We start from the raw sequence: 72,089 nt of genomic DNA, 5'->3' as shown, positions 1-72,089 counted from the left end.
AGTTAGTCATTTATTTCTCTCTTAACAAAAGAGATCGGTTTCTATGACAGCGAAATCCGCATTTATATTCCACCCTATAGTAAACAGGCGTTTCCTCACATTCATAAATCATATCGAGATGGTTGTGTAAGAAACAGTTCTGCATCCCACCATCAGTTAAAAACAACACAATGGATCAACTCTTGTCTGTAATCCTGTCTAGGTCAACATCTAGAAGTGTAAGTAGGCCTAGCTAATTCATTGCTCTTGACAAGCACCATTTTTCAAAACAGAGATAAATAGTTCGTCCAGCTAGGGCTTTCATGTATAGATGTAAATGTTTTTATATACGTTATTATAAGAATATTTCATAAACAGGTACTTATTCTCTGTGAGAATTAGTATTATTGACTAATAATATTAATGCCTCCCACCTCATTCTGGTATAGTGAGGAACGTTTAATATATTTATTAATAGATTATATAATAAGACTGGTTACTAAAATCCTCTCCCCCCATGCATGCTGCTCATCTCTCTCTCTCTCTCTCTCTCTCTCTGGGTTCGTTCACGTCTTTGATCTGTCATTGCAAGTTGCGGCAATCATTATAAGAAAAAGAAACAGAGATGTAAGTAACAGTATATCAAATTCCGCCCACGTACATTTCATGATTATGTGATCGTCTGGAGGAGCCACTGTGTTATGGCCACTTGAAAGACTGGGAGTAGCAAGAATGAAAGTGCCCCAAGGATCTCTTGACAAATGTGTCTAGGTTTATGGTACGCATTCGTAATTAAAAACGCGCTTACACAAAACCCCTCTTTCTGTAAATATCATGTAATATTCATTTATTTGGCATATTATTATGAGATACAATTTCATATTAATTCTGATATTTGATGACAATATCAGAAACTATCAGGTAATATTTAAATGGCCTGATAGGTTCTGATTTTAGTTTCCTTATAGCAGAAACCAATAGATTTAAACGCTCAAATAGAAGTTCATGAGATCGAAAATTCATAATAGTCGGAAAAGATATCGTTGTAATACATATAGGCAATTTTCCTTCTCCTCTTGATAGTAGAAGAATGGAAATCGTACTGTTATAGATAATGATTATCCAGCATTCATTTAGTGGCACAGGATGAACAGATGTAAAGAGTAAAATCGAACAAATTGAAAACTATTGTCGAATGTAATCAGCTGCGTGTGTGAGTAAGGCGGTTTCATACTCATTTCTTTTTAACTTTGTTTGTCGCTCAATAGTTGCACTTTGTGAAAAAACTGATACACCGTATACAAGTTTAGACAGTTTGATTCTGTTTTTTTTTTTTTTTTTTTTTTTTTTGTCCAGTAAATTGTGCATACAACACTTTGTACCCTCACACACACACGAATGTACTATAAAGTTTATAACCTTTCGCATGTGCTATTCGCATAAAAATAAGTACATTACTGTTCAGTTATATCAGACTATTCAGAATAGTATATCAGACTATTCAGTTATATCTGAACAAAACATACAAAAAAATTTTAATTATTACTATAGGAAAATGCGTCTGACTCTAAATACTGATAGTGAGTAGTGAATCATGTCATCAGATGTAATTTTGTGCGATTACAGAAAACGATTAGATTCATCCATTTTGCGAAAATCAGATCATTAAGTAGCATGTACTCCACTTTAGCAGATTGCTGTAAATCGTACAAAAGTGTTCCTTGTAACGAGAATAATGCAATAGCGATTTTGTAGTAATCGAAAAACATTTTGTAATTAACAACGTGTTGCGTGTATTAGCAAACTCTGAAAGAAAGTACTTCTCATTATATGCAGCACTCGTTATATCGACTTTATTGTAACACGAACTTTCTTCATATTCAATATTAAGACTAAACATTTATAATCGTAGTCTCTGGGTTACAATAGAAAGATTTTGGATGTACTTTTTTAAATTTTATTTTATATATATTTCTTAAGATTAAATGTTATCCAAGGTATGTTCGAAAAATATCCTGATTGATGTCATTCACCAAAAATAAGTCATTTTGTCAAGACATCTCGACAAAATGAGCACGATCCCTTAAACACGTCATCGTGGTATCTGCATGATCTATTTTCAATTAATCATATGTTCCATTTTGTTTTGCCGATTTTGAAATAAAATTTAATACAATAATTTCTTCTTGACGTAAAAATCGTAAGATGCTTAGCTCTAGTTGATCGCCACAAGACATTAGATTTATATTGTCTTGTGGTGATATGTAATACGACCTATCACCTAACTTGTTCAAACATGCAGACAAGTTGTGTACCATTCATAATATAACAAGTGCGCAACGGATATTAAATGCTTATCCGATTCGTATTTTTTTTCTTGAACAGACATAATCCTTAGACCTACGGAAACTATATATTAAAATAGAAGGATCAGCAGTTAACTTCCGCTTTGTAAACTACTCTTGATCTTCCTCTCTGAGTCCTTTCCCCACTGTTTTTATTAAAAACAGCAGTAGTATTCATTCTTGAATATTAATTATGTCCACATTATTTCTCATTGATTTCTTTCTTTCATCTTTTATAAGATTCTGTCACTGAATACATCTATTCACTTCCATAATTTACTAAGACCGTATCTATTATTATTTTATGCCAGTATACATTTTTTGTTGATGTTTATTTTTTAATTATTTCGTCCATTTTCCTTATCATATTGTAAAATCTGTAATTATCGCCCAGATTACATAGGCGATGACTCCATATCCCAATTGGGAGAACAACATAAAGGCACATGTTTGAGTTCTTATAAAAAAAAGTTCTTCGTATCCTAGAATACGGTAAGGATTTTTATTGGATGGGTGAGATTGTTGGTCTCATAAAGGATGTCTCAAGTTTACTTCTCGTAAGACAAATAAAACCCGCAGGTTTGTCTATCATGTTGGACACATTGTAATATACTTGTCTCAATCTTTTAGCCCCCTTGACCATAATCTCATTTTTTTAGGCATCATTAATATACTAAAGTTGCATTTAACGGAGGTTTCAAAGATCGCCCTTTACTACCGAATTCAATAACGATCGTAATATTTTCATCTTTCACTGCCTCCATAGCTCACTCGGTTTCGACGTTGTCCTTCAAGTGGAAAGACCTAGGTAAAATTCCATCTAGGACTCAAAGAACCTTTACCAGGGCTTTTTTAACTGAAGGTGAGTTAGCTAGTCTCATACAGAAGTGGAAGGGTTTTTCTCCCGAAAACTCGGGTTTTTCTACCCGCAAAACAGGCACCGGCCAAAAGAACATACTTAACTGAGAGCCATAATACACTATGCAGATAGGACCGACCTATCAGAGCATTAATATGCTCTGATAGGTCGGTCCTGTATGGGCTCTCTGAAACCTAATTATAGGTTTCAGAGAGCCCAGTTGCTTAACCGTAACAGACCATTATTAGGCTCAATAGCATGTCGCAATCAACTAATTTAAAGGAATTTAAGAAAAAAAATGGAATTGCAATGGGATGTTTTCGTGTTAAAGAATTGGAAGTCACTTCGAACTCTTATTTGAAAGGGAGTTTCTTAAAAGTTTTACTTATTACTGACAATCTGTCACAATTTAGCTTTTGATATTAGTTAGGGGTAGTAGTAGTAGGAGCATTTATTTTAAAAGAAACTAAAATGATTTCATCATTATGACGGAATTTCATCATACATGCTTAATTTGTTTGTTATCCAAACAAATTAAGTATGTAATTTAAATTTAAACGTAATGAACTGTCTAACTACCATCCGTATAAACGGATCCCAACTTTCTCCGGTCTTGAGTTTTTTTATATATAAAGAAACTGAAATAATAGGTTTTTCTTATGAACAGGACTGTCTACAGTGAAGTTGACTTCAAAAATATATAAAGAATATCTCTGATTATGAAAAAAAACAAAGCAGATAATAAATTATACGAATGTAGTTTCGTTTATGAATATACTGAATATATAAATATAATTTCACGATTTTCCTAAGTCATAATAGGAAAGTCGCAAATTTGTTTTAGTTGATGCGCTAAAAGCATCTAGCGCAGTTTCATTTATTGTTCTTATACTTATTGTGCTTTTTTGCAATTTGACTGGTTTCATTAGCAAGCACCTATTACTTCTCTTCTTAAATTCCCGATTTAGATAATTAAAAGTTAATTACTATCAGTCTGTGAACAAAGTATTTCATATACAGCTGCTCATGTCAAACGCCACGAAGATTGGATTGAGAGATAATTTCTCAAGTGTCCCTTTTGGAATGTATTACGTAGGCGAATTAATTTCTATTTACTTATATTATCACTTAACATTAACAGATGTGTCAATGGGCAATTTCTTACGGTGGCTTCAACCCTGATATATTATACACCCATATGGTGGAAAAATGACCATTTTCATCAATCACCCGTTTCACTAGAAGGCTACACGTGCGCCACATATGACTGCGTCCTGATCAAGATGCCTAGCACGGAGAGGCCTACTTAGTAAACGTTTCGACAACCTCATATCCGAGATAAACCGTAGTGAACCAATTAACTAGCCAGTCTCCAACACCCGTGTCCATGGTCCGCAAGGACGAACACGATAACCAACCGCAATCGCTGCTGAACTGTTCGCGTGCAGTATCGCATTCAAGTAGAGTGTAGCGAAGAGTAACGATATCTTGCGCACAGAGAAGAAACGTGACCGCAGTAAAAGAGTGTTCTTCTTCTCTCTCTCTCTCTCTCTTCCCCCCTCTCTTTTCAACACGCCCTTCACATCCTCTCTTTTTCTTACGAAGATAAACCCTTCGTGTTACTATAGCCAGGAGATTAGCCTTCACAGAAAGGCGCCAGGGGAGCGAATAGAGGAGAGAGAGAGCGTCGCGATCTTTCTCGCCTAGTGAACTTTTTCGCCTCACGTGTCTGACGTAATATGCATGTTTTATTAGTAGCTTGTCTATTCAGTTTACGGCTCCCATTTGGAATGAGCATCTCGGCTACCTTTTCTAGCATCTCCTTTATAAACTGCTTGTTTTCGTCTTTCTTTTTTCTATCGTGCTTGCTTACATACAGACACGCACATACTGAATCAGATAATGAGAGAGAGAGAGAGAGAGTGAGAGAGAGTCGACTGGCAATGAAGTTTATCACGAAAGCTGACAGAGATGGGAGATATGATATTACGAAGTCCACGTTAGTTATGCCGCTAAGTTAGTATCAAATGGCTGTGCTGAAAGTACACTGAAGCTCAAATTTCAACACAATTCGAATAGAAGCTACTTTTTGCTGTTGTTTAAGTTTATTCTATCCATGAACGGTTGCAAACCAATTCAGCAAACCTATGCATTAGCATCGTGCGTGGGCTTAGAGTTGGATATTGCAGAAACCCTACTCTAAAGAACAAACATAGAACTTTTCTAAGCCACTCCAGTTCTACAGTGCGCAGGATGATAATTGAATATCGGGAAATGAGCGTCATCAAGCAAACGTCCAAGTCAGAGCAGGGTTAGAATAAATTACTTTTATACTGAAGAAAGGAAGAGCTAGTTCCCCCCCCCCCCCCAACACATCTCTCCTTCTGCCAACCAGTGCTGGTATGCAATACCAACACTCAATCACAACAACTGATTTTATTCTAGAAAAAGCGATTGTTAATTGATGTATTAGTGCCGAACTACTATATCCCCTCCACTTAACCAAAAGCAAATGAATGTACGTAAGTGTGATTATGATTAACGCATCTTCATATTCTTGTAGAAAACCTGTGTTGGTTTCCCTTTGCATTTTTTTAATATCTTATTAACATAAGTATTACTTTTTTTTTCAAAAAATTATATATTATTACATTTCTTATTATGCCATTTGTAAAAAAAAAAAGAATACTATTATTTAGGCATGTGAACATTAAAAGAGCTCTTGGTTGTTCATAGTACTAAACGGTGTTGTCAGCAGAGACCCCCAAAGATTCCATTTTTGCTAAAAAAAAAAAAAAATAAATAAATAAAAGGGGAATAAACTCTGATTTTCCTCCCTCACAAAATAAACAAACATAGATAATGTATTTTCCTTATGGTCTAATCGTCCACGGTATAATCTTTAATAATAAATATTTAGCAATTTTGAAACTACTGATTGCCTGAAGGAAAGCTGGTTAGTAACACAGCATATCGTGCCAAAAAACAGCATCAAGAATAGCAATTTAATCGGACCATGCGCTGGTCTTATGTGACCGCATTCTGCAGTTACTTCGAACCTGCGGTGCAAAGTTGCATATCTACACCTTGCATGTCATGGCCATTCCCTTATAAGAGAGAGAGAGAGAGGTCATTATTACTTATAGCACGTTTGTTATTGGCGTAAATTGTTTGTAACACAGTCATTGAGTGTTAGTATCAGTTGACCGTGCTGAAAGCTTCATTAATTTTAAAATACGTGATTAATTATAATAGGAAAGCTTACAAATAGTGTACGAATACGTCATAATAATGAAGTATTTGTACAGCACCGAACAAATAATGTTCTACTTTGTCATTTCATTCACTAGTGATACTTATTTCGATGTGTTAATAAATATTGCGATATAAGGGTGCCAATTGAGTAGTAATATAAATCCATGTTTTCCCTGTTTGAATGTCGGGTAAAAACTTAGTATAGTCAACAAATAATTACGCCGTTTCCTTTTAACGTGTTTTTGAATAGCTGTTGCAATCAACCTACAAACTAGGCTCCTTCATAACGCTGTAAATGTCGCTTCATAGCTACGTTTACACTTCAGCAGAAGACAAGACGAGGTGGTTTCGATCTTGTCCAGGACACGACTAACCTTTCAGGGATTTTTATACCACAACCGGCCGAAGAGCACACGCAATTAATAGACATGATTTTCTTGCTTCATTGCCTTAGTTACCTTAATATAATCCTACTTTCACCAAAGTCTACAACAACAACAAAAAAACTCATTTCCCTTATTTGCATTCTAGAAATAACTAACCTACATTTTTCAGTTCAATGTTAGTAAGTTTTTTTTTTTCGTCTCCACTTTCCCAGTCATAGTAACTAGAATCATATACTTTTAACAGCATTTCTGTTTGCGATTATTTCTACTTAAAGTGTAAGTAAATAAAACACAGAAGCTCTCTATCTGTTTTTAGCCTAAATTTTAACTTTTATATATTACTGCACTTTCACAAATTCCTGTTCATTGTTTAGTAGTGTAGTTCACTAGCTCTCACTCCTGATAACCCACTTACATCAGACATTAATTTTTTTTTTTGGTAAAACGAAGGGCAGAATATTCAAAAATTATAAGAATGAACAAAGAATTAAATAAAATCAGAATCATGATGCAGTCCAGTTATATAAAGCAATTCTGTACATATTTTCAATAACTTTATGGAATAAACGGTAATAAGTATTATCGTTAGTCTCTTCTTCCCTGTTCGTGTAACTAGAATAGTCCAAAAGTTGCGAATCCAGTGTAATCTATTCATTTAGCTAAGTTCGTTGAAGAAATCGTGTACTATCTATTGGGGAGAAGAGAAAAAGAGAGTGTAGTTTCTTATTGGTTAATGGCATCCAGTAGAAAGTTCATCACTTACGGAATGCAAAATACTTCGACATATCCAAGTACAGTAGTTGTCGGTTTGATGATTTCTTCCATGTAGCAAAATGACCCAGTCATACAAACGTAAATTACATTTCGTATACTGCAGGTTGTTTTGCGTTGCTTCACTCAAGCACTTCAAATTCATTATTGAGTGAATTTAAAGAGCTTCAAATCCCGACGTTATATCTGTTCTGTTCACTTTTCTCTTCGTGAAACGTAGAAAGTATTTTCGCCTTCAAGGAAACACTTGCGTCATCCAGCTTAAAGTAGCTACATCTTAGCTACTTTAATGCATACCACTGATTATGTATTGACAGAATTTTTTTTTTTTAAATCACCTGTACTTTTTTTTTTTGTCTATTTGCAAACCAGTCAATTCACTTTTCGTTTTTTTTTTTTCGTTCGCAAAAGAAACATTTTGCCGAAAATGAAACCCTCGATCTCACAAAGAGATTGATGTCCTAGAAAAATAAACTGGACGCAAAAAGTTTGTATTGAGAGACAATTCGCATCCATAATTGTCATCTTCGTGACATGTAGTAGCTTCCAGAGTAATTTGTAAACATTCTTGTAGACAATTTTGAGGTGTTTAAACTCTGAATACAATTCTGTGCTTAATAATTGACAAAATATGGTCATTATGTTATATTGTTCATTTATGTAAAAGAAGGTTTTATTCTTACTTGTCCATTCTGCATACTATTAAAGAGATGCCTTATTCATTTCTTCACCGCAAAATAAACAGAAAAAGAAAAATGCTCCAATGTGCTGTTTGAACTGAATATTTTCAAAGTTAGTCTTCTGAGAAGTCTTCCATAAACGAAAACACATATATGGTACTTATCCGAAACTTTTTCATAGCACAGGAAGAGAACAACGATGTGCAATTTGTTTGGAAAAGACCTGTGTTTAGTCTTGTCATTAACGTTAGATATACTTCTACAAAATTAAAGGGCTCTTTTTAGTTCTACTTATTACAGGAAGGGGGGGAGGTATTATTGGTTGTTATTAGCGAAAAGAGTAACTTTCTACCACTAATGATCTCAGTAATAAATACTGTTCTGCACCAGCAGAGAAACCACAGCCACTTTGAGTCATATGTACTATCGACGAACACCATTTGTTTTGGAAGATTACCCAGCATAAACGTGCATTGGTCTTGCAACGACCAAATGTCTAGTAAAACCATGTATAGTTCTCAAAAGTTTTTCCTTATCCTCTCACATCAGAATCAAGTATGATAAAGTATCCTTGACCAATTTGTTTAAAACAAATGAATAGATAATTAAACTGAAATAATAACCGAAACCAAACGACTGTCATAAATCTGACATAAGCTTTAACTTAAAAATACTCTAAACTTGGATCTAACCTGTACACAAGAAAATAATGCTCATAAAATCGGATGTGGAAAAGAAAAAAAAAACGGATATGATATGGAATTGGACCAAACAAAATCTGCTAATTTAGCTAGAGATGAGTTTGAATTAGCGTCGAGATAGCTCAGGGTAGGATACAAATTTTGTTTTATTATACAGAGGTGTATCTGTCTATTAAAGTTCTATTTTATTAATTTGTCTGTTGACGATACGGGAAGAAACGGTGTTTGCAAAACAAAACAATATGGTCCTTCATATAGGGGGTGGGGGAACCGCTGGTAGCTATGCAGAAGTGAATTTGTTCAAATAAATATAAATATGTGAAAATGCACAGAGGAAAATGATCAGACCACAAATGTAACCTTCACCTAACATGCTTGAAAATTATAGTATAGAAATCTACTGGAATCAGCTTTTTTTTTTTTTTTTTTTTTTTTCAATTAACAATTCATAACATACAATGGTATTAAAAAGTCTGACAACACAGAACTTGATACTCGTATCATTGGCAACGAGACAGAAGGAAACTATAAAGAAACATATCGGTAGAATTCAACATTTGATATTCTGTAATGCCTATTGGAACTTGAAAATAAAGTGATGGCCGGGAAATATACCGATTTCCAAAAATTGATTGAAAGATTGCAGTCTACTAATTTTGGAGAGTGAATACGGGTTAAATTATTTATTTTTATTTGCATGTTTCATAATGTATTCATTATGGATAAGTTTGTTTTACCAATTTAATATTACTCCACTGATTCGAAGATCTTTACGAAGAGTTAACAGATGTCCAATGTCTACATCGCTTATTTATTTATTAATAATGATTGAATTTAACTAGATTAAATAAATTAAGATTATATAAATCAGTTAAACTTTTTAAATTAAATATGAAATACTAACCAAAGAATATATTTTGAAGTTTACGTATTTCATTTACGAAGGGTATTTTTCCATCTTGTTTTACCAGGCGGGAAGAAGCAGTGCACAAATAAATAAGGCAGTATTTTGAGAACCGCCTAGGCAAAAACACAGAGAATATGGTTATTATTAAATCGAGCGATGAATTTAAAACCAGGCATTCCCTATATTTCTCGACGTGTGTGTGTGTGACAGAGAGAGAGAGAGAGAGAGAGAGAGAGAGAGAGAGAGAGTTGTCATCGGTAATTCACGTTCATTTTGATTGTTAGTAAAGATGTCTACTATTGAAAGTAGCATCCTTCTGTGTGGGAATATGCCAGGTCCTAAATCCGATTCAGACTTGGTTTAGAATATGTTGTCCATGCTTAGACCAAATAAGATCACCTAGGTATTCAATTTTAAGTTCTTTCATCCTTCTATTATGAACACAAAAAAAAAAGTTACACCATGACAACCACCGTCAACGAAAGCCAGTTTTAGTGTGTCGTCTATAACTACTACCTCTCCCGAAAACTGTCGTAATTATGTACTCCAAATGTGCTTATATTAGCTACTTGTATTACCTCAAAGAGATATTACCTCAATGATTTGAAACAACAGGGACACGTTGCTTTCACTTTCATGACAGGTGTAGCTGCTGTGAAAAGGAATTATCAATGGATGCAGAATATTACGAAAATCATTCAGAGACCACATACTTTTGCGGAATGGGGAAAGGAATATTTCATAGCAATCATTCTGAAGTCCTCTACACAGTCTATAAGACTCTTGGTGAATGGAGTAGAAACGAGAGGATATAAAAATCCGGAAAAATATCATTGCGTAATTTATGAATGACTGGAATATCCTTAAAAATGGGCCCTAGAATCTACTAGAATACACTGGAGTTTTATCTATACAGTTGGCAGCCTATATGTATACTAGCCTACCAAAAGTTTGACACCCTTACAGTTTTACAGGAAAATGTAACTGTAAAAATAGTGCAGTATGCAAATTTTGTGGCCTGTAAAAAAGATCAGCAGTTAACTTGAAAATAACTCTACACGGAAAGATTTAACATCGTTTCCGAGAAGAATCATAATTGGTGTCATTTGGGGAAAATATCTACTCACTATTGAGCAACATTTAATCCCAAGTCTACAGAAGTCCCTGCTGAAGAAATCGAAGCGCGCAGGTGAAAACCAGCTCAAGTACTAACTAAATATAAATGATGCTTCTTGAGAGGAGTGCTACCTTACCTCGCCATCAGAGTATCGTGTTTGCAGATGTAAACAATCACAAGCAATCTCTAATTATTTTCAGGCACGTAAAGACTTATTTTACGAGAAGTTTTACCGTAAAGTAGCAACTAACAGCCAAAGGGCATTGTCTTTACTCACTGATCTGTGGAGACTTCCTGTGGGTTGAATTAAAAGCAGTATTAGAACACGACCAAGGCAGTCCTCTTCAGTAATGGAACTTACTAATGTCGTAAAAGCGGAATGAAATATAGTAACACTAGCATTACTATTAGTAGAATTTCATGACACATTGAAACAGTCTTTATGACTATAGGCTGGACAACATGTTCCTTTCTATCTGCACATGCCTCATGTAAAATAATACTCGAATAACGATGCTATCAGAAAACAGGAAATCAACCTTTATACAAAGAAAAGTTGATAAAAATGAACAAAAATTCAAAATTTCTTAAACAATGATTAGCATCACCTCCTTGAAGTCCGATCACAGCTTGAATTCGAATTGTTGTTTATTTTACCATAGGTCCTTTGTTGACCTCTACGGTAATTTCTGCCTCCCAAACTGATAATATATAACTTTGAATTGAGAGAGACTAATTTAATAAATTTAATTTAATAAAATAATATTTTATTAAAAATATTATTTTTTTAAAACTTTTTTTTTCTGTTATTAAAAAAATGTAATAACTAATTTAATTTAATAAAATTGACTAATTTTATTTTTAGCCAGTAACGTTTATTGATAATACTAGTCTCATGGTGTCTCTTTCGTGATGATTTATATTAGAGGAGGATTCTTGCTATTTTTTTTCTTAAGAAGCGCCTTATAGTAACTAATCTTGAAAATCTTAAATTCATAATGATAATAATAATTAATATCCGCGTTTATCATTTTGCACATTGTACTTATAGATGGTAATAAAACAAATAGACAACATTAATTAGCTCTTATGAATAAATTTGTAATAAAGTTAAATTAGGAATTAATCAGCCAGCCTAGTGGCCGAGCTGATATCGTCTCCACTCTCCAATGTGGATTCGAATCCCACTGTGATACGGATGTTTCTGGAAAGTCTTTATGTTGAAAGGACTTTCGTCGCCCAGAATTCCTCCACCACTACAATCCCTCTTATTTGAAAGCCTTTTGCTTATTTAAAGAAAAATACAAGTTTTTTTCTCTAGAGTAGGATACTCGGATTATAGCATCCTTTGCCTCTATCTACGACTCTAAAAATTTACGATTAATTTACGTAAATTTAATTTCGTGAACGTGATTCACATAAAATATCCAACACCGAAACCATTCTTTTTTGACATTTCCTAGAGAGAATACATTTTGTTGAATTGCATGTAAGTGGGGCCCAAAATAAAGCGCACTGCACACTGATAACTTTCCTATTGCACGGCATGTTTTCCCCAGCCCTTCAAAATAGACAATCAGTTAATTATCTATTTTATATAATCAAATAGAACAGTTCAAATGGAAATGCGAGCCTATAAATGAAAACTAGCAAGGGGACCTTAAAAACATAGACAGTTAATAATATGCATCGACTACAATGGATCGTTTTCTATTTTAAAGAAAACTTTTGTTTTTTTGTTTTTTTACTTTACGGGAACTTATCTGCAGTGCTTTCATTGAGTGCTAAAATATTTAATTTTAGTTGCTATAGTTTAACGGAAAAGATGGGATTGGTGATATTCTGGATGAAAGAAATTGTGCTCTTATTAAGAAATCTCTGGCCAGATAATTTTGTTTGCCTACTCTAAATAATGCATTACTTCGAGAACATCAATTTGAGCATCAGTGGGTATCAGTGTTTTAATTAAGACTATCTCTTATTAAGAATTAATATTCTGCATCATTTTTTTTCCTGTTTTAATATTAGAAACATTTAATTTCACATGCTTTTCGAAACTTATCATAATAATAAATTGGGTTATCGGTTAGCTCCTTTTCAGAGCCCTAAGTTAGAATTTAGTCAAAGGAATAATGAACCTTTCTGGCAAATCTCAATTTTTAAGTTTCAGATGGAAGGAGTGGGATTTTATGATTTTTGTAGCTAAAAGCTTCGCTTTCGAAACACACAGATCTGCTGGAAGTACATGTACGGTTTCATATTGTTAACATAAGACATGCTAACACAACGGAAAAATATCATAAATAGAAAAATCTTCCGTAATCTGGAAATATCTTTACTTCTCATGCAGTATCATCGCTAAGAATTGTAGAGGATATTACTGAAAGAGAAGTGATACCGGATAGTAGCCTCAGAAGTTTTTACAATGCACGATTGCACATATAAATCTAGCAAAAATAGTCTTGGTAATTGTACTATGAGTTATATACTGCTTATCCCAGTGTATTTTATGTCGCTTATTTATGATATACATTCCGAACAATTAAAATGGGTTTGATTTAATAACTGATACATGTATCTGTTTGATTTTGTCAGCAGAATTTCTATGTACAGAATTCTTCGTTACTGCAAAAAAGAAGCATATATAATATATATATATATATATATATATTTCAAAAATCCAGGGGATTCTTTGAATGAGTGTTTATATTGCTACAAAGCTTGTTATGCATATCTTAATACTTACAAATAACTTAGAAGGAAAATAGCATTCTTTATTTAAAAAGTAATTTAATTTGAGGTTTCATATTAAACTGTTTAACGTGTTCACTCTTATTGTCTCTTAGTTCACGGAGCATACATTCAGCATTTGTGTTCTGATCAAACAATCGCTTTATTATCTTAATCAGGTGATTAAAAAAAAAAAGTGAACAGTCCGTCGGGGAGATGTCAAAGCTTGAAAACTGCCACTTATTGACTACAAAGAAAGTTTGTATAATCGCTACATAGCAGTTTCCAAAATTTTTTCTCCTTCAGTGAGAAAAAATGAAAACGATAATCAGACATGATCGGGAAGTATAATTAACTTCATAGGCGAAGTTCTTTAAGCAAGAAAAGAAAACGAATGTATTAGTCGGGTCTGAGTATAGTAGATGTGTATTAATCGCATATCTTTCAGAAATGAGTGGGTGAAAATAAATGTTGATGGAATTGTTGAAAATGCAACAGTATTAAAGCAAATATAATAAAAAAGAGAAAACTGGGTTTTCTTATTAGTTCTTAGCAAGACCAAATATACGGTGTGCATGTTGTATACTTCACATACTAACAATTATTAGTAAAATTAAGTTTATATAGCAATTTGGGAACAACGCAAACATGTATGATAGACAAATCATACAACGCATCGATCATATATGAAGCTTTTTACTATTTTTTTTTTTATATTCATTTTCTCCCAGGATAACGCTTGCACGCTTTGACTTAGCGCTTGTCCATATCCCCTACCATTCCGTGATCATGAACTATCACGATGATGATAACTGATCTTAACAGATATGATCCAGGTATGATCTCATTGTTGATACACTTCTTTCCAACCGTTATCGCTATGTGAATTATCTTGACGCTACCTGCTTATCAATGATTAAAGGAATTGGGAACCTCTAACGTTATAAAATGAGGGCAAATTATTCTTCTATCTGCAAAGTATTTTACATGCTGCTCAAATAGGCAATGAAATTGCATTTAATTGGCAATATCTGAAAGAGCGTAGTGAATGATAAGAACTACATTTTTTAGTTAGATTTTCGCTTTTAGTTTGATTTTGTGTGTGTGTGGCTCGGAATTATATATATATATATATATATATATATATATATATATATATATATATAAAATACGGTATATTTTGTTCTGCCCACATTCCTGCTTTAGTCACATGAACAAGTTTTCTATGTTTGTATGTTGACAAAGTTTATATTATAATATATATATATATTATTAGTTGCGGTGGATTATTTAGATTAACGTAAAGGTATTTAGATTTGTAATACGGTAGCGTATTGTATCTACTAGTAGTTTGCATTCTAGTCCATTTCGTGCTTTCATTAACAATAGTTCCCCTGGGGAAACCCCGCTACCTACGCTTTGCTTTTGAACAGCTTACTGTTTTGAGTAAGTTGCTCCCCTTGATCTTTGGATACACGTAATGTTTATTTTCTTAATACCATTTGACTGTGTGTTTACTGTTAAATAACATTTGACTCTGAATAGAAATACTATATATATATATACAGCAATCCCCCGATTAGTGCGCCTAATGCATTCTTTAAAACAGGCGCATTAATCGAAAACGCACTAATCGAATATAATAACCTATAGGAAAAGGTATAATTCGTTCCTCAGATTTCTTTTTTGAACCTTAATTTTTTTTATAAAAGAATTAGGGTATGTCTCAGGGTCTAGTTAAAGGAAAACCATGAAGCTGAAAGACAATAAAACATATTCAGATTATAAATTTATTATTCTACTTCTTAACAAAGAATTGAGCTAACGTAGTTTGGCGGGTATTTTGTTTCTTTTTTTCATACAACCAACGGTATGGCTCTATTGCCTCTTCTACTCTTCTGCAAATTTTGCTGCTTCTCTCTTCATCAGGGTCAGCCTCTAAACATTGCTGCTTAAAAACGTCGATTGTACGAAAACGATTTTCAAATTATTTCTGTGAAATCTCTTTTGGCTAACTATCAGTGGTTAAATTTTCTTCATATTCTTCAGGATCTTCCCGCTGTGCATCTAAATTTAGCAGGTCGGAATCACTCAATTCTTCAGAATGAGATTTAATTAACTCTTGGACGTTATCATTGAAGGGAAAAAAATCAAGGACGTACGAATTGGTCGCCAACACGCGAAATCACGTACTTTATAGATAAAATTTCCCGACTGTTATACAAGAAAAATAGTTACCACTTTAAAAACTACAATGATGATAAAAGAGAAGTTAATTTTCCGACGTGTATAATAAACAACTCATCCCAAAAGACGGATTGATTACCCTATTATCGGAATTGATTCTCCTTTTTGTGACATGCACAGAAGTGTCGAAGGGTCTCGAATCTGTGGGCGTACTATAGCAGACGACATAAATTTGGCGGTAAAAATTTGGAACAGAATATACATAGTGTAGTATGCCATTAAAAATAACTTTGTAAAATGTTTTAAATCGGTAACTAAATTTCATTCTGGTGAGTGATTTTTTAAAATAGTTAGCCATAAAAATGTATAGATAAAAAATTTTTAAAATCTGCACATGTTATATATTTATAATCTACAACATTAAGTGGAAAGGAATAATTTAATGAAGAGTAGAGAAATTAAAATCCTTTTAGACGAAACGGAAAGGCTCGAACTACAGATATGAGAATGCCATAATAAATTATTGGAAAATGAGATCTAATCAATAACAACATTGCTGTGGTTATTAGATACAACTAGGGGAGAAGGAGAATCACGATGTAGAGAAATTACGATCCTTTCAGACCAAACGAAAAAGCTTGAACTTCAAATATGAGAATGACATATTAAATAATTATAAAATGAGATCTAATCAGTGATAACACTGCCTGGTTATTAGATATACCAACGAGGGGGAGTGGGGGAAAGATCAAAGCATACAAACGGATCCTTATCTTATATTGACTTTAGATGAAACTGCTTGCATTTTGAAGTTCATAAAATTTCATTCATGAAATTTTAATGTATTAGTATCCCAGGAAGAAGGGGAGGAGATTGGCTGGAGGCGACATTTTTTGGGGGAAACAGACAACTCCGTCACGTAAGACAGTACTTAAATAGATGGCAAACGGCTTCCCCTCCCCACCTCAGGAGGGAGCGTTTGCCGCCATTAGTGACCCACACGGAAAACATTAATTGGACGAATGGCTTGTCCTGTGCGAACAGGCGGCAGACTATCAGGTTGTTATATTAGCAGTTGCACGTGTGAAATTGCCTTATGGCATATGTGAAGTAATTATTACACAAGATATGAACATTTGATTAATCTCTCAGTGTTCCTTCGATTCTGTACTGCTAATAGATAATCATAAATAAATAAAACATAGGAACCATGCTCGCGGTATTAAATCAAAATGCTTTTGATTTCCTTGTATTGTAAATTTGGATTGTGCATGCGATCCAACAATTAATGAGCAAAACAGATCCGTGTAAAATGGTCTTCATTACACCTTTCAAAAAAAGAAAGAAAGAAAAGTAAGGGCAATTGGATGGATTGCCGTGACTAACTCTGTTATTGGATCATTGTACACCGCTGATTTGTGCTCCGTGATCAGACACTTAGATAGATGGAGTGCTGATGTCTTGAAGAGAGTTCGAAAATTTGCAGAATATGCCAAGAGAGGAGAGAGAGAGAGAGAGGCTAAGTTCTTAATTGTTGCTTCGTGCTCGCCTTTTCCGTACAGCATTCTCAACATAGCTGAAGTTAATCGTTTACTCAAGGATTACTGATACTTCTAAATTCATCGATCCTTAAACACCTTAGAAAGTTATCAAACCACTCCGAAAATTTTACTGATAAAAATCACCAAACACCAAGATATTAACAGCAAAACAAATCAACAAAAGAACAAATAGCTGTGATTCTGCTCTGAGAAATATTAGTCACACAATAAAAAAGAAAAACAAAAAAATAAATCCTCTGTGCCTTTTCACTCCTCAAAATGCATTCTTTAATCCTAAGTTTTCTATACAATTAAGATTCAAGAGTGTATAAAATGTATAAAGACGTTTCACTTGAAGTGAAATTGGATATTGAAGCAATATGATGAAGGCCAAAAAACTGAAAACTCTTGCTAGCAATTGATTTATCCTGCTGTCTATCGTAACGTTCACAAACTCTTTATCGTAAACCTTACGATAAAGAGTTTGTGAACGTTCACATTCTGTACTAGTATTACAGATGTAATTAATGATTATACGTACGTACATTATTATTTTAATAACTCTTATACATTTTGATACAACTTTCCAGTGTGCCATCGTATTATCCATTCATTGACCCCATCTCATTTTTTCTCTTTTAAATAACGAGGAAGATTATTCCTATCCAGAGCAATTGATCGGATTTGATAGTCATTCTTACTCAAATAACTACTCTCCTATGACATGAAGCAAGAGCAATCCTGTCTTCTAATCCTCATAAAAAGATCTCACTTCATTTGTTCTTACGCTTGCTAAGTCGGCTACTCAAAACAGATTATATTTTTTAAATAAAAAAAAAACTTGGTCTCGAGCAGAAGAGTACCCTCTTAAGAAGATACTCCTCACCTTTACAGATGATAATCTTGTACAGATCCCCAAATTCACCCAACCTAAGAATATTCTTCTAACATTTATAATGATATACTAAAAACTATTATAAAATCTTTAATGTTGTCCAAAGGAGGGCAGCTCAGTTAACTGATAACCTCTCTCTCTCTCTCTCTCTCTCTCACACACACACACACACACACACACACACACAGAGGTTTACTTCTGTAATTTGTTACATAGACACACAGACAGACTGTGCCTTTTGTATACATACTTTCTTGGCACTATTTCGCCGAACTAGCTTCCATTATTACTCCTCGTTGCTCTAATCCAGTGGTTATTAAACTGTGTTCCACGAAACCTAAGGGTCCGCCAAAACTTTTAGTGGTTTCCCCCCAGAGCAGACAGACACTTAATACAACTACACTTCAGAAACTACATCTAATGCAAACTTGTTTTATTGTATCAGGTATAGTTTCCAAAAAAAAACTATCTTCAGTGAACAGGCTAAATTACTCTATCCGTGCTCCGGGACTTGACGTACCAGTTTTAGAACGCAGTGAAGATTAATATTACTGTAATTATTTATTCAATTTATTTACAGATAGAAGTAAATATAGCAAGCTATATTTATTTAAGAAAGCAAAAAAGCTACAAAAGTTAGTGGAACTACTACTAGCGACATTGCCATCAGTGAGTGATCTAAGTATGAATGTAACTGCGGCTGAAAGTCCGGATGGACTTATTGATATTAACATGGTAAAAAAAATGAAACAAAAATATATTTTAATTAAGTTTTGTTCATTTAGTGAGTGAATATTTTTATTAAATTGACTTATTTCTAGAACACTTATGTTACTTCATTCTTTTTAATATTGTGTCCCACGTTTTCTAGATTAAAATATTTTGAACCTAACTGTTCATCATCATAAGTTCTTTGCGATAATTTTTTTACGAAAACTTTCAAATAGAAAGAAATAAATATTTCTCTCTCTCTCTCTCTCTCTCTCTATATATATATATATATATATATATATATATATATATATATATATAGAGAGAGAGAGAGAGAGAGAGAGAGAGAGAGAGAGAGATAGGGTTCTGTAGTCTCAAAACGTTTAAGAAATACTGCTCTAATCTTTAAAAACGCGAAGGTGATCATCGCCAACACGCAGCTCAACTCCAATCCACGAAAACCAATTCTCCTCGTCGCATTTTTTTATTCCCTTTGTCCTAATTCCCCACATTTCCTTGGATAGAAAGTTAATGTGATTTTATCCTTTATTCCCAAATGAAGTATGAAGAATCTACCTCTCACCGCCCTTGTTTTAATTTTTAATTTCTTTTCCTTATGGGAAAAATACTTATCTTGAATGTTACTTTTATGTATTTATTTTTTTCCGTAACTTTTAAGTTGTGGTTTTCTACAACGTTAAGCGATTGATACCTATGTATGGCTAAAAGTGGAAAAGTGGATTTGAGAAACAATACTACTAAAGAATGTATTTTCAGAAGCAGAGGAAACTATATATAATAGTTCACTTAGAAATGAGGTATTCACATTTTGACTTCATAACTTTGTGAATACCTCAAAGTGTGTGTGTGTGTGTGTGTGTGTGTGTGTGTGTGTGTGTGTGTGTGTGTGTGTGTGTGTGTGTGTGTGTGTGTGTGTGTGTGTGTGTGTGTGTGTGTGTGTGTGTGTGTTGAATATAATGCTAACACTTCTTTCCCACAAAACCTGAATATTAGAGAAAAGCAGCGAATGAATAAGGAATAAGAGTTTAAGTGACTACCATTTCAAAGGATTAGGAAGGAAAGTTTGCAGTTGTAATGAAATGACGAATAAGATGTTTATATTTAAATCGTGTAGTTTCAGGCAAAATGGGATACGGTAAGAAAAGCTTTTATTCGCTTATGGTATAATTTGGCGATGACTTCAATTCATAATAGAAATAAATGAATCGTCTTGTTTGTATCAAGTTGATCGTCGTACTGAAATAAAAATGGAGGAAAATCACTATCATTAGAGTTATTGAAAAAAGAATTTGTCCCTTTGCTCAATAGAAAATATGAAACCACTTTCATCTTTTCTAAATTAAGGCGCCCACCACAAATATGACGATGCGGTGGGCATGTAGTTTCCTAATTTCCAAGAGTATAGAAAACAACGCTTTGTAGAAGCACTGCCTGTATCTGTAATGGGAGCAAAAAAAAAAAAAAAAAAAAAGTCTTTTTTTTTTTCTTCGGATCCACTGGTAATTTTATAGATCGCTATGCAGTATTCCCTAAGTTGAATTCCAGTATTACTTGAAGCCTTTGAACTTTTCTGATGACTGTCTCAATTTGTGCATGACGACCTGAGGTGTTCTGCATCAGTTCAAGCGTTATTAATTATGGTGATTGAGACATCAAAATATCCATCTCGAAAATGCAAGTTAAGGATATAATTAGCTCTCACTCACTGGTGATATTGTTTACTAAATGCGAATATTCATTCAATAACGATTTTCCCATTTAGTAGCAATTTATTTAAGTGCACGTAATCTCAGTCATGATCCAGGAGAAAATAGTTACTTTTTTTTTTTTTTTGCAGTGCTCCACCAAGAAAATGTTGAGATATGATCTGTTTCATGGAAACAAAGTAGTAAACATTGTAACCGAACTGTGATTCAATGACCGCTTTGTAAGAAACGTGTAAAGATCCACAATGTTGTTTTCCAGTCGCTTTCATCGTAAAACGTCACACGTAACTGCTCAGTTTGTCCTAGAAGCATGCAGGCTACCTCTCGGTATCGATCGTCTCTAAGACCGGTACGCTTGTAAACAAGAGGTGGACGTCGTAGCTCACCAGATCTGCCAAGGTTCAAGTTGTGTAGTTTAATTATCAGAAGATGGTGGGTTAGGTGATGAACTATCATTTTATGAAAGAGTAGTAGCAACAGTAGTAGTATTTGCACGAATTTTTATATCCCACTAGTTATGAAGATAATGTTTTGAACCTTAAAAAAGGTGCTATTGACTAATTAGGATTAACAGATTTATATCCTATTTGTAATAGATCTGAATAGAGCCATTTGCGATACAGTATATCCATTTCGAAAATCAATTTATATATGTTATATGCGCCACAGTAACGTTTGCAGGTACAGAGACACAAATGAAAACAATTTCCTTATCAGAGAGGGAGAGAGAGAATATTGATTGGAAAGAGAGCGGAAAAGAGTGTTTTTCTGATTAGAGAGAGAGAGAGAGAGATTTGCCGCAGTTGGTAACTGGAAAGATGACCCGAGAATGAATAAATGAATACTGGAAAGATTAGCGAGAGTGAATATGAAGCCAGTCAGCTGATAATTAGCAAACGGTAAATGAAACTGGGAATTTCATTTTCAGGTATTGGGTATTAAGCATGCAATGGGAAAATTATGGGAAGGGAATGCACATTTCAGTAAATGTGCATTCCCTTCACCAATAAGCGTGATGAATGTTGCGACATAACAATGAAAAATATTTTTATTTCTATGTGTGAGGCTGACAACGTGTTCTACTGTCTGCTGGGAGAGAGAGAGAGAATTGGACTGTGTTGTTTTTAATTACGGTCGAAGCAACTAATGAGGTCTGTTAATTGCGCATATCCGTCTGATTGGTTTGCTCTTTTGCAGGATGAAAATCTGAGTTTTCGGGAGGAAAAAGTGTACCGCCTCATTAAGGCGGTACACTTCATCTTCCCTTGAAAAGCCCTTATAAAAGTTTTTCACTATCTAGACAAGATTAGAACCGAGTTCTTTCAACTTGGAGTCCGATTGAAATGATTGACTTCATTGAGAATAGTGGCACATTCATGAGTGAGACAGTTTATTACAAAATGATTTCAATTTACCGAATTGCAGCAAGATATAAAATCATCTGTTGGAAACATTGTATAGTGGTGTGAAAAATAGACAGTAATAGGATGTAGTACTGCTCAGAGCCTATTAGATCAACGTTAATGTCATTACCATCTTTATCTGACATCAATTATTGGTCTCGGTACTTTGAGAGTTTTGAATTTTTACCTGTACTGCACTTAGTGTAGTCGGATCGCATTTTTGAAAATATCAGTAATCATGACATTTAAGAAATAATATTCGAAACTTAAAACATAATATTTAAAATGCGATAATATTGCATAATGCTTGGATCATAATATTTAAAACATAATATTTAAGTGGCACAGTTTCACTAATTCTACGAACTAATGAATTCTTTTTTGGACCTATTTCTTGCAAATAAGGAAAATACCATAACCTTTTACGTTAAGCGATGAGGAAATACACGAAAAGTAGATTTCCTTATACAGTAAAGTAAAAAGCACTTTATAAATATAATACATGGCGCCTTTCAAATATGTTCTTTACTATGTTAAAAAGGGAGGGATGCATGCAACTTTTATTAATATGGAAGTTCTGCATTTTAATGCTTAAGACATAACGCACTTTAAAAGATCCTGTGTGGATTACTTTAAGTGACAGTTAAAAAAATAACTGCATCTCAGCTATGCTGCTTGTAGGGTGGTGATGAAGCAGTTCGATAATGTATAAAATTAAGTTTGACTCAACACTGACCTGTCGTAGTTCCGGAAAATGTCAAACGTCAGATTTAAATAAATTTACATTCAACTTTAGTCTGTTACAAGCGTGAAAAAAAAAAAAAAAAAAAAAAACTGTTTTTCTTTTTTTTTTTATGAAAGAAAAATATGTTTTTCTTTCATAAAAAATAACCAATAATCCAACCACAGTGCAGCGCTGTTAATATTATTGTGGAACTCCCATTATTTTTTTACAGTAAATTTTTTGTGGCGAGTAGAGAGATTTGCATAATTTGTCGAGCCTTATATTATATATATATATATATATATATATGGGCTAACTGGAAAATATATACTTTCACATATTATTGTTTTCAAATTTTTCATTTCAGTAAATGTGCTTTTGTTTCTTGCGTTGTGTTCTTGACTTAATGCCAGCATAACTATTTGATTTTCATAGCAAACATCGTGAATTTCGCTATTAAATTATTCTCTACGAATATGTGTTTGTTTTTGCACAATATGCAATATATCATTTGGATGACAACGAAAACAGTTGTGTCAGTTTCCTGTTCACAAGGCTATAGCTGTTGCTAAAGACGTCATTTCACATTAGTCAGCTAGTACTATGCTATATGCTTAACAATTGAAAATGAAGCCAAAATATGTCTACTCTTTATGTATTGCAATGGATTGAAAGAATTTTCTTCGCATTCTTGGCCGAGCTGTATGGAAGGCAGAAACATTTTAAATAGCGAACTGATCAAACCAAGATGACGCCTTTTCAGATTTATCTTATCGAATGTACTCGTCCCACTTACTGTTTGGTAAAGCTTTGCAAATGTACACATGCCAAGAGGAGAAATATTTATTTGCTTTTGATAAGCAGGCAAGATTGCATTTCTTGTTTTCTCTTGGATCTTATATCGTCTTGGTCACAGCTTTAATTTTCTATAAAGAAAAATAAAGCTATGAACTATAAAGCGAATTTTTTTATACTTTCTGCACCTTACTTGCCAATTCTTTAAAAGAATAACTAATCATTGTTAAAATATTTCAGATTTTAAATTTAAATAAATATCAACGAAATTTTTGTATATTCTTAAGAATAAGTATGTTCCTTAAATTCGTTTTGGTGCATTAGTTTCCTTCTGCTATGTCAATGCGCTATACGATTCTTATCCTACCGACACAGAAAAAATCCAGGAAGAAGAGAGCTCAGCTGGTACTATCCTCCATCCATAAATGAAAAAAAAAAAGAAAAAGAAAAAAGCGTTCTTTCTTTTTCTCTCTGTCCTGCGACCTAATCCGTCGATTTATATGTTGTATGGACATAAGCGAAATTCTGTTTTCTGCAAAAGATGAAAAAATCGAGGCATAATAATAGCTGTTTCTATATGGATATGTAGATCTTTTTCTGTTTCCTTATTTTCCTCTCTAATCAATTTGCTTACGTTGTGTTCTTTTTTTTCCCCTTCCTATTTTCCCCCATGTTCTTCTCATTCTTTTTTCTTTACACTAAGTAAAGAAAAACTAAGTGAAGGAAAAAAGCACTAAGTGCAGGGGGGGGGGGGAACGCTTTCAAAATTGATTGAGCTTGGTCAATGAGCAAGTGTACTGTATTTTAGATATCCACCTAGTCCGATTACAGTACTGATTTCATCGGGTACGAATGAAAAGAAAAATGCATGTGTGTGTGTATCTGTGGGAGTGTGTGTGTTGGCTCTCCTAGGTTGTTCTGTTAGTTTACGCCGAAGTTGTAATCATTGTGCAACCGCTTTTTTTTTGGGGGGGGGGGGGGGAGGACAGCGTAACGCTTCGATTGAATCTGAATTAGTTCGTCTCTCGCTGCAAGCGGAGATGCAAATAGGTTTTCTTCCATGAAACTCCAGTTTTCATATCCATAAGAGACACGTCGGTCTGTGAATGTAGGAACTGATGAACAACTATTTTGCCTTATGACCTCAGCCGCCTTGACATTACGTTCTAAAACATTCTAACTCAATGCCTATGGCTATCAATAACATATAAAAATATGAACGTAGTGCCACATCAAACTTACATTTCGCTGTGAAATCCCGGAAATTTAATGCTTTATCTCTAGGATAGGTAGTTACATTGTTGTTCACTTGATATTAAACATGGGTTTCTTTCGTTAGAACACATTTCTGTGAACTACTAGTCTGTGCAAAAAAATGTTATTCAGATATTTTGGTTGCTTATATTATCTTCGTGAATAATAATAGTTGGTGCTTGATTTCATAATCGTTTGTAGAATTTTTTTTTTTTTTAATTTCACAATCACACACATTTTCACTACTGATGTTCAAAATCATTTCTGTATTCGTTTTTTTTTAAATTATTTTTTTATGTTTCTTCTACAGTTTGGTGTGAACAATGTCATTTGGAAATACGACAGACAACGGTGCGCTCGCGTATCATCAAATCTTACCAATGTCTGTCACATTTTTTACTGGCGTCTATAAAGTTATTATTCTGAAACAGATCTGAAGACTAGCGGTTACATGGTAGACAACTGAACCTAACGGTTACATTTTTATGAGGCTTTTAGGTCAGTTTGCGAATAAATAACCTTGTTGCCACTATTCTTCTACCAGAATGCGCCTAGAGGGAATCTAAGTAATGGCGTGTGCAGGGTACTGCCGAGGTCACGCCTTCTGGAGGAGCTGGGTATGTTTTCTTCGTGTGTAGGTTAAAATTGTAGGTATACCTAAAACTTTAACCGCTTCATACCTTGTTTCTGTTCTACTTTTATATCCAAAAGCTATGAGAAGTAAAATTACCGGCAGTGGAAAAAATCGAACTCATTAAAAAAAATCCACATTTATTTTACATATACGAGTGTATATATATATATATATCGATTTCAGTTTAGCATGCAAAGTCGATTTCTAACTTTCTATATTCTACTTTTTTCCCACCCAATCTGAAATGTAGATATCTTCCGCCACTACATGTTCTGCTTGTCGGAGTTCACTGATTTTATCTGAAGTTGGAGTTTACATAGATTCGCACAATGTTCCACGTAAAGGTTCTCTGACTTAATTTGTCACATTAATTTTCTTACCATCTTTCTTCCTTCTACAAATTACTACTCATGCTATGATTTTGGTTGAATTTTCAGTTCTTCAATATCTTTTTTAAACTGAGGATTTTTTCTGAATGACATGTGTGGCATATCTCAATTCGTTCTTCTTTATTTTTTCGGTTATACCGACTAAACTGGCAAAGATACTACTAGATTTCATTTATAGCATCTACAATATCAGATAATCCTAACCACATTCTTAGAACCTTCAATATTTTTCTTACCACAGCACTTTTAAGCGTAAACCTCAGCGATCTTCTGTTTGCAGAGAATTACTCTTACAAGTAATCTTCTTTAGATAACTTTAGACATGGTGTGTTTAGCATCATAATAATGAAACGACATCTACAAAGCTCATTATGTCCCGTAAAAAAAAACCTTTAAATTTTCTAATATCTGAATATCTAACTTGACACAAATATCCTATAAATTAATTTATATTATGTATATATATATATATATATATATATATATATATATAATGATGAATATGATGATAGAAAGATGAATCAATGTGACCTAACAAATACTTCATTTTTATTTTAAACTGAATAAATTCTCCCTTTTCATCTTCCAGATGAACGTGAACATTATATATATATATATATATATATACTACATAATTGTGTGTGTGTGTGTGTGTGTGTGTGTGTGTGTGTGTGTGTGTGTGTGTGTGTGTGTGTGTGTTTCCAACCACTGATGGTTAGAAACATAGCATATTAATACTCTACGTAGGCCAAACGTAAGAGAAGCCAAAAATCCTATTCTTGTATTTATTATTTTTTTTCCATGTCACCTTAAACATATATACAATACTCTCATGATAATGTCATTTGTTGCATTGCTGATGGCATTTGATACCACATAATCAGCACTGACGGCATCAGATCTTTCAAGCTTTGGTTTTAAGGTCTGCGTTACGTTCTCACCTGGGATGTCAAAAAACTTTATAAGGTGGTTTCTGTTAAATGTGAATCAATCTGTCTCATACGGATGGTGGAAGACCTTCTCCATAAACTTAGTTTTCAGTCCCGCAGTACACTGCCCTTGAAGCCCTAGTTGGTTTGGTTGAATTCCAAACATTTCCCAAACAACACTTGGTATTATCAAAATCTAATTCCATTAAAAAGTCTGATTGAAATTCATCCCCGTATCATTTATACTTTGTTTTAAATTTTAAAATGCCAACATTTTAAAGTTTGCTAGTCAGAAATATAATTTGAAGTCATGAACTGTTTATACCTGTTCAAGAAAAAATTTAGCAGTTCAAGATAATCAGAATTTACATACTATGTAACAGGAGTGGCCACAACGTGGCTCGCGAGCCTCACGCGTCTTGCGACTCTTTACGCTCTACCAGGAAAAAATAAACAAAAAGAGAAGTGGAGACAACAAAAAAGAGAAACAAAATAAAAAATAAAAAAGAGAGATGAGGGAGAGAAAAACAGGGTTAATAAAAATTACTGCAATAAAAATGTTTAATTCGAAAAACATTGAATGAAGTTTATTTTGAACAATTAGAATAATTTTAAAGTCGAAACACAATAATTTTAGTTAATTATTTACTAGTAGACAATTATTTACTACTGGACAATGAGACTTATTGGTGCCTATGGTCCCACAGAAGGTTCTACTAAAGTAGAAGTGGAGGAATTTTTTGATGCTTTAGAAAAAGCAACTGACACAATGAAAAAGGAAAAGTTGGTCCTTGTTGGGGATCTAAATAGCAGAGTAGGAAATGATTGTGAGACATACAAAAATATTTTGGGAAAATTTGGAGAAAAGAGCAAAGCTAATAATAATGGAAAATACCTGTTGGATTTCTGCTCAGGACATGGACTGGTTATTACTAACACCATGCTTCAACATAAAGATGTACACAAGTTCACATGGAGAGAAGAGGTAAGGAATAAGAAAGGTCTCATTGACTATGTTGTTGTTGATAGTGATGTTTTCTCCCTGGTGCAGGACACCAGAGTGTACAGAGGATTTGAAATTGGAAGTGATCACTATTTAGTCTTGAGCAGAATAAAATTGAATTTCATATTGAAAAGAATAACATGTAAGAAAGTTTTAAAGCGAATAAAAGTTGAGCAGCTCTCAGATGTGAACTGTAGACTAAAATACACAAAGATTATTGAAGAAAAAATGAAAGAGTTTGAGAACAGCAACCAAACCTTGGAGATTCAGTGGCAAGCCTTAAAGAAAACCCTGATTGATTCAACCAGAGAGGCACGTGGTGAGGTTGTCTGCAAGGATAGAAAAATCAGAACTCCATGGTGGACACAGGAAGTTAAAGAGGCATTGAAGGAAAAGAAGAAAGCATATCAAAAGTTCCTGGCAAATAAATCAGCTTGTGCTCTTAGAATACTGAGGCAAATGTAAGAAAGCTAAACACTTTGTAAAACTAGCTAAACAAAAGTCATGGGAGGACTTTAGCAAGAACATAGAAAATAAATATCAAGAAAGTTTGAAGATATTCTGGAGGTTGTTGAAGAAGCTTAGAAATGGAGGAAAGAGTACTGTAAAAGGAGTTAGAGATGATAAAGGTGACATGAAAACGGGAGAAAAAGATGTCCTTGAAGTATGGAGTAATTACTTCGAAAAATTGCTAAATGAAACAAGCAGTGATAGCATAGTGGTAAAAAACACTCAACAGGCATGAGGTCAGGAACGCATATCCATACTTGAAGCAGAAAAGCCATCAAAAGCCTGAAATGTGGAAAGGCAGCAGGAGTAGATGATATTCGACCAGAAATGTTCAAGTATGGAGGTATTAAAGTCTTACAGTGGCTGCACTGCATAGTTCAGAAAGCCTGGACAGAGGAACGAATTCCCGATGATTGGAGTAGAGCTCTCATATTACCCATATATAAAAAGGGAAATAAAACTGAATGTGAGAATTACAGAGGTATTTCCCTACTGAGTGTTCCTGGCAAGATTTATGCAAGTATACTTGAGAAACGGTTGAGAAGAATTGTGGAAGAAAAAAAACTTGGTGAAGAACAAGCTGGATTCAGGTCAAATAGACGCTGTCAGGATCAGATCTTCACTTTACGACAAATAGTTGAGAAAGCATGGGAATATAACTAAGATCTATATTTAAGTTTTGTCGATCTGAGGCATATGACAAGGTGCCAAGAGAGAAGCTATTCAATACTCTAAGTTATATGGTGTCAATCGGGCATTATATCAATCAATACTTAGTCTTTATTTGAGTTGTGAGTCAGCAGTTAGAATTGAAGGAAGTACAGGAAGATGGTTTAATGTTAAATCTGGTGTCAGACAAGGATGTACCTTATCTCCTGTTATTCATTATCTATATGGATCACATTATCAAAGAAAGTGGTAATAAACATGATATCAGAATTGGAGATGTTAATGTCAGCTCTTTGCTTTATGCGGACGATGTTATACTTCTAAATAAATCCGCTACAAGGTTGCAAGATTCCCTGACTAAATTGAATAACTGTTGTAATAGATATGGTATGAAGGTCAGCAATAAAAAGACAATGAAAATCGGCAGAATCGTTGAAAATGTCAACTCCGTTGTGAATGGAGAACCTGTGGAACAAGTAAAACATTTCAGCTACTTAGGCATGATTTTTAGTGAAGATGGTAAATTAAATATGGAAATAGACAACAGAATCAACAATGCTGGTATGGTTGGAAGTCAATTGAATAAATTCATATGGAAAGAAATTAGTCGGAACACTAAATTAGCTGTATACGAGGCAGTGTTCAAACCATTTTTAACTTATGGATCTGAGAGCTGGGTCAGAAGTAAACACTTGAACAAAGACTAGAGACCGTAGATATGAGAGCCCTGAGAAAGATTATAGGCGTGAACAGATGGCATCAATGGCAATGTCATATTAAAAAAGGATATTAGGAAAGAACTTGACATTGTCGGCATCCAGCAATGCGTTAGCAGAGCTAATCTCAGGTGGTATGGTCACTTAAATAGAATGGGAGAGGAAAGATTAGCAAAACCAGTGTTCTCTGCCAGGTTGGCAGGGGAGGAAGACCAAGATATAGGTGGATTGATACTGTACAAAGTGCTTTAGAAGTTTAGACGATAGAAATATAAGATCTGATAATGTTGGAGTCTTGACAAGTAACAGACTGATTTGGAGGAAAATTGTAGATAGGAAGTTAGTAATGAGGTAAATTTTTCATATCCTGTACACCCCTTGAAGGTACATGGCAAGAATTTGATGATGATGATAATTTACTAGTAGAGGCTTTCCTTGTATCCATTTTCTTAGTAAACTCCTTAAAATAAGGTGTGTAATTAGTAAAGTAGTTCTTACAAGTTCAAATGTTCATTATTTAAAACAGATCTATATTAGATTTAATAAATTGTAATTAACGTGTTGTGACTGGCAGGCATAGCTTCTGCATCCCCACTTCGCCATGAGTGCACACACACACACACACACACTCCCGTACCATCGCATCGGTCAAAGGTTACGGCTCTTCTAACTGTTACCGGAATTATTTTGGCTCCAAAATGACGCAGAGTTGGCCACCCCTGCTATATAACATAAGTTAAATTAATGGGTATAAGTTTTTGTTTGTTTGTTTCGAACAGTATATGAACATTTCATTGTACGCACTCAATGGATTCCACAAATAATGGAATATCAACAGATTACTTTGCTCTTGATCCCATTCCATCCCGCGACATTTGCTATACGCCTTGCGGCTTCTCCTGTGTGGGAGTGATATAAAAAATAAATAAATAATAATAATAGACTAATGAATCAATAGACAATCATTGAGACTACTGTACGTCTTCAACAAAAACATGCAGCTACAAATAAGATGAGCAAAGGAACATCAGTTGCATACCAGAGAACTAGAGAATGGTCTCATGCAGTTATGAATCCCGATTCTTATTTCTTGCAGAAGGACATGGGTATGAAGATAATAAAAGGAACTCGTGCAACCATAATTCTTAGTTATAACAATGCAATGGCAGCGAACATATGTTTATAGCACATCTCAGGCCCCTTGATAGCAGAGGCAAGGGTTGAACGATGATGCCTACCTGAAAATTTTACCGAACAAGTGCATTCGTTTATGTTGATCATTTACCACTTGTAACAAGATGATGCGCTGTCATGTGTTGTCCAAGAATGGCTACATGAACTATATAATATTAACTTTATCTTAAAGAATTAATCCTTTCCGTGCACCGGATCTCAATCCTGTCGAGCATCTTTGAGATGGAACGAGAAAGTCATGACAGGAATCCTCTTGTATAAAATCTTATGGAACTGCCTGTAGAGCGTTATCGACTTCTCGCAAAGTCGATATCCTGGCGTATAAGTTTTTGTGATAAGAGCGATTTAATTTAACTTAACTAATAATTGGGTACCTTTCAAGGCTAGTTAGTGTATATTTTCTACATCCACAAGCTTGATTTTGCTTAAAACTCTGCAACTAAGACAAACAAATTAATTTTCAATATGTTTAATGGGATCCTCTAGAAATAATATTCAGACGAAATTCAAATTCACATTTCTGGTTTCGCTTGAATTTGAATTTGATTTTATAAGGCTAGAAGAAAATCGTAGCAAAGCCTATTTGGACGCGCGACGACTGTCTGTTTGGAATTCTTTAAACCACTTCTGGGAAGAAAAGAACCTAAAGAGCTTAAAAATCGAAGAAAGACAAAGTAAGCCTTCTGATATTTGTAGAATGTTTTCTTTAATGAAAATTTAAATAAAAATATTACTGCATTTTTTATTTGCCAGTTTATAAAAGGTCATTTCTGATCGTCAACGTATCAATATTCCGTTTATTTATTTCTTATATATTTGTTCTTTATCATAAAAAAAAATGTCCGCCGAGTAAGGCTCGTGCACGAGTTTGTTTTCTTCCAGCGTGAAACCGAAATTCGATTTCTCTTTCCAGCCTTAGGAAGATTATGCGTGGATCTTATTTCGCTCAGTAGACTGCTGTATTTATTCGAAGTCAGAATTTTGTAACGGAACACCTTCGAAACACCTAACCGTCCTTTTAAAAGACTCAGCATCCTCGTAAACAAAATTACGGATAAGTTAAATCTCATCTATCTAACGTCAGTAGATTCCATTGTATCTAGATGAACAGAGCATTTATTCAAGAGACAGCATTGCCTGTAATTAAAGTCATCCATGGAACCTAAGAAACAGTTAATTAGATATCAGAAAAGTAATAGTTAATTTGTTCATTATGTGTAAAAACATTACTAAAATGTATGGAATTGAAATCAAAAGATGAAATGCTAGTAATAAAATAATAGCAAGAAGAAATTTGAATTTCTTCGTGCCGGCTTGGTCTGGCATGGTTCAACTTACATGTCATCAGTTTTATAATTAAGGTTATTGATTCAATAATATAGTAGGTATGTTACGTAAATAAATAAAATGATTTTATTTATTATAAATGTTAAATTACACCGGTATATAACAATTTTGATTTTTTTAAAAACAAAATGCTGGTTTTTAATTGATTTTGATGTTATAAATTTAAAAATAATATCGGTTTTCTTCCATCATATACAGTTTTATCGCAATGGATAGTTGCTTTTTGCTCTACAGACGGTGGTATGAATGTTTGTGAGAAGCTTTTTTGAAACATGAAGCGGCTTATAAAGTTACTATTTTTGGTCTGCAACCAGAGCAGAATTCCTGGACTATCCTACTTTAGTCCATCCACAGTTACTGAATGTATTGTGGGTGTATAACCATTCATGGGTGGTATTCACATTACCAAAAATTTGCCCTTTAGGTTCCATCTAGAATATAAACAAAATATGCACCTGATTTGATCCGAAAATTCTGCTCCTTTACTTCTGTAATTCATTGAAATGGTGATGTCTAATTCCAAAGAAGAAATAGGCGATTTCAAAAGATATAACTGACGTATCTTTCGAACCACCTCAAACTCATCTTTCAAAAATTTAACACAAAACAAGCTGAAATTTTATAAGGTATTCAAATCGCTCTTGGTATTCTGTCTAGATATTAGAACTCCAGGAATCATATTAAGACTAAAAAATGTTCCTTGACTTTCTTTGTTAAGGAAGAACATGTTTTACTAGATAATAGAAATCATGGACGTAATTTGTCCCTTCTATCTCAGAAGATGGTCGTTAGAATACTTCAGTGTCTCAAAACTATTATATGTGAACTAGGAACCATTTACGATTTAGACTCTTTATAGATTGGATCTCCATTGACTTTATATAGCTCTCTGGGGGGGCTCTTTATGAATTCGTACAAAAATAAGTCTTATGGTTCTGCTTCTTACTAGAGATAAATAGGAATCGATTCCTAAATCTTTTTCAGTTTATTTGAAAGAAATCTCTCATAATTTTACTTGGCCAGCAACCCGACTACATTAAATTTCTATTCTATATTTTTGAACGAGATGTCCTGCAAAATCACAGAAAAAAAAAAATTTAATAAATGTGGGGGAAAATTCTGCCTCTACTACACATTGAGTTCAAATTAATGAGGAAGTTCGCCAAAGCTTTTGTTAACAGAGATGATGATTCCTTCAGATTCGTTTGAGCCAAATTCCACAGCTTCACTTACGAAAACGCGATAGGAAATTTTTCAACGATCACTGAAAAATGAAAATCTCATTGAAAAAAAAAACACTTGAAAATATGTTAAGAAAGTTAAAGAAACTTTGGATACAGTGTAAAAAGCTTATTCGTTTTCTGCATTCCATATTTGCCCAGGAACTTTGGAAACCTAAACCCAAAGAGGAAAAGGATGCGTTAGGTCATACAAAAATACATGTCGTAAATAATAAAAGATAGATGGAATGCAAATATGATGCCTGCCTGCTGAATGTTTAAAGAGAACCGAAAAACAGAGTTAAAAAGGAGCAAGAAAAAATCGAAAATTTTAAGAAATATAATCAGTTAATTTTAAATAAAATATGTTTGTGTTTCCACATAAAATTAGATGTTATGGTAGCGTTTTCTCATAGGCATTAAACAATTTTACTGGAAAGTACGCCTTTTAGTTTTTATTTTTCTTCAAACTATGCTGAACGTTCTGAAAATTAAAAAAAAAACACTATAAAAAACACTAAACACTTAGAAATCAGCACTATAAAATTTTAGTAAAGCGCTCATTATATTCAAGATATTGCTCATTACTTTTATTTATTTGTAGACCTGTAATTAAATTTTGGTAAAAAAATTATGGCTACGGACATTTTGCATTTCCAAGTATGATGATTTCGGTAGGATTCGCACAGAAATGCATTCATTCAAGCAGACCTTATCAATATTGCCAAATATTCCCGTTATATGGCGAGATTCATAACATGTTTCCTCTCTCTGTACCCTGTAAACCTATCGTTGTATATTACCAACATCTGCAGTTATGTAATCCCCTTAAAAATTTGAAAATGTTTTCGCTTTTTTAGCAAAATAACATTAACTGCTATTTAAAAAATACTTAAATCTGAATGACTCCGAAACAATCACCCCCTCCCATTTCTCTCTTATGCTGCTGACTTCATAACTTAAAGAGAGATTTTTTATTAAAGTAACAGTTATAAATAATAGTTAAATAATAAAATATTTTATTATTCTTTTTTGCTTTAAAGATGCTTGAAAGTAATACTAAAATATTATCTTCATAAAAGGGTAATAAACAGTTCGTCAGTATGTTGTGTTAATGTTCCGCTATTTTTATAATAAGGATATCCTTTTTATACCACGTTGTTTGCAATTAAATAAAGTATCTTAGTTATTTTGTGGCTATAAATGTCAACAATTCCATGCAGTTATAGTTGAAGGTTCTTATTGAAAGTTTAGCGAGGAAGTATGTGCATATTCTGGTTTTACTCTGTACGATATAGTAAGTCCTTATAAAAGTGCAATGCTTTTTATTCTAAGGTACCATTTTTTTATATATATATTTCGGCTGCATTGCACAGATTAAAAGAAGTTTGCAAGGAAAGATGATTGTATAAAAGTCTTGACTATTACCAAGTTCATAGTTAGCAACATGTTAAATAAATGGACGTCCACCACAGGTGACACTGAGCTAAAGATACGACAAGATTGGATTAAAATACCAACAGATAAGAGCCAGTATTTTAAGAATACCGGCATGAAAATGAGAATCCACGCACAATTCCGTAAATGCTTCTTCGATACATCATAGAGAACTACATGCCATAAATTTTCTGTGAAACTTCATGGTATGCAGTTCTCTACTGTATATATTCCTTGGCCTTTGCCAATCATACTCAAGCGTTACGCTGCACGCGCGCGCGCGCACACACACACACACGCGCACACACACACACACATTGTTTCAGTATGATGGAGGTATTTAAGTATGGGGGATACTCTAAGAACGCTTTTTTTAACTGAGTAGTGTGTGTGGAATCAGGACCTAGTTGTTATACAATCGTTGATGTTTTTGTCAATTTAGCAGTACCAATTTCACACCCTTCAACACGATAAGGCTCCATGTTACTATGCTATTGTTTTAAATATGGTTTGATGATAATGCCATTGGAACATTACAGCACCGAGCTCCAACCTGTACTTTCATTAGTAGAACTTATTAATAATGCTTTAAAGGAAAAGCGAAGCGCATTATCACCAACTTTCTATTAGAAATGAGAAGAAAGGTCGTACATGATGCACCACTGAATTGGTAATCAGTGCCAGAAACGAGATAAATTTCTATCATTAAAGAAGTAGTTTGTTAATATTATCACTTCTGCCATGACTTTTTGGTAACACAGTTTATTTGACTACTTCTGTGTTGTGGTATTTATTTGTCATATGACAATTCATTAGTATCGCGAACAACCATGTAATATATTTTAAAATGTTAGTCAGTTAATCATAATGAAACGAATTTTATTGACGGTAATTCTAACTTAAATGGAGGCGGCGGTTATTAGCACGTCTTTTAAAATACATAGACATAATGACAAGATATCGTAGTAATGTAGACCCATTGAAATACTTTAAAAATGTTTCCGAGACAATTAATCATGAGTATATTAACTCATTGCTATGTCATCGCAGACCAGTTCTACTCATTTCATTTCTGCCCACATTGCTAAAAGCAGGAGGCTGTTTAATGACACTGCGTAATAAAGTGGGTCTCATGCCACATTTTGATAAACTGCTATATTCTTCTGGATTAAAAAAAATCAGGGGAAGAGGATGCTAAAGAAAAACAGAAGAATAATTTCTGATCATTAATCTGGTAGAAGTTGAGAATTAACCAAACCATCAAGCATCTTGGTCATGATGACGCCACTGCAGTGCGTTCGGAATACTTCTTTCTAAACCCTCTAACAATAAAGTATAACCAGATTATAATTGTTGTAAATGAGTTGAACTTCGCTATTTAAATCATTAATAAAATGCCGATCAATGTTTATAGAACAACTTAAACACAGTTAAGATAATGCTCTCAGTCACAGTGGACAACTTTTGTATTCAGCACAAATATTTTGTTTTCCATCGTTTTAATTACTTCCTACTATACTCGGAAATTTCATTCATGCGTGGTATTTCCAAGTAAGATTAAACTGTTCGTGTAAAATTTTTCATACAACATTTCTGTGTTGTTGTATGAAAAATAGATAAAGATCTTTTTATATTTATATAAATAAGTTTTTTTTTTTATTACGTGTGGAATTGGCACGCAATGTTCTTGTCTAAATTCCATTGGTAGTCATAAACTTTTCACTGTAGTGGGCCACAAAACCACTCTATTAAAAAAAAAACAGCAAGCAAACAGAAAACAAAACGTTACATATTTTGACAAGAAAATATTTTTTCACATAAGTTTTATACGGATTCTATCCTAGTTAATTCTCCTAGGCAAGAGAAATTATTCATTTCCACTTACTTAGGAGAATTAAAAAATTTAAAAGCAAGAATTAGAATCGGTATCCAGTATGCTTATTAGGATAGTCCTGAACTGTTTATTCTTCAAGTGTAACCCTGCTTGTACACAACTTACAAAACTTTCCTTTGAGAATCTTATCAAACGAATTTATAATTTAACCTGCATTAATAGTCATTCATTTACATACAAATTAGGCATACAACTATGTATGCCTAATTAAAGTTTTATGAATCATCCAGATAGAAACACTTTTAGAATATTTACGCGTGCGCAGATGAGTGAAAACTAGAATTATCAGAGCATTTATAGAAATAAGCCATTTTGTTTCTTCTTCTTTTCTAGTCGTTAATGAAAATAGATATTACCGATGTGCCTCGGTGAAAAAAAAAAAAAAAACGACGGTGTGTGTGTGTTGGGGGGGGGGGGGATGTTACCATAAAATATTCATCTTCCTTGGTGCTTATCACAACTAATGGTGATGTCACCACTGTACTTCATATTCAGGAGTCCTTCGTATAGTAATCCCGCACAAGGAAATATTTGAACAATCAGTTGAAATCACCTGTTCATACTTTGCTCCTTACTTGATAAATGGAGGGTTGCATTTTCATTGAAATTCAACTAAGTCTGCTGTTTGTTTGTTTGTTTTTTCTCTTCCTCAGCCAGCCAGAATTTCCCAAACTATTTTTTTTTCTTTTGCAAATTCCTACAAACCTTAAAACGGTTTCACTGTGTGTATTGGAAAAATACTTTACTGTATGTACTGAAAAATAAATAAATAAATAAATAAATAAATAAATATATATATATATATATAACGAATTATAATTAATATTAATCTTAATCTTAATTTTAAGTAATTGAAACGAGTTTGATTGCATTTAGTGATACGATATTTCTAATTTCTTATGATTCGTTTGTATTTCGAATCAAACTTTCATCACTCACCTAACGATCACAATATCCATTTCCACGATGGAATTTAAACCTGAACCCTGTTGAAGAACTAGCGAATACTCTAACAACTCACCAACCAAGCCGGCTTGATAAATAAGATTCCTAAAATGGCAGTTGCTTAATGCAATTGCCATTAGCTAATAATTCAAATTATTGCATTTCATTTAAGTTTGTTTAGTTCTAAAGTGTTTTTGCAAACCATTATATCCATTATTTCGAAAAAGAAACCTGATCCTATTCCTCTTCTGATGTGCTCAAATAACTCAGTGTAAATAAATAAGATAAACTTGAACTTCAAACATCTTAACCATGTCTTAATATGAAGCATACCGACAGTAACTGACCATTTCCTTCCTTAGTTACTGACGAAAGAAATTGCTTGAGAATAATAGCTAAAGTGTTCTTTCTGAGTCATACATCTTTAAAAAAATAATGGAATACAATGAAGTACAGTACTTGAAACGATATACTTTGTTTGAATTGGATTGGATTGGATTGCTTTTTTTTTTTAATTTCAAGTTAAACTGACTTGAATTTTACACATTGTGTATATGCATGTTAAATTTTTTCTGTTTTCATAATGAATAAGTAATGTTCTTAGCTCTCGTGTCTCTTTTTGTTCATCATGTTTCATTGTCGAAGCCTTCTTAACTACATATTATGTGAATTTATGTTAACTAATCAAAAAACAACGCTGGAATTTATGAACAGGTTGTTCATAAATTCCAGCGTTGTTTTTTTGATTTGTAGAGCTTTCTTCTCACAAAATCTCCTGCTTACTCAGAAGATATTGTCCAACCGAAAAAAGCTTGCATAATTTGTAGACAGCTCTACACGATTCCCCTCCCCCCATTTCCCACCTCCATTTAATCAAACACAATTCTTAAAACAAATCGCTGCACTAAATATATATATTAGGAAATGGCGGTCCATTTTGTTTTATTTATTTTAAAAGAGAATAAAATTTACTGAAATACTTACATATTACTATTCTCAGCGAAAATATACTAAGAATTCTATTCCAAAAAATGGAAGAAGTTAATGAAAGGAAGAAAGGCTAGTTCTGGTATATTTGGAATTAAACTATGAATAGATAATGGTAAGTGAATGTATGTTTGTAGGAGACTTAAAAGGTTAAATTTCGAACTTCAAGAAATACGCTATTCTGGTCGAATCAAGGCTTAAAACAGCAGCAGCCATTCAATTTACTTACGAAATGATTTGTATGTGTTATAAAGATTGGTTTGCCTTTCTTTGGGAAGTAAAATCACCACGGCATCTTCTGGAGTTTCACATTCCAATGGTTTATAAGAGCAGAGCGAAAACCGGAACTTCATACACTTTTGAGTTTGCGCCGTACTTAATAATAAATTAACTTTTGTTTACTAAATCTCTGCATGTTATCCCATTTATAGATATCTATGATCTTTCTGTAGAAGAAGAATATTGAAGAAGAATTCTTCTTCTGTAGAAGAAGAATAAAGCTTTTGAATATACTATGAGAATGCAAATCTTGTGAATTTAAGTACGCCGCTCTGTAAGGAGGATATGCCGTTCCTAAAACCAACTGCAACTTTGCTGCAACTTAAATACTTAAGGAGCTAAGATTTTCTCGACACTATTAAAAAAATAACGATAAAATCATTTTACAAATAGAAAATTTCCGCCCTATAACATGTTTATAGTCACATCGGAATTAATGCATTCCTTAATTTATTTCTGAAGAGAATGTTAGTATTTCCATTTCAAAAGTTATTACTATTAACTTTAGGAGACATTAGAAGCTTGAAAAAAAAAAACTCCCATATTTAAAATAATTTTCATTTACTCTAAAAAGTAACGAGTTTGTACATCCCACATACCCGAACATTAATATCTAACTAAAAGTAGCATCAATTCATGTCATTCATATTTCAAAAATTTCCGCACCCATACCCGGACACCTTCTCCTAGAGGGAAAAAAAAAAGTTTAGGAAGTGACTGAGCCAAGTATTCACTAGATAAATTTGTAACAGAAAAATAAGACGTTAAACAGATGGTCGTAATTCAATTATTCAGATCGATTATACCACGCGTAAATATCACATTTCAAAGATGAGCGCGTTGATTTTCTTATGGCAGGATACGGTCCAAAATGCAACGATCCTTCAAAGTATAACGTAGAATATCTCAATGTGATTATGCTTAATAAGAGAGAGCGCCTGTAATGTACCATTTTTAATATTAAACTGTAATGGAAATTCTTAATACAATACAATGATTTATAGAACCATTTGTCATGAAAAATTCTTCCAATTGCAACAGCAAATCGTAGTGTGAGCGTGATCCGTAATTCTAAAAACAGTTATGTTTCGCGAATTTCTTTACAGAGAAGAGTTGAAATTAGTTTAAAAAACTACGCTACGTGGATTTCACTAAAAACTATGGACTCTGGTTCAGCCATCCAGAGAAAATATTCTGAGAAAACAGCATTTCGAAATATTCTAAATATATTAATAAATTACGTGCTAGTTACGTGTTGTTATTCTAAATATAATTAGAAGATCGAGTTGAATTATGAATTGATGGAATGCGTTATCTCCTTAAATCTTATTTTCCATTAACATGTTAGGTCTGATGACTGATCTATCACCGGAAAGTTTCATAGAAAACTATTTTAATGAATCGCTGCTACTTCTCGGGAAACTCTTTCGTGGCACCAACGAAAAATCTAAAACGTATAGTCCGCTCAGGAAAGTGGCGTAATTATACATGCACCCAGCTAACAATGATGACGATAGTGTCTATAAAAGAGTCATAATCACAATAATCATAATCACCTCCCCTTCCAAAAAATGAGCTTTTATAGGTGACGTAGTAAAGAAGAAAAGGATTTATTATTCGATGGGAGTGCCTCCCCAAACGGGAGAACAGTATTCCATGGTCAGAAGATAGGTCGATTCATAAAAGATAAGCATTTGTTTGGGCGATAACTAAAATAGAGCCCACATTTTTTTTAGATTCAGTATGTTTATGTCAGATATGTTTATGAAAAATTGCTGCATCTTCCAGTTATAACAGGAACTCTATAGTATGCACATGATTCATAATTCTCAGAACATTTTAAGATATAACACGTGAAGATATTTCTTTTAGTATTGCTTCAAAAAGGGAAATCTGTGACAAGAAGGTGGGCGAGAGAATGAAATAATTTAGTTTTTGAGATATAGAAGACAACTTGGTTGCTCTTCTCCCATTTGAAAAAAGTATGGATATTGACAATGACTGAATTGGTAGTAACTATTCTTCATGTTTGAATTTCAAGCTTTCCGGAAGTGGGTGCAAAGCATTGTCAGCAAAGTCATGAGTGAGATTATTTAAAATAAATAAATAAATAAAGTGATATATACAAAAGAAGCAAGTTTAAAGCGATCAATCCAACACAGGTTTGAAGCGATCAATCCAATACTGTTACGTAAGATTGAGAGAAAAAGAAACAGTCCGATCTCCCCCAAGTGTTCAAAGATCAGAGAAGAAACTGAACACCTACTCGCAAAATGCAGGAAGAAAAGAAAGTTGGAGAATAGGAGGAGCCTGCTGAAAAGCGCTTTCTCTGTGACATACAGTCCCGATCGTTACGACAGCCTTGGAAATGTCAAGAGCAACAGCGTTTTGTTTATAGTAAATGCTATAAGCTCCGTGGCATTCTCCATTGTAGTGGAACCAGGTGATCATATATCAGGTGAACGGCTTCAAGACGCACAGAAGTTGGCTGGTGATGGATTTCATCATCATTTCGGAGAGGATTGAACTCGAATGATATCAATAGATAAATAATCGTACTAAATGGATAGCTTTGTCTCCCATTTTACATCGGGGGGGGGGGGGTTATAGGGCCATCGACTGATTGCTATTTTGCAAAAGCACACCTTTTTGCTTTCACATTGGAAAGCTTCTGATATATCTGAAGTTTCATATATCATTACCACAGCTAGATGAAACAATAATAATAATAATAATAATAATAATAATAACAGCACTCCGCTACGCAACTCATAACTGACTACAAATATAATAACGAAATACCCTCCTACTACTATAAAATATGTAAATATTTACACGGATAATGTATATACGTATAAATATAGCTTAAGAAATATCATAATTGCTCTCACAAAGTATTGTTACATATATTGTCATGACATGCACTTGACGTTTTAAATGTATGGAATAATGTATTGTGGCAGTTAAATATTAGTAATGATAGTCTAATGATTAGATCTCCTGCCATGATAATAGTATAATCACTTAGACTGCATTATATTAAAAAGATAATTAGAAGTCACAACATTTACAGTGTCGTGATTTCTAGATATCTACTAGATCTTCTGAATGACGTAGAAATGTGTGTGTGTGTGTGAGAGAGATAGAGAAGTATGGGCACGATAGTAACACCACCACCACAGAAGACATAATTCTAAATATGTCGAAAGGTGAATGATAAATGACATGCAGATATAAAATGCAGTTAAAACTAAATGGCGGGAAAGATTAGTCTTTGTAGTTTGCCTAATAAGATCAAGTTAGTAATAAAGGCATGATTGCAATGCTATTTATGGCACTGGAAAACTATGAGTAAGTTTGGGAATGACGGAAACAGTTTGAGAATGACGTAGAAATCGAGTACATATATCTGGAAAAAAAAAAGCGCATGACCGAGGTCATATGATGAAATATGATATGGATGGATGGGTCTCCTTATACTAATAGAAAATAATTATTTCTTTGTGACCTCTGTCGGGTCACAAAGAAATCTGTCGGGTCACAAATTTGGATATTCTCCCTAGAAGCTCCAGTGTTGAAGTATGACACTCACACTGGAATTTTATTCTGAGTACGATACTGCTGTGCACATGCGTTTCTGCATGTGCACAACTATATATATATATAGTTGACACATAAAAAACGTTTTCAAATCCTGGAATTTGCTTCTAAATCTTATGTTTTTGTATTTATGTATTATCAGCATATATTGTGGATAATCGCAGACAATCATAACCTTGAATCGCGATAGAGAATGACTAACAGCAACTTCTTTAAATTGGGATTTAAAATTTATTTTAAAATTTATTTATTAATGATCTACATACTTTTTTTTTTCTTTGCTGATCAGTCGGGGGGGGGGGGGGAAAGGATGCTAAAAACTTTACATTGTTTAACACTATTATACGTAAAATAAAATATACTCCAAGGAAAGTTACAAAAATATACATAGCTGCAATACCAGAGGACTTTTTTTATTAAGCAAACCTGTGAAATCAACGTAGTAAAAGTATCCTTCAGCATGTATCGAAACCAACCAAACAAAAAAAAAAAAAACGAACAGTATAATCGATTAATTCATCGATGTTTAATGTCAGCAATGTTTCTTTCGGAAAAATTTTATTTCTGTTGAAATGCGTTTAATGAATTTTACTACCTACATTTTTTACATGACGGTTTCTATATTCACAACCAACTGACGATAATTGTAGGTACAACGTTTCAAGCAAAATAAAGTAGCGAACGACATGTGCGTGTGCTCAGAGTAAAGCGATTATGTACATGAGATTTTTGTTTTGGAAAATAAATGCATTTTTTATATTCTTCATTTTCAAATTGCATTCTCATTTAGCTGGCATTTTAGAGATAAGAATTGTTTTATGTTCTCGAATTTGTTCGGACTCTATTTCGTTCAACTTTTTCTTTTCTTTGTGTGTGTGTGTGTGTGGGCGCGCGCTGGAAGAAATTCATTGTGATTAGATTTCGCATACATTTTATTGGCTCAGTAGCAAGTAGCAGCTACTTTTCTCACCTTTTTTGTACCGGTTTATATATCGTAGTCATCATAATAAAACTTTCATAACTGTCACTTGTTTCCATTCGCTTTCAATAGCAGTATATTACAGAAGCGTTGATCGCATCTAATGAAAACACCGTTAATTATAAACCTGTCTTACATTTCTATTGTCCATATAGTTAGTTGTTATTATTAGTATCATCATTATTAGTATTAGTAAAATTGTAACCGTAGAATATTGCGATCCTTTAAGAATTTAAAGAGTTCAGGAGTATTCCCTACCTTGGAATACTCCTGACTATTACTTTCTTTGAAAACCACCATTTTCCGTAATGTTTTTCGCCCATTAATGGAATACTAGTCATTAATCAGCTATAATAAGCCGAGTATTTATGAAATCTTTCTTGAATATTGCATTCAGCTCATTCCTAATTTCAATTCTCATCTAAGATGCGAAAAATTTTGAAAGGAATTTTCAGCTGAAGATGAGTTAGCCGATCTCATACAACAGTGGAAGGATTTTTTCCTCCCAGAAACTTGGGCTTTCCATCCGCAAAACAAGCATCGACCAGTTCCAGAACACCCCAACAAGAAATGATTCACCTCATTCGATTTTTTATTTTTTTATTTTGCCTCTCACCCACGAAAAGTTGTACGTCTATAATACTTTAGCACCGTAAGTGGGTTTAATGAATTTTTCTGTTTTTCATAACTTTTTAAAATTTTTTTGTATTTTTATTTTTTTACATAATCTGGAAACCCTACTGTAGAGACCAAACATGGAACTTTTTCAAGACACTTCAGGCCTCCAATAAGCAGTTCCTACAAACAGACTAGATTACTTCGTAACTGCAGAACGATTTCCCAGTTATCAGATCACATCTGTGATTAGCAACAGGAATGTTTGTCATAAAACAACAATTATGACTTGACCAATAGTCTTATGATATTAGGATTGTATTCTGCCTTAGAAACTTGCGTCTAATCCCATGGCAGTTTTAAACTTCTTTAGTAAGATCAATGATATTCTCGCAACTTCCTTAAATGTATCAATGTGTAAACCGTATGAATCTATATCAAACCTCGATACATTTTAGTGAACATGTAAATCCTGAAACATTCGATAGTTCTAAATATGGCAAAGCCTCAACTTTACGCAACTCTAGAAACTTTTCATAGTCTAGATAATGGCAAAGCCTATTATAAATATTGAACTTGATAGTTCAATATTTATTTAACAATGGTATAGTCCCTAATGGACTATCGATAAAGTGGATTGTTCTACTAGTGCGTGCGTGCGCGCGCGCGCGCGCGTGTGTGTGTGTGTGTGTGTGTGTGCTCATGTATTACTTATTCAACAGAAAAAATTAAGGGGGAAAAAAAAGGAATATAAAACGATATCGACTCTCTTTTCTCCCCTTAAATTTTCAAAGCACCGAAGTACAGCGCACTTAGTTTGTGTTGCTTTGGTTGCCTTGGCAGCACATACTGTTGTTTCTTGGAAGACGCCGAGAACCTTCTAGTGATTGCGAGAGTAAGATGAAGTGACAGCAGCTCTTGGTGAACCTCCTAGAAATCGATTGCATTTCTTTAAGGATATATTTTAAGCCATTTTTCTTGCTTTCAGAAATAGGAAGCAGATAACTTTCCTGTCTCTCGCTTTTCTTTTTCACTCCACATCCAAAATCATTACCCTGAGACGATCATAAAAGATGATGAAATTACCTGGTTTTTTTATTGTTTTTGTTTTCTGAATGTGTTTATTTGAACAGTTTTATATTAAACCTCACAATTTTAGAAACATTCCGATGGCTACTGGTATATTAATCAATATGTTCTCCAAAATGAAACTTGCCTTTTAGGTTTGCATTGATATCTGGAATGTTGCGATCAGCTTCTTAACATGCATAAGTTATTTAATGTATTCTTTCCAAAAAAGAGCAACATACTCATTTGCTGTTCTGACTGCTGTAGTCGTTGTACAATATGATAAAATCGTTTAATTCAAAAATAATTCAAATGTTTTCCTTAACTGAAAAGAAATGTGTGTATGAAAGAGTTTATAATTACACTCCTGTAACATTGCCACGTACTCTAATCAGTTGATCTGCCTTTTCAGGTTTGTTTGTCCGTCGTCTTCCACTCTAGATATATTTCCATATTTATCTAATAGCATCATTATTGTTGAAGATCTGTTATCAATATAAGCTAATGCATGTAGCCTCTGTCAGTTGAAATGTATGTTCTGATAATTGTACCAGCAGTTCGGGTACAAAAACAATAGTTTATCTCACCCTGCATTATAGTTTTGCTTTTATTATGTCAAGAGAAGTTTGACATCGGTCTTCTGCATGGAATTTTTATGTTTATGGAATTTTTTTTTTTTTTTTTTTTTTTGCTCATCTGAGGATTAAGCGATTTTAAGTTCCCTTATGCTGTGGTCTATTGGTTCTGAAGAGAGAGAGAGAGAGAGACAACGGATCGTGCAAATACATTACGATACTAGGAAATCAAACCGTGTCACCGATTCCCGAGCATTTTCCTTGTTACTGGTAGCCCTTTTAATCTCGTCTAAGAATATTTATAATTTTGGACTATTTAAAAAAAAAAAAATTGAGTTAGCTAGTCTCCTTGAAGTAGCAAAGTTTTTTACTCATGAAACTCGGATATTTCATTCTCCAAAAAACAAATCGGAAATTATACACAATTAACAGATATCATAATATATTGGTTTCATAGCCTTATACTTCCGTTAGCATATCGCTAAAGAACCACAATCTAATTGCTAATTCTGGTCGACTTATTTTGCCATCGATATAGGAACCGGGAAATTACAACGAAGGAAGTTTACAGAGCTAAACTTCCATTTTATAGCGTTTATTTATTTTTCTTTTCAACATTGCGAGATAAAAAAAATAATTGCATGAATTATTTATATCATTTATTCCCTTTCATGAGTAAAAGATGTGTACGCGCATCCTATTTCCATCCGTTAAGCAACAGTCGCACTTCGCGATGGACAGCATTGTTTTGGAGGAAAGTGATATCGTTTTGCAGTAATTGTTTTGAGAGAAAACGTAACTAATCTCGGAGCATTTCATCATAATGTGATCCCATTTACTGCATGAACACGAAGCGTTGGATCGAACATACGGTCACAATGGAATACGAGGTTCACGATTCAAAAGTTCTGATCGCGCAGTTTTTTCCTTTCTTTTCTTTTTTTTTTTTTACTTTTTTTCTTACATGTTGTGGAAATCACATTCTACGCATTTTCTTCTTCTGCGGATGAATTACTCACATTTCACCACAGGTCAGGATACAATCTCAGAAGGGTAACCCACCCTAAGTAATTGCACTTCGTAGATTGTATCATTTTCCTATGACCAATGACGTCATAATGCACTGCGGTTCTTGTGTGTTTCACAGATCTAAATGCCATTTTCATATCTATAGACACACACACACACACACACACACACACATACACACACACACACACACACACACACACACACACACACACACACACACACACACACACACATCAATGGAAGAATTACCAACTTCACGGCAAGAAATATTGTATAGTTATCTAGCACTTCACATTATTGTACATGGTTTTTTGCTGAAAGTTGGGATATCTTCTTTGGTTAGAAACTCTGAAACTGAACAGCCTTTAGTAGGATTCTTACGAATGTTATGGCCATCTTTGATAGCTGACCTCTATCGTATGGGTGGGTGAAATATAGTTCCTCCTTCCCATCTCTCAGTGTTTTTACAGTTTCTGACAACATAAACCGTTATGATAGAACGCGCGTCCGTACTCAATAAACTACCGTCTGCCTTTTTGGTACGTAGCTGTGCTCTAACACGGACGCTACATTTGGTAACACTGCGTGACCCATTTTCAGTTATAATCGTTACTAGCACACAATCATATAAGTCAAATCCAGATTTGCGTTTCGGAATAGTTGTTGCCACACAGAATAGTTTTGTAAGAACTTTCAAACTTAAGTTGTGCAAACTACGTCACGAAGAAAGAGAGAATTTCAAAAGGAAATGAAATATAATCTAATGGGGTGGGGGGGGGGGGGGGTGGGGGGGGGGGGGGGTGGGGGGGGGGGGGGGTGGGGGGGGGGGGGGGTGGGGGGGGGGGGGGGTGGGGGGGGGGGGGGGTGGGGGGGGGGGGGGGTGGGGGGGGGGGGGGGTGGGGGGGGGGGGGGGTGGGGGGGGGGGGGGGTGGGGGGGGGGGGGGGTGGGGGGGGGGGGGGGTGGGGGGGGGGGGGGGTGGGGGGGGGGGGGGGTGGGGGGGGGGGGGGGTGGGGGGGGGGGGGGGTGGGGGGGGGGGGGGGTGGGGGGGGGGGGGGGTGGGGGGGGGGGGGGGTGGGGGGGGGGGGGGGTGGGGGGGGGGGGGGGTGGGGGGGGGGGGGGGTGGGGGGGGGGGGGGGTGGGGGGGGGGGGGGGTGGGGGGGGGGGGGGGTGGGGGGGGGGGGGGGTGGGGGGGGGGGGGGGTGGGGGGGGGGGGGGGTGGGGGGGGGGGGGGGTGGGGGGGGGGGGGGGTGGGGGGGGGGGGGGAAAGTAGTCAACTGTTGCCAGTTTTGAAGTGTAAACTTTATCCTTGATAAATCGCCATAAGAAGAAGTTCATTGGCCTGAGGTATGGTGAACGCGGGGGGGGTATTCTACTGAACCTCTTCTTCCAATCCATCTGTTGGGTAGAGTCTCATCAAGATAGGCCCTCACATCTCTATGGTAGTGTGAAGGTGCCCCATCTTGTTGAAAATAAAAGTCCTCATCCTCAAAGTCCTTTTCAATAAGTGGCATGACAGCTTCATGCAGCAAGTTCAAGTAATTGGTACCAGTTACAGTACCGTCGAAAAAGAATGTTCCAATTAATCCGTGTGCTGATAAGCCGCACCACACTGTCACTCTTGGTAAATTTACATGATGTTCCTCCATAACATTCGGATTCTCAGGTGCCCAGTAAGTGCAATTGTTCCGGTTAATTGACCCATTTAATTTAAATGTGGCCTCATCACTCCACACAATTCGTCTTGGAAATTGTGCGTCCTCTTCACATTTTTCCAAGTACCACTCACAAAACTGCATTCTCCTATCCGGATCATCTTCGTTGAGAGCGTGTACTCTTCTTGGAATGTAACTTTTCCAATGACTGCGCTTCAACATGCGATGGACACTTGATTTTGGTCAAGTGTCCATCGCTTGATAACCTGAAGATCGCACAGATTTTCCTTGAACTTCAACGAAACATTTCAATCAACCTTTCTTCTGTTGCGGGCCTCGTAGCTTTTCGTGGTCTTTCTGAATGTTGCTTATGGACATTTTGAACAGTTCCATCTTTTTCAAATTTATCTCTAATTCGAGCGATGGTAAGTCTCGTAGGTGGATCTCGTTGAAATTCTCTTCTAAACTGTCTTTGTACTTCCACTACGTTTTCATACTTCCAGTAGCATTTTAGGATAAATTTTCTTTCCTCAAAGTCTGGTTTCAGCCATTATTTCAAATCCGTTAAACCTGCAAAATAACGAAAATTAAGTGAGTTATCAGCTGTTGTTGAAGTGTGTATACGTTTTTTTGAGACACCCTGTATATATATATATATATATATATATATATATATATATATATATCATCTGAATAATGAGAAGTAGCATAACCTGATTGATTCTGAGACACTTGAAAGACTGTCAGGAGCACAAATAGCTTATATGTAGTTCGTTTAGTGTTAGGTGTTCATACCAGATATACAAGACCAGGTTTCTAAATGTCTTGACAGTCCCTGAGTAATAATTAATGGGAGAAACCGCAGAGATAGCCGTTCAGAGTAGCTATAAATAGTACTGTTTAACATAACTATTGGCATTAAATAGGTCATCTCCAGGGGTAAAACGATCAAGTCATTGTAGGAAGACAGCCTATACTTATTATAATTGTGTCTCCTTTCAGTTTCTAAGATAAAAATCTTGTTGACTCTGAAAAATCTTTGGCAACTGAGGTGAATAATCCTTAAATTTATTCACATGTTTTTTTCATTACTTTTTTTTTTTTTTTTTCAAAGTCCATACTGAATGCATTATAATGCAAAAGAAATTCGTGAACTGCCCTTCAGGCCCGTATTCTGTTAGAAGAATAGAGAATGAGTTTGTAAATTTTAAGCGGATCTTTCCTTATATAAGAACTAAATATGCTTTATAAAATAAATCGTTATTTTTATTCGATGGTTTTGTGTTATTTTTTATGTATATTTTATGTGAATCCTATCCACGAAAGGTTGTAAACCTATGATTCATTAGAATTGGTACTGTGGGTGGGCTGAGGGACGGCTATATAATCTCTCGAGTTAAAACATAGAAATGTTTACTGCAGGCCAAAATCAGTAAATGGGGTGGCGGTTCTTAGCTAAATTCATCTTCCACATAAAGACATTTACGAACATCCATGCCAGCAGTGGTATTCGAACACCGTTCTTCAGCTAATAGATTGAAGACAGTACGCTGTCTACTCGGCTATCTATGCCATCATGTGGCCACCAAATTTATCGATATTGTAAGTGTCGTCGGTACGTAATCTAAAGTTGTACTCGGAAATCATTTTGATCATATGAACGAAATTTTATGACGGTTATTAGTTTCATCTTTTTTCTTTTTTTGAAAACTAGGACAGCTTCATGATATTCTCCTCTCCACGTTATCCTATACCACGTCTCATATGACATAGATGTTATGTTAAGTGCTCAAAATTGGCATAATGAAATTTTGCCTTAAACATTGGCCTAAGTGGTATTTCAAATGGAATAATAAAATCCGTGGATATGTAGCAACCAAGCAGTTTTCTCAAGTTAGTGATTCATTGATTAATCGCCATGAAAATAGGAAAATTATAAATCATTCGTTTTAGTTTATCTGTTTTTTCGTTGCTTGTCAGTCACTCATTTATTGCCTTACTTTCAAGGAATGAAAGTAAACAAATGTACAAAGAACGGAAGTTTGGGTTTTGGAATAAAGATATCGGTTTCGTAATTATTCGTACGCTTCTAGAAGAAAGAGAAATTATTATTTCTTCGGTTTCATAAAAGAGTTTACAATTTAAGTATTTATTATCAATTCCTAAATATTGCCGGCAAATAAATAACGTTTGTAATATATTATGATAACTTGAAGAAACCGTATCACAGTTTCTAACATTAATATCGGTTATAGTATTGACTTCAGATTCTATGTATTTCCGTTACAAAAGCGCACCATAGATTTAAACTTACATTACACCACAAATACGCTGTTCTGCTTTCAGCTGGTGGTCGCATTTTAAGGACGATTGATCAACCAAGCCACTTGTTCAAAAGAGGAACTTATCTGAAAGCAACGGGCGTTACTGACCAGCTCATCTCTTTCTGGTCACTGTTTTCGAAATTTTGTAGGACAAAATCTGAACTTCGGAATTTATGATCCGGCACTTAATACATTGCGTAACAGAGGTGCCATTCAAGTATAAACAATCACAACTTAATGTTACCGAGAGACCACTACCACCCAGTGTGGTAGTAGGAAGAGGAGAAAGCCATGCCCTAATGATCACTTCGCAGAACGCAGTTCATCATGCCACTAATTTGACTCTTCCCGCTATTTCATAAAAACACGCGCTCCGCGGTATCAGAGAGTGGTCCGTTACGGTTGACCGCCGAAGCAACTTTTTGTTGAAAAAATACTCGAGATTAATAATCTTTCTCTACCGGTGTTCCGCTGAAAGTTGGCCCACCGAATGCATTCCACAAAGTGAAAAATAGCACAACAGTTGAATCGTATTCCCAAAGGGATAATTTTGTTCATTAAAAATATTTCTCACATGCGAAAACAAAAAAATTAAGACACGTTGATTCTTTAATTTTCTTTAAACACAACAGTCCACCTCTGTTCAATTATACAACACTCTTCACGTTAACGAGTATTAAAAGGAACATAATTCGGAACATAAAATGGAGCAATATTTGTGTCATAATCTTCTTATTTACATTTTTCAGAATCATCATTGTTTTTTTCATCTGTGACTTTCCGCAACAAGAGATTTCCTGTTAGGTAATCGTCACACAACAGATGGATTTAGGTTGGAAAAGCTATGTAACTCTCCATATGGAGCATTTCACAACGTACGGAAAAAATAATATAGAAAATAAACTAGCTTGAATAAACAATTTCTTAACAAAGCTCTAGTTGAACTTTGTTTCTCTCCCTCTTTCCGAAACATTAATTCGATAGTTTTGATGAGCATTAGACCAATAGGAAAAAAGTGGTTAATCTTTGTCAAGACCTCGAGGCTTGTTTATCTAGGAGAGATAAGGTGATTATAGTTATCAAGGATAATCCTCTACTTGGCTCAATAAACTGGTTCTCCTACGATGTAGGTGTGGCGACTGGTAGCTTCTCATGTCAACTAACTTATTTTATTTTATAGCACACTTATTATCTATGATGGACAAAGAGTTCTATTTCTCCATACGTACTCACGGAACCAAACGCAGTAAAATGACAGTAATAAAGAACCTGTGCAACATATTGTCATTAATGGTGACAGACTCTTGAATCGCTAATTGTTTGGTAATGCTTCTTGTTCCGTCGTTTGTAAGAAACGATGAATAAACGTCAGCGATATAAAATATAAGAATAAATAAAATGAAAATACACATGATATATAGGTAACTATCTTTTGGATGTCTGAAGTTTACTGGCTTAGTAAATATATATATATATATATATATATATATATGGGAATAAATTTTTAACTTGGGTATATTGTATATTAGGATAACCAAGCAATTTTATATGCTTGGTTATTTTAGCTCCTAATCCCAAGTATGCAAACAATTAAGTTTGCGCCTGAAACAAAGTTCAAGTCTAAAGATGGTACAACACCTGTGCAACTCATTGTAAAGGTGGGTAAAGCTTTGATCACTATTCTTAGTATTATTAGAACTTTGTTTCAGGCGCAAACTTAATTGTTTGCATACTTGGGATTAGGAGCTAAAATAACCAAGCATATAAAATTGCTTGGTTATCCTAATATACAATATACCCAAGTTAAAAATTTATTCCCATCAATATCTCCTCCAGAGATTTTTATTAAAACTTAATACACCTTGTTGCAACTTATACAGGTAAAGTTGATAAGGCTTTGTATTACTAAAACCTTGGTATTTAGGGTCTAGCTACTCACTGAGGAGACCTCAAAAAAGGTTGAAACCGGTCTGGGTAGTGACCCCACCCATAATGCATTGCAGTATATACATCTTCTAGTGAGATGTGCTTTACATTATGGGAAAATACTAAGAATATATACATCTTCTAGTGAGATGTGCTTTACATTATGGGAAAATACTAAGAATAGTGATCAAAGCTTTACCCACCTTTACAATGAGTTGCACAGGTGTTGTACCATCTTTAGACTTGAACTTTGTTTCAGGCGCAAACTTAATTGTTTGCATACTTGGGATTAGGAGCTAAAATAACCAAGCATATAAAATTGCTTGGTTATCCTAATATATATATATATATATATATATATATATATATATATGACAGAATGAGCATTGACTCGGTTAACATACATAGTTTTATGAAGAATTAAATGACTAGAACCGAGATTTAAGTAAAAAGGTTTTAATATAAACACACTACTAGTTTCGGCCTGTAACAGCCTTCTTCAGGTGACATTATAAAAGAAAAAACACTAAACATTGAGGGTTAAAAGACTATGAACAACACAGACAGTCTTTATACATAATTAGCATGGAAAAAAAAAAAAAAAAATATATATATATATATATAGTACTTACTGTAATCTAAAGTTGGCAAAAATGGAAAAAAAAAACAAGATAAATTGTTTTGTTTAGAACGTTTCAAAGATGCGCGCGCGCACGCGCACACACACACACACACACACACACACAAACACAGAATCTCTCTCTCTTCTCTGTCTTGGCAGATCGTGTTCAATTCAGTGAACAGTTTGTTTCGCGCTTCCCGGGGAGGTTATAGAATGCATGGAAAGCCAGACACTTTTTATCTGAAAGCGACCGTAAAGAAACCGACGGATAGTAAATGAAATAAAATGATTTTTATAAGTTATAAGCGTATTTTATGATAGGCAAATCGTTTAGGTTTTTCTCTTTCCGATTGATTATATCTTCATAACTCCGTTTCGATAGTTTTTCATTTCGACCTTCGATTAAGCAGTCACAGTAAGATAAACTTAGCAGTTATTTTTCCTTCTTTCTGTATCTGTCGCAGATATCTCGTATTATTTTTCATCCAGGAAGATGAAAAATACGGATGCATCACATGTTTGTACAGCTGGAATTAGTGTGTGTGTGTGGGGGGGGGTTGATCAGTCATCTCTATTCCACTTTCTAGCAAGCTTAAGTACTTAAAATCACGCAAACATGTAAAAGTTGAACTGTACTTTTGCTTTGGCTTGCAAGTACTTTTGCTTGCACTGAATTTTGCGCTCGTTGAAGTGGTAGGTGAAAAACATACTAGGACTGAAAAGTTCACTTCAGCTTTGAATTCACTAGACTAGGAGCTGAAAAATCAAAAGAAGTCATAAGTAATCCATTATTTAAAATATTCTAAAGAAACTTTAAGTGATAATACGTAGCGTTATACAGTATAGGCATATTTTGGTATATATTAGAATAAGCCCCAAACACTGTAGATTGTGAAACCTATAGCATCGCCACCGTGTATGGACAATTTTTATTTAGTACGCGTGGATAGGCTTATGTGTTCTTCCGACATTTTTGTAATAGATTTCACCGTTTGATATGAACACAGATGATTAAGAAAATAACTATTTATTAACTTTTAGTTTAGTGTTTGATATTGTGGCAATAGCATTTTTATTTGTGATTATTCTGTTGTTACAATTCGTGTCGTCACCTTGTTCAGGTATTGTAGTCATTGATGAAGCTTGTGATTGTCTAATTTCATTAGACCTCACAATGTAAAAATTGCAGAATGAATTTATTTATTCATAATAACGGCTTATTGTCATTATTGTAAATGACTTTTTATACAGAGGCATGTGATTAATTTTAATGAAAATACAGATATTTCGTACTGAAAATAACAGTACATCATCAGTGTGTGTGTGTAGAAACAAGCAAATGAAAGAACAGGAGGAATACAAGAGGGGGGGGGGGTCTGATAAACACCCAGAACATGTTTGTACCTCAATTCTTTTATGGTGATTATCACAACTTTTCAGCACACCCTCCTATAAGGTATATACAACAATCGTTTTCTAATTAAAAACTGTTGCCGCGAGGTAGAAATTAATATATTCATAAATAATATTAAAACTATTTTGATATTTACCTAAAATGAGAATCTCCCAAACTTTAGAGAGATAGAGACAATCGTTCCGATTCAGGTTAGGCCGATGTAAAAGCGCTTCGCAACTTTGAAAAGGTGTTCATGTTTAAAACTGCTTCGATGGAGAAGACGAGCTTCATTACACCGGATACTGTTTAGTGTCAATACTAAATACTGTGCTAGACTAATTTTGAGGTTTTGAGGTTTCAATGTAATACCGATGTTCATTAGTTATTTTTTTCCACAGAAAGATTTGTCTTTCCAAAGTATTTCAGATTACATACACGAGGAATCTGGTAAACACCAGCTAACGATAGCGGTGACAGTTTATCTCTTGTAGATGGCAACAGATGAAAAATTTTGTTGATAGGAAAATATGTGGGAATGAGATGATACTTCTTCAAAATTCTACCAATAGGTTCAGAGATACCATAAATATAAAGGATTGGAACCCTGCAATCAGTTGAAAAATCCTGAGGTGTTGGAACACAGGAGTCAATTATCTGCTGGATTTGATGAGGGTTGTAACCATTTAATTCCATTAAAATTTTGATAGCGAGAAGTTCTTGTTGTAAGCTTGAGGGAGAGGAGCATACATTATCTGCTCTGTTAAAATTATCAAAAATAATTTAATATTATTTATTAATATGTTAATTTCTAGCTCGCGGCAACCGTTTCAATTGATTGATAAACCGATTGTTGTATGTAACTAGTATTTCTGTTCTTTAATTTGCTTGTTTCTACACACTCATGTTGTTCTGTTATTTTCAGTACGCCATATCTACACTTTCATTACAGTTTTACTGTGGTTATCATGTAATTTGTTGTTGTTGGAAAGTATGTGATGATAGTTATGTCACAGGTACCTTTAAAGATTAATAACACCAGATGGCAGGATGATAGACGTATTATCGTATTGGATTAATTACACTTGCCTAGATACTTTAGGGAAAATGCAACGAATAAAGACCGTACATAGAAACATCTCCCGGGTACTGGTTAGTATCCTAGCTTTATTAAACCGGTCATTCTGTCCACCATTTTTAGATGCAGTGACCCCATTACAGTAATGTAACGAAAGAAGTCATTCGAACTGAGGTCAAGAGAGCCAGAAAATAATAATACACGGAAGAGAAGCTTTTTCGAAGTACCTTGTTTCCTTATTCCTTCTATCTCATCATTCATACAGTGCGTAGCATCAACTGTAATAACAGAAACAACACACACACACACACACACACACACACACACACACACACACACACTGTATGGTGGTAATTTCATCATTTATTCCCGCTTCGTGTCAGCTTTTCTGAACAATGCTGCTGACGTCACTGTGAAAAGAAACGGGTCAGGAAATACAAGCGTTCATAAACACGCAGACGGCATGTGTTTCGTATTCATTTCCAGAACAAATGGCTTTTAAACAACGTAGGAGGCTGTGTGTGTGCCCGAGCTGGCACTCGTGATGCAGCAAGCAGTTTGTATGTCATTAGCTTCAACTGCTGGAAAAGAAAGAAACCTAGACGTGATCCTTGACATGATAAACTTCCCACCCATGGGGCAAGAAAAAAGCAAGTGCACAAACAGAATGTTTCATTAGATTCAGATGTCTCAGCAGGATTTATTACTTTCTGGACAAAGCATGCGACTGATGTGTGTTCATTACCATTTGGTTATCTGGTTCGGTAACACGCGAAGTGTTAACTGCTGTGTTTCAGTAGATTTTCATTACCTATTTTATTTAGTTACACATGATTTCCAGCTAGACTATAATTATTGTTAACAAATACGAACTTAAGTCCATGTATCACTAATATATCGAATCACTTTTTCGATACATGCTAAATGACTGTAATACAATAATTTAGTGTGTGTGTGTGTGTGTGTGTGTGTGTGTGTGTGTGTGTGTGTGTGTGAGAGAGAGAGAGAGAGAGAGATAGTAACTGCACTTTCGATACGCTCTATATTTACTTTAGCAAGTTAATTTTTTATTTTATTTTGTTTGTTCGGCTTACTCTCGGCCAAACGACCGATACCACAGAAAAGGGGTCGAATTGGGTGGGGATACTGCACGCATTTCGGTCATCTTGCTATAACATGCGGTAAATTAGACGCCGGCAACCCACCATCAAGGTTGTTAATGCACAGCTACCTGACATAGCCTACAATCAGGGGAAATTTATCTCCTCCATTCCCTGTAGCTATATTTGTACAATGACAGTGATATTTGTCTAGTCATTGACAGTAGTTAACTTGTTGTTTTAAAAAGTGACTTACGGACTCTGAAAAAAATCAGACATCCGTTTCGATGAATAAAATTTATAACATATGATATTTAATTTCATACTCTTGCTTTCGAATACATCTGTGCCAAAAGAGTTTCAATACTCATTGTTCTTTTAACATCTCTTTCTTTGATTCTGAAAATATTTCCGAACAAAAACATGATGAAATATGGTTGTTTGGCTTTTAAAAATATAAAAATAAATAAAAAAACAAAAAATAAAAATAAAACTGCGTTTTAATTTTATTTTGTGAAGTGGATTTTAAGTGAAATCCAGAATGCTGAGTACTTGGAGGGGGCGGGGGTCTTCAAAACAGGCAACCGACCGGAGAAGAAAGCCTGTAGTAAACCGCCTTGGTTGTGAAGTAGTAATTTCAATGAAACCCAGTTTTATTAAATAATAATAGGCGTCGATCATTTTTCCAAATAATAACGTAGTGATATCCCGAGTTCGACAAAATATGCTCACCCACGTGCACCTGGCGAGGAGATTTTGCCAGCTGTCGAGTAGCATCAGACTGAACAAAACAGAATATTTGTTTTATTTAATAAAAAATTAAACAAAATGTTTTTGAGAAAACATAGAAGTAACACTACTAATTACTTGATGGAACTCCTATTGAATTACTAAGACATATCATTAAAAAACAAGAGGGTACTGGGCGAGTATATTTTTTGTCCAGCGAGCAGGGTTTTCACACTTTATTCAGCCCTGAATATCAGCCATCCTCATGTTGTACACTACGCATAATTGGTTAAGAAAAATAGACCTGAAAATTGAGAGCCTAATGAGAACTATAATTTATTTCCAAAATATGATTGTAGGTTTCTATTAGAGCAAATACTAACATCTATAGACTGTGTGTGTGTGTGTGTGTGCGTGTGCGTGCGTGTGTTACAGAATATTAAATGATATATAGAATTGCTTATATTTAGTTATACATTATATTGTAAAAAATTATCCCGATATCTTGAGTATTTCAAACGCAGTACAGGCTAATTCCTCTTTAGTCACAATCACACGTTCCACTGTTCTAGATTGCTTTTCCACTAAATGTTAACAACCAATCACGACGAGCCCTACACCCCTTGTCGATTGGATAATGTGTGACTTGCATGCAAAACACCTTCTATTGAAACCAAGACTGAGTTTATATGTAATTTTCTGTTCAGCATGTACAAACTTCTACAGCTGTTGATGCCCTGATCGCTCGCTTGAAAATTTCATCCTCAAGATGAACGTACAGGTCTTTCTCTTACATGTGGTCTGCCAGTTTTTCGAGTTTATTTTCACCTTAGCATTTCCTTCTTTTGATAACATCAGCCTCAGTTGATCTCAGATGTTCTAATTGTATTGTATTTTGCAAAGTCCTGTTGATGACTAATAAGTCGGGTCATAATATATACAGTGCATTACCTGTACTGTACGCATGTATAGTTATACCCCTGTATGCCGCATTGTTGTCACTATAATTGAGAATAGTTTATGGCCGTATAATTTTTGATGAACTGTTTTTTATCATACTGTTTCTTCTAAATATAGTATAATTAAACAGCCGTTAATCATACTGTTTAGAAGAAATATCGAATATAAGATTTGTATGTAGTACCAGCTAAAGCATCCACAAGATTGATTTATTTGTTTGAAACCAATTTTGATTGGTTTCAAACAAATAAAGCAAAATTTGATCATGTAGGAAACTTTCATAGGATCAAAATATTTTTTTAAAAAAACTTGATAACAGTATATTCACTACCACTTTTCCCTAAATGTGCCAGACTCAGTGGCCTGTCTTGGTTAAGTAACATCGCTGTATGAAAATAAAAACCGCCCATAATCTTCTTAGCCAGAATGACAGTATGTTGAGTAGGTGGGATGTACTGTAGTCCCAAGCAGTATCACCTGAAGTTCGTAATTACATAAACATCTTCCAAAAACCATCTGGATTTGACCTGCCCAGGAATATATGGACGACGGCTAACATGATTCGTACAGGCCATGGTGTATGTGGAGACTTACTTTCAAAGTGGGGTAAGATACCAAATCCTCACTGTCCCTGTGGAGCCGAGACCCAAACCATTTACCATATAGTACAGGAATGCGAGCTGACAGCATATCCAGGTGACTTTAAGGATACCTTTGACCTATCCCCAGAGGCGATCAACTGGATCAAAAACCTAAACGTTAAAATATGACTAATCTTCTGTCTCATGCTTGTCATAAATTTCATATTTGTATTTGCCTGAATGTAGACTTCCTTTTTTTTTTATCATATATGTGTATCTTATCTATACTCATGTGTATTATATCTTATTGTCTTTTAACCATGTGTACGAGCCATACGATAAATAAATAAATAAATCGCTGTATGAAACGAATGCCGTAATAATGCAGTTAATTCTATTCTACATCATCTGCTATGTCTGTAATTTTCGTGTATTCTCTGGCTGGTTTGTTTCTCTTACAAGAAGAATGACAAACCTGGGTGGAAAATCCCCCAATCTTTACATGAGACCTGCTAACTCACTTTCACTGGAAAAATTCTTATAAGCGTTCTTCATTGAAAAGAGTGTTTAAATTCCGTCCAGAAACTTAAACACAGACATTTTCAAACATAACTGATCTTTCATCTATATACTATATGTTGCTAGTTATTTATATCGAAATACACTTGTGGGTAACTGCAGTATGAATTTCAAAACCAGAAACCATAAATTATAACAAGGTTTTGAATTAAGAATCACAAAAGGGTAAATTTCATATACAGTGAATATAAGACAATTCATAACCTTACTCAGTACTACGGTTTTTATCTCAACTTCCATTTACGCAATTAAGTCCGAAAGTCGAATTGTTCACTACAAGTATTTGACTTTCCTTAACCTAATTTTACTTGGATCTGGTCGTTAATCCTGTAATCATAGTCTGCTTATATTTGTCCGTCGCTTGTTGACGCTGGCCGGCCTGTCTGTTTTGCAAAGAAAGACTCAAGGTTCCGGGAGGGGAAGCTCTACTACTTCCGTATAAAACTAAGTCCTCTCGATCGAGCGACTGAAGTAGCAGCAGTTTTTATTAGTTAAGGAATATAAATGTATTCAAATTTCACGTCATGTAATATTCATGTAATATTACATGCTACTTTTATCACTAAAGAAAATTATTTCCTTCAAATTTCAAGTCATGTAATATTCAACTTCTTTGCCTGCTATTATTCTGAAACAGAAATTCTTCATTTATTAGAATGGTTTTTATTGTCCCTTCATTTGCAAATAATCACATTATAATGGATTAATCTTGTTTAATATTCGAGTAAGCGAGACCGTCTCACTAAAAATTTATATCAGATCTTCTATCTGTCCTAATTGTGCCGATAAATTTAAATTAGTATACTCAAGAAAAGTTATTAATTCATAATAATATAATAAATACATTTAAGGAATTTCTGAACTATAAACAAGTTTACTAATAAATTATCAACATAATAAATAAATTAAAATTATATCAATTTAGATAAAAACGTTTTCCCACTTGTTGGAATCAGGTTTTACCTGAGGGATATTTAAAATCAAATGAAATAGACTGAACCGTCAAATATTTAAGTGGTCCGACCTAATCTTATATTGTATTACGATGTTTTGACTCTTATTCCTACAACTTTCTCACTTTAAATAAAAGTTACTGTCCGAATAATACACATTGTCCAGTTTGTCTCTCCAGCTTAATCACGTCTCTCTAGGTGTTTTCCCTTGTTTTTTTCTGTGCAGAAAATTTAAAAAAATGAATAAATAAATAACATCCCTTTATGTGTGCAGCGCAAACACTACCTATCAACAGTTGCTAGGAATTTACCTTAATGAAACATACTGAAGAGCCTGTAGGGAAGGTGTGGTTATCCAGTGCCTGTCAAATCTGTCTTCAGATGTTCTCATCCCCTGTCATTAAGTGCTCACCGAAGTACGAGAAGTGTCTTCAAATGACCATTATCTATATCGGACTTAATGACTAACGCTTTTCAATATATTGCCAGCTAAATGGTCCACTTTCCAAGAATAGTAGCTTAAACTATGCACGATAAAGGACCTACTTATCTACAAGCACATTTTATTAACAAATGTATATACAAGAAACAAACAAAATCAATATTCAGTTTATAACGAGTGCGGATCTTTCACACCTGTTCTACTATAATTCAGCTGTAAAACAGTAAAGACGGTGAATTAAATTTTTCCCAAAGTTTCTCTTTCTGCTGTTGTTTCTTCATATGTTGATTTTAATGGAAATACTGTTAAATAATGATTAACAGTTGTTATCAGTAGTACCTCTTTAATACAAATATATAATTTTTCGCTTGTTTTCCTTATTCTTTCGTCCAAAGGCCAATTCTTATCTTGTTGACTGTCTGATTAAATCTGGTTCTTCTTTTTAAAACGCTCGTTTGTAATGCATAGATCGCATGATTTAAGAACAGCGATCAGAGGCATCTTTGGAAAGCATCCTGTAGATAATATCTCCATCGACGAGTAGCTCAGATCGCATCTAGATGAAATTGAGCTTTACGAATAAGTAATCATAGTACTTTACCGAATATTATTTAAAATCATAAATCAATTTTATTATATTTAATTATCTTAATGTCATTGTTGTGATTTCCAGTATACCGCTTCTCTGAGAAATTCCATTCGCTATATTTATATTTAAATGCATTTGTCATAACTTTTAAATTTATTTAAAATGTAAGCATTTAAAAGAAATATGAATGTCGGACGTAACTTGTAAGGAGAATGGAGCATAGTCATTTAATAGTGAATAATGCAGAGATAATAACAAAGTAGAAAAAGAATAAATACAGCTGGACAAATATATAGAAAGGAAGGTTAGCTGATTGAATGACTAGAATATAGATATATAATAGGGAAAGAGGAAACTGGTCCACATCTGTGAGTCGCATGCTCGATTTCAAGTATTGCTTCTGCTTTGAATGAAATTCTTCCGGGTTCTTTACTTTCTAGTCATGTCTGAATACGGTAGTTGGTCTTAGGCAATGGTCGTAAGGTTTTCCCTCCGGGATTGCTCGTGTTTTCCTCTCTTTTTATTTGTTACGACAAACAGGAGTCCACCTATGAAAACAAGTGTTTATTTTTTAGACAACTAGACCAAAAAAAAAAAGCACTGACGTAATACTCACTGTCTATATTGGGCCTCGAAAGTGAAATTAGCTGTGGCTATCAGAAAGGACATAGGAAATGGATAACGTTAATAAATGGTTAATGTCTATTGTATGGTTATTAACAATCATTCTGATAGCGCTTTTTTTAACACAGTCCTCAGAGCTCCGCGACATTTTGCATTAATTTGGAAAGGCGATGGTTCAAATTCTTTCGAGAAGGCGGGGAACTTTTATAACGATTTTTTCAGATCAAGACCAGTTAGATGCCTGGTCTCATACAGAAGTGGCAGAGATCCCCCACCCGGAAATGCAGATTTTCCACAAAACAGACCACGTAGTTAGCAGAAATAAAGTTACTGGCCTTACAACTGTAATTCAAAACAAAAATAAACTAAAACAAACGTATGGGTAACTGAAACATTGAAAAATGGCGCACATAATAACAAACAACATATCTGCCGTCTCAGTAATTCTGGCTAGAAAGGTTGTAATCAGTATGTGTTTGTTGTTATTAAATTAATTGAAATACCTGTATGAGTTGAGGTTTTTTGATTTACTGCCGAAGTAACTAAGAATATGAGTCCAATGTGGTATGTCCATAAATTGCACGTGTTCTTCTGGTTTGTCTATTTTGCTTTAAAATAAACCTGCTGTACGAGACCGACTAGCTCACTTTCACCTGAAAAGTCCTCAATGATTCGTTGCATCCGTCCTAGATTATTTTACGGATCACCTAGATATTTTAATCCGTAAAATAAATTTATGATAGAATAAACGGATCTTGCATAAAAGCCGAATATGTAGCTCATTCACTAACTTTATCTTATACCTTCCATATATATATATATATGGAAGATACAAACACGTCTTTCGGATTTTATACTAGGAATCGAAAATCCAAGCCTGAACTGTGTCTTCATAATCTATATAAAAAAATAAAGTGATAAGCGTGTTCAAAGAGGATCAATACACGTATGTTCTAAAATTATATCAAATTTTTTTTTGTTTTGAAACGTCGCTTTTATTATTGCATAGAAATCTATACTAAGAAAATTGAAAAATATTTCCAATAAATATAATTTAAAATATAATGTATTACAATATATTCTATTGCAATATTATATGTGAAAATTATTTTAAAACTCGATCTTTCATTAATTTTATCTTGGGAAGATAATTATTTGGAAAGTACGTTAGCTAGCTTGCCAAGACGTGTTGAGATATGCGTTTGAAACATAAACTAAAACCGTGGTAACGATTCGTGTATTATTTCTAAATTGAACACTTTTATACAGTAATAGAAGTTGGATTTTCGGTACATAGAACTGGAGACTTTTCTGTTGGAGAAGAAATCCTGCGACCTCTCTGAGATCGACTAATTCACTTGGATGAAAACATTAGAAAAAGATTTCTCCGATAATCGAAATTCCAGTCCTAGTTCCTCCACATGGCAAACTGAATTTTACCAGCAAAGCCACAGAAGCCCTCGTGAACGTGTAGAGATCATGGAGGGGAGAGATGCAACTGTTTTTTTTTTTTTTATGTACTTTGTGTGTAACAACAGTCTCGTCAATTTTTAGAAAACACAGGCATTATATAAGCACAAAGTAAACGGCGTTGTAACTAAAAAGAAAAAAAAAAGCATTTTGATTGAAAGATAGATTACAATTGACCACACACACACACACACACACACACACACAGAGAGAGAGAGAGAGAATATTTAAAAAAGAGTAACATATGCGGTTTATTTATTCACAGCGGATTACATTTTCATTAAGATTTTCAGAAATATTTCCCTAGCATCATGTGATATTTATGAGCTTTTCGACAAATATAGAACAATAAAAATTAAAAGCCGGAGAAAGAGATGCAGTGATATCCACGTACAATCACTGTAATGCTGTTAAGTTTTAAAATAAGAATAAAAATTAACCCAGATTGACTTAGAGACCTAACAGGATGACCCTGTATTCGCAAAATAAAAAAATGAAAGGGAAAAAAAAAACATACTTTTCAGTGTATGCTTTTTCAGCGAAGGCAGAATGATTAAGGAAAAAAAAAAACTGAAAGTAATAAAAGAAAAAGTGAAACTAAACCGATGGAGCTGTAAAATATAAGCTCTTCAAGAGAAATGTTTGAATCGAAAGTATTACTCAACTCAGGTAATTTTCGATCTCTCTTTCTGTCAAAAAGCCTGAGAGGTGCGGAACATACATTCACCGGAATAGTTTCAGGACACCATGGCGACTCATAAACAGGAGAGATAGATGGATAGATAAAGGAAGAGAGGGGGCGGAGGCTACTGATCTACGTCGTTGCCTCCGTCGATGCATAAAAGCCACGACGTCGACAGACACTCGAACTCAGTTGCTCACCAGTAGCGGAGAGAGAGAGAGAACGCAAGCGCGCGCGCGCGCCGGGTCGTAAATTAGAGCCATCGATCGCCCCTTGCATTAGTCACACCAGGACTTCAGGAGCTCAGCAAACTGCCGGCCTTGATGCCATGGTGTTTTAGGTTTGGCTAGCTCGCGCTTCCCGCTCACCCCCAGCTCACGGGAAGCCTTAGATGAGCTCTCTAGGAGTCTAAGCACACTCGGATAGAGAGAGAGAGAGAGGAAGGGGAGCACGTGATCATGACGTCTTTACTTGGTCTTGGGGAATTTATGACGTTGGAGACCTTTATTGTAATGACAACTGCTGTTTTACGGAGGATTATCGTAAATTATTTTCCCTTTTCGTAGCGGCGTCGGAAATGACTGTCGGGTCATCACAGTTGTCTAGCCATTCTACTATTAAAGAGCTCTGAGCGCACTTTGCATAAGTTATTGATATCCAGGAAGGAGAGATCGCTCAGCAACGTCGTCATTATCATAAGACTATCGACTGCATTGCCAACAGTAAATCTATCGGTTGGTTTTGCCAGGAGTTTTGTTAAGTAGACGTTCTCATATTTAAAAAAAAAAAATGAACGATCGAATATTTCTAAATAATTATACTGATAAAACCAACGCAGGTGCCGTTTTTCTTTTCAGCTGCTGTAGGAAGAACTAGTTGCTTTTAATATACAGCAAGCAATTTTACAACTAAAATGACAAAAATAAAAAAAAAATCTCGTGTAGAATTCTCTCCTCTGAGTGTCGTGAATATATCATAAATGTCATTAAGCTAATTTCTTATTGCTCATAAACTTTTTTTTGTTTCCTCCCGCGATCATTCCTTCAGTTGCTTTTCATTTGAGATAGCTCTGGGACAGATGTTTTAACAAATATATATTTGGCGGAGCCAACTTTTCAGATGCATTTCTGTTAAAAATTGACTTTCGACTTAAAACTTGAACTATATATAATAAGAAATGCAATTAAGCTTTCTAAACTAGAGAAAGAAGACAATCGATATTTCATATGAGCTTACGTAATCCTTTGCATATTTTTAAATGAATATTGTAATGTATTTGGATTATGATTTTGTTATTTCCGTTTGTTTTTTATGCATAATGAATAATGATTAAACATTATTGGAGAAAGTCTTTGATGAACTCCTCGTGAGCCTAAAAAACTTGAATAAACATAAAGGAACGAGAGAGGATAATGAAATCATGACATCTCTAGATTACATGAAATTCGGATCAACAGGCGACATATTTATTAAAACCCAATCAATCGCTGGTTGAAATAAATACGCTAAAATAGTTTAGAATCTTTTAAGCTAAACTACAAAAAAGGCATAAAAAAGATGAATTTTTGAAAGCCTCGTAATAGTTTCCATAAATAGCTAGTAAGCATGCTTTGATTTTTTCCCTGTCACCTATGCAGCAGAACTTACTTGAGTGAAAAGAGTGCTATCTTTCCTAAGAACTTAATCAATCCAGCATTTCTAAGCCAGTGGTAGCTTACCATTTATAGTATATACAAAGCTGGTTTAAGCTGGACCTGAAAAACTGTAACTATAAGTTTCATCAAGTGGAATGTATGTAAAACCCCTCCCCCACACATATATTCATTTATCGGAAGGACATTTGGATTAATGTAGTATTACGTTGTGGGCATGTTCGTTATCCATTAATTGCAATATTATGTAAATGGGGACTTGAATTTCTGTGTTCATGAAGCTATCTGATAATCAGTCCAAACGACTACTAGTCCAGGTCTCTCTGATACCCATCCTTACATTACACTAAATAAGGCACGCACTAGTGAGTCTACGATTATTCTCTCTCTCTCTCTGTCAATCAATCTATGAAAATTTAATGAAACCCGTAAACAGCAAGATTTAGTTTGAAATAAATGGTCAAGGCAAAAAATCTGTGTTTAATGGGCGAAGAAATATCCAGCCATCTCCGTATAATACGGACTAATCGCCTACAGTTAAAGAGCCCGCCCTTATAAAGAAGTTTTCCCCTCCTAGACGGGATTTGAACCCAGATCATTCTCACACAAGTAAATTATAGAATACAGTACTGCATTAATACAAAAACACATACATAATGTATTTAAATTTACAATATAAAGGAAACAAATATATATATATATATATATATATATATATATACATACATACATACAAATGACGCGTTGTTTTCTCCACTGTAGTACAGATGCTGGCCGATAATATGATTCTTTAGCAAAGTGTAAAAAAAAAATGAGTTTCCATTATTAATAATTAGCATGATCGTCCATAATAAGTAGCATGATAGTAAGACCCATTTTTTTTTTATGTGGATCTCATCCACGAAAGGCTGTGAACATATGATACATCAGTATTAGAACTGCAGGTAGATTAGCGGTTGATAATCAGGAAGCCCTAGTTTAAAGATCAAACATGAAACTTTATCAAAATATCCTTTTCCATAGTGTTCGAACCCACATTGTTGGTTGAAAAAGGATTACGCTACTACTCGGCGAACGAGGCCAACGGTTATGATTAAGTGCTGAACTCTGTTTTTGATTAGTTTGATATCCAAAAAACTACCGAGAACAGATTTTTAGCCTCGTTAGCCGATTTAGTGAACTGAAAAATAAAATTGTATACTTTTTCAAGACTGTCTCAATCTCCAGACTTCAGATTGATAAAATCAATCTGTCATGTCAGATTTAAGTCTGAAAGTCGTGGAACTTATTTATGATACGAATGTATGTAAATTCGGATCAACAGGCGATATATTTATTAAAACCCAATCAATTGCTGGTTGAAATAAATACGCTAAAATAGTTTAGAATCTTTTAAGCTAAACTACAAAAAAGGCATAAAAAGATGAATTTTTGAAAACCTAACGACTATTAGTCGTTAGGTTTTCAACGAGAGTTGCTCTATAAATCAAACATGGTTTTAGTAGAGTCACTTCAGACCTTCGATTCTTGAAGCTATTGGATTCTGACTACTCGTTTCTAGAAGAACCTATCTTCATTGTATATTGTTTTCATGAAGGTTAGGATATGTCTTGGAGGGATGGCCTTGGTATTCTTTATAGTATTTCTTTTTTGAAGCTCACATTTACTTCAAACTTTGTTTCTTTTATACGTTTCGCTCACCATCCTAATTTCAAATTGAAATGACGAAATAAAAATAAAATAAAACTTCGTTTTATTTTTTTTTATAACTCAATCTAAACTTATTTGTTTATAACTCTTGTGTAAGGTCATCTTAGCAATTCAGCATATGAGAAATTTAGAGGCTTGACAGTGTTATCTAATCAGGACAGCCGATCTATGCATTCTCAAAGTAACTGAGGGCTTCATTTGAGTTTCTGAAGAAAAAATATTATCACATCATCTTAAAATACACTAATTAGTTATCTGTTGATAGCATAGGAAGAAGTTAAGGCAAAATCAGATCAGCACATATTTCGTATCGGTTCTTCAGACAAGAAGTTGGAATGGCTCGGGAAATATACGGGATAAACAAATCAGTTTGTCAGGTAGAAATTCTGTTTTCATCGTATTATCATGCAGAATTTTTCTCACAAATTGCAAGTGTGTTTCTTAAGATTTATTAGATAAGAAAACAATTGTGGAACGGTCTTAAATGTACCATCAGTGCACCAGCTTAAAGATTTATTCAAGATTAATTAAAGTTTGTTTACTAAAAATTAGCGTAAAATTACTGTTTGCTGTTATTTATTTTTGTGATAATCCATGAGGAACTATGTACCGGAACATAAACTATGCTGTAAGATCTTTTGAGTTGTCCCTGAATTAAACAAACAGTAAAATGGTATGAAATAAATTGTTGGCGATGAATTTTGATATTAAATTACCAGACAAAATAATGAGACTTGATAGTCTTATAGAAACCGCATTTCCCTCCAATCCAATTCACTGTGTTCTATGGAGATAATTTACATGTCACGTCTCACTCTGGATATAAATATCACCTATGGTGATATTCAGAGAACAAACTGTCATCATTCTACAAACATATGAGAGGAGCAGGCGATACCAGCAATTTCAGTTATGCCCTGAAGTCCGAGCATCTAAAACATCTCTGAAAGTTATATTGTCTTTAACAGGTGTGCCCGTGAAGATGTAAGGTAGAAACGACATCATTTGGAACAACAAGGATAAAACCAACAGCAAGTATAATCTGCCAATGGCAGATGTCATCGAACACTTCCTGAAAATAGGTGAGATATTTCTCTGAGGATCATTTCTTGTTGCTGAGAATTTCAAAAGCGACTGAACTGTACCTCTCGTAGATTCCCTTATTGTGTTTTATAAGAGGAAACTATCAACAGTTACGTCAGTAGCATACTGTAGATTATGATTACTGATTAATCTACTCACATTGATCCTATGGCCAAATTTATGAGACTATCACATACGAATTTGGATCCAGAATGAGTTCCTCCCTCAATGATTCAAGTTGGTGGTGAATCTCATGATCTGAGAAGCATTTCTTATAGAGTGTAATATGATGAAAAATTTTTGGTTGATCATGTACCTTCGCAAATCTACTTGCGATTACTCGCTGATTATGTGCGGCCTGTGACAACCACTCTCTTACCTACAGGTAGTAGAATGGGAGGAAGTCTTATCAAGATAACACCACCACAATCCATTGAGCCTAAAAAATAAATAAATAAAAAAATAAAAAAGACGGGATACTGGCGGGAAAGCATGACTGCAATTTCGAACATATTTTCTAGCTGCTGCGATCCTTTGACCTGAATCATATTAAATACATTAGGATATAAGACAGCATGCAACTCCTTAAATTATTCACTTGCTTGTGAGATATATGTTGTAGAAATTTGTTAACAAATCCTCAAGAGGATCCTGTATAATTCGCTTTAACAAAAAAAAAGGAGGGGTGGAAGAATGACAGGTTGGACCCAGTAGAAGCAGTTCTAAAGGCTAGACCTGGTCACCTGTCATTCTTTCCCATCTCTTTTTGTCAAAGTGCATTATGTAGGATCCATCTCCTTCTTGTAGGATTTCAAAACAAGGCGATCAAACATGAGCCTTGCAATTTGTTGTCATACTGATTATATGACGCTACAGATGATGCCTTTTGCATGGAAAGATCTGGATTCATATCTCATTTAGGACACAAAGAATCTTTATAAGAGCTTTCAAGTTGATAGTAAGGTAACCGGTATCCTACGGAAGTTGGTAAGATTATTCCTTCCGGTTTTTATCTTGCAAAACAAGAAAACTAGCCATGATACCAGATACACGCAACAATACACTGGCCTCATTCCATACAACAGCTTTCTAGGGAAGAATCTTTTCCAGGCATATGCTTTAATGATATAGTGGATAGATAAAGATGACTGAGCGATTATTATTATTCTTTACATAATATAGGAAACTTATTTGGAACTCTAGCGAATTATAATCGGGTATGAAACAGAGCGAGGCGAAAGGGAAATTTTGTACTGTTGCATTATATACTTATTTTTATTACAGTAAATTAGTTTATCAACATTTCAGAAGATTTGCATCGCTTTCCAAATACGATTTCAGCTTTTACTATTTTCATCTTCACGCAAAAAAAAAAAAATTTCCCCAGGAATTTTATTAAGTTGGAATAGAGGTAGTAAGTTGTGCTTCGAAGCTCATAATATAACCAGAATTTTAACTATATCATTAGTTTCTATCTGAGAGTTTAAGTCATTATTGACCGCAGCACTTCCACAATTCTTTATTGGAGATGAGATTGCTGTACCCTTTCTATGTTTTTATACACTTGCTAAAATAACTGACAGTTTGTTAGTTTTTAGTAAAAGCTGTAATTATACGAACAGAACTCTCCATGAAGAGATTTCATATTCATTATAATTTAATTAACCAGCTGAATATTAACGATCTGATTGTGTCAGTTAAATGTGTTCAATCAGATTATCTTTCGAGACAAAATTAGCGAAAACTATTCGAAACAATAAAAAATTATAAATGCTGCATTCCAAGCTTTCGGTATAATTGCACAGAAACAGAAGTGAAAGAATAATGCATATTTCTTTGCATTTTTGATCACTTAATACTAGCAAGTATTAGATAATTAAACCAAGTTCAGTTCAATACCGCAAATAATTTTAAAATATCGGATATTTTTCTGGTATAATGGACGAACAATGACTAATCCATCACAAGGCCACATACTACACGCACCATATCATACTTATTCTTGAATTCATTCACACTGCTTGCACTCACAACATCCAATGGCAATCCATTCCAATCACCCTATGAGAGAAAAATCTAACCCTCATCCCCTTCTTAGCGGCATTCATTCTCGGCTTCCAAGGATGCCCTCTTGTCCTTTCCCCACTCTCCATAAATTGAAAAATGCCATCAACTGAAATCCTGTATGACTCTTTCAGAAGTTACTAAGTCTCAATCATATAACCCCTCTTTCTCCTGTTTACTAGTGTCTGCAGTCTACAAATTCTCAGTCTGTCTTCATAATCAGTATTCCGCAACTCTGATATCATTTTTAAACACTGTTCTTTGCACTCTCTCTCTCTCCAATATATCAGAATCACAATGGAAACCAGGAGACCAGACCTGCGCACAATAGTCCAAGTGAGTTCTTATCAAGACCTTGTAAAGAGGCAAAATAACATCCTTATCATTATACGTGAGTGTTCGTTTCAGCATTGCAATTATCTTTTGAGTTGTATTTGCAATCTTTGCCACATGGCTCCTGAACTTCAACTTCCTGTCTATTAACACTCCAAGATCTCTAGCCTCATCAGTTTCTTCTAGCCTAATCCCATCAATATAATACGACATAATATAATACGAAGAATGAATAACAGTCGATCAAGCACTGATCCTTGTGGTACACTGATTATTAATATTAGCCGATTATCTTTACAGTGTATAAAGATGATCAACCGAAGACAGTGTTGTTTTTAAATGAAAAATGCCGATATTTGGGATAAAATTCTATGTGAAACTTATTCTCATTAGGCTTGTAATGAAAATAAAATCCGCTTAATGCCAGCGAAATCAATTCAGTTTATCCGTTGGCTTCTTTTACGGATCTCATAATTCATAAATGATGAAATCACTGTTAGTTAATTAACAACGAATACAAACTTTTGTTGTGTTACCGTTGTATAATATTAAT

This window comes from Typopeltis vanoorti, chromosome 6 (genome assembly GCF_054136105.1).
Source record: "Typopeltis vanoorti isolate ZY-2024b chromosome 6, IOZ_Tvanoo_1.0, whole genome shotgun sequence".
NCBI classification, from domain to species: Eukaryota; Metazoa; Arthropoda; class Arachnida; order Uropygi; family Thelyphonidae; genus Typopeltis; species Typopeltis vanoorti.
Note: the sequence above shows the minus strand (reverse complement) of the source record.